Source organism: Gossypium arboreum, chromosome 11 (genome assembly GCF_025698485.1).
Source record: "Gossypium arboreum isolate Shixiya-1 chromosome 11, ASM2569848v2, whole genome shotgun sequence".
NCBI lineage: Eukaryota > Viridiplantae > Streptophyta > Magnoliopsida > Malvales > Malvaceae > Gossypium > Gossypium arboreum.
In genome coordinates, this window is record NC_069080.1 from 110,594,294 (window position 1) to 110,666,382 (window position 72,089).

At 36.8% G+C, this 72,089-nt stretch overlaps 1 protein-coding gene and 1 pseudogene across 1 annotated transcript; one reads left to right on the forward strand and one right to left on the reverse strand.

Annotated features, from left to right (window-relative positions):
* Positions 1-8,974: 8,974 nt before the first annotated feature.
* LOC108477730 (germin-like protein subfamily 1 member 7) lies at positions 8,975-10,490 on the forward strand (annotated as a pseudogene).
* Positions 10,491-16,722: 6,232 nt separating this feature from the next.
* Positions 16,723-30,476, reverse strand: LOC128283938 (uncharacterized). Its single transcript, XM_053021350.1, has 4 exons — positions 28,967-30,476; positions 28,509-28,850; positions 28,042-28,259; positions 16,723-16,755 (listed from the first exon to the last, which is right to left on the reverse strand). Exons 1-4 carry the CDS (start codon positions 30,474-30,476, stop codon positions 16,723-16,725), a joined length of 2,103 nt encoding a protein of 700 aa, XP_052877310.1.
* Positions 30,477-72,089: the final 41,613 nt, after the last annotated feature.

A 72,089-nucleotide genomic window follows, 5' to 3' on the forward strand; every position in this document is an offset into this window, starting at 1 on the left:
GAGTTCTCGGTCTCCCAAGTAGCTTCTTCTATCCCGTGCTTGAGCCATAACACTTTCACTAGCGGGACCCGCTTGTTTCGCAACTCTTTCACTTCTCGTGATAGGATACGAATTGGTTCTTCCTCATAACTCATATTAGCTTGAATTTCAATTTCGATGGACTAATCACGTGCGATGGATCGGATCTATAACGTCAAGCATCGAAACGTGGAAGACATCGTGAACCTTTTTGAGTTCAGGGGGCAAAATCAAACGATATGCCACTGGACCGACTCGCTCTGATATCTCATATGGCCCAATGAACCTCGGGCTCAACTTGCCCTTACTACCGAACTCGAGTATTTTTTCCAAGGCGATACCTTGAGGAACACTTTATCACCCACGATACTCGATATCCTTACGCTTCATATCCGCGTACGACTTCTGACGATCGAAGGCTATCTTCAAACTTTCACGGATTACTTTCACTTTCTGTTCGGCATCCCTAATCAAATCCACCCCGAAAATCTTGCTTTCACCAAGCTCAGTCCAAAACAATGGTGTACGGCATTTACGCCCGTACAAAGCCTCGTAGGGTGCCATCTTAATACTCGATTGAAAGCTGTTGTTGTAAGCGAATTCAATCAACGGCAAATACCGCTTCCCATGAACCACTAAACTCGAGGACGCAACATCTTAACATATCCTCAAGTATCCGAATTACCCGCCGGATTGACCATCGGTTTGGGGGTGGAAGGCGGTCTTTGAAATGCAACTTGGTACCCAAAGCTTCTTGCAACTTTTTCCAAAACCGCGAGGTAAATCTCGGATCTCTATCCGACACGATAGAAATAGGCACCCCGTGTAATTTCACAATCTGAGAAACGTACAATTCCGCTAATTTGTCCATTGAAAAATCCGTACGTACGGGGACAAAGTGGGCCGACTTAGTCAATCGATCTACCACGACCCAAACCGCATCCTTCTTACTTGCTGACAATGGCAGTCCGGATACAAAGTCCATTGTGACTCGATCCCATTTCCACTCGGGTATCGTGATTGGTCAAGTAATCTCAAGGCACCTGATGTTCCGCTTTCACTTGTTGACATATTAAACATCTTGAAACAAAGTCGGAGATGTCTCGCTTCATACCATGCCACCAAAATCGACGTTTCAAATCATTGTACATCTTCGTACTCCCCGGGTGGATTGCCATTCGGCTACAATGGGCTTCATTCGAATTATCGAAATGAGTTCCGAATTCTTTGGGACACACAGACGACTTTTGAACCTCAAACAATCGTCATCGTCGATTTGAAACTCCGAGTCCTTGTTCGGAACACACGCAGCCCGTTTTGCAACCAACTCGTCATCGACTTTCTGAGCTTCTCGAATTTGGTGTGTCAATAATGGTTTGGCTTTCATTTCAGCCACTAACACACTGTCGGATCGGATAGACAAGTGCACATTCATCGCTCGTAAAGTGAATAACGATTTACGACTCAAGGCATCCGCAACTACATTCGCCTTTCCCGGGTGATAGTCAATGATCAGCTCATAATCCTTTAACAGCTCGAGCCAACGTCTTTGTCGCAGATTTAAGTCTCGTTGGGTCATCAAATACTTGAGACTTTTGTGATCCGAGTATACATGGCACCTTTCACCAAATAAGTAATGTCGCCAAATCTTTAAGGCGAATACGATGGCGGCCAATTCGAGATCATGAGTCGGATAATTTTTCTCATGTGGCTTTAATTGCCTCGACGCATAGGCCACAACTCGACCTTCTTGCATTAATACGCAACCTAACCCAAGTAGAGAGGCGTCGCTATAGATGACAAACTCCTTGCCGGACTCGGGTTGCACTAGAATTGGGGCTTCACTCAAATAAGTTTTCAGTTGATCGAAGCTTTTTTGGCATTTCTCCGTCCATTCGAACTTAACATCCTTTTGGAGTAACCGTCATCGGCGTGGCTATCGTTGAGAAGCCTTTTACAAATCGTCGGTAGTAACCGCAAGCCCCAAAAGCTTGAACCTCAGAATATTTCTGAGGCTTCCAATTTAGTATGGCTGAAATTTTATTCGGTCGACTCGAATACCGATCACAGATACCACATGACCCAAGAAGCTTACCTCTCTTAACCGAACTCACACTTGCTGAACTTAGCATATAATTGCTTGTCCCGTAAAATTTGCAGCACTAACCGCAGTGTTCAAGCATGTTCGGTCTCATTTCTTGAATAGACCAAGATGTCATCAATGAACACGACTACGAATCGATCCAAATATGGTCTAAAGATTCGATTCATTAAATCCATAAATACCGCGGGGGCATTAGTGAGCCCAAACGGCATCACCAGAACTCATAGTGACCATATCTCGCTCAAGGCGGTCTTGGGCACGCCTCAATCTCGGATTCGCAATTGATAGTAGCCCGATCTCAAATCTATTTTCGAGAATACCGAGGCTCCCTTCAGTTGATCGAACAAGTCATCAATACGTGGCAACGGATATTTGTTCTTTATCGTCGCTTTGTTGTCGACGATAGTCGATGCATAGTCGCATGGTTCCATCCTTCTTCTTCACGAACAACACCGGCGCACCCTAAGGCGAAAAACTCAGGCGAGCAAAACCTCTATCCACCAATTCTTGCAACTGAGTTTTCAACTCCTTCAATTCCGTTGGTGCCGTGCGATACGGAGCTATCGAAATTGGGGTGGTACCAGTACCAATTCGATGCCAAATTCTATTTCTCGAGCAGGTGGTAAACCCGCAATTCTTGGAAAACATCCGGTATTCACAAACCCCGCACAGATTCGGGTTTCTTCTCGATTCCTTGTCATCGAGTACGTCGCAAGGTACGCTTCGCACCCTTTTCTTACATATTTCGGGCCAACATCGCGATATTACATTGGCAACCCTTTAAGTCCGTGGACTCAACCCAATTATTTCATTATTCACGCACCTCAAATCGATAGTCTTGCTCTTGCAATTTACAACCGCATCGTGCATGGTCAACCAATCCAAACCAAGAATAACATCGAACTCATCGAATGGCAAAAGCATTAAGTCCGCGGAAAACAAGAACCTCGGAACACTAGGGGACTTTTCTTGCACACTTTGTTAACAAGCACGTAATGACCCAAGGGTTTGACACCGAATTACAAACTCGATGAGACTCAATGGGCAAAGTCTTCTGGATGCTAAGGTTTCACATATATAGAATGAGTAGAACCGGGGTCAATCAAAGCAATTACATTTGTATTGAAAAGAGTGAAAGTACCGGTAATAACATCCGGAGAGGCAGCATCCTCGCGTGCGCGTATGGCATAAGTCCTAGCAGAGCACGAGCCTCGGATCGATGGTAGCATCTCTAGATCCTCTCGACCGCCACGACATTGCCCATATTTCTAGGTGGCCTACCTCGGCGATGGTAGCACCCGGGTTTGCACTCGACTTGCATTCTGCTCATGCATCCTCGGGCAATCCTTCATAAAATGGTCGGCCGATCCACACTTATAGCAGAGCGATCACGAAACCAACAGCTCCCGAATGCCATTTGCCACAATGTGGACACTCCGTCCTCTCTCGGCGATCATTTCCGCCACCGCAATCGAGGTGACTCGTGTGGTCATAGGGGTCGATCGCGTCCTCGTCTAGAAAATCCCAAACGCCTCTAGACCGGCTCGCATCATCTCGAAATCTCTTCGATGCTTGTTGAAGAGACTTTCCGAGGACCTCTTCGAATTCTCCAATCCCCACATTAGCTTTTTGTTTCTCCTTTCTAAGCTCTTGACTTTACAAGCTCGCTCAACAAGTACTACGAACTCTCGTATCTCGAGAATGCCAACAAACATCCTTATATCATCATTCAGCCCATCCTCGGCGTTTGCACATAATAGCTTCGGACGAAATGCATTCTCGCGTCATCGGCTAAGCCTCACAAACTTTCGTTCGTAGTCGGTAACGGACATAGAACCTTGCTTAAGATCAAGGAACTCCCTCCGCTTTTGGTCGATGAATCTCGATCGATATACTTTTTGAACTCGGTTAGAAAGAATTCCCAAGTCACTTGCTCTCTAGGCACCACAGAAGTCGAGTACTCCACCAATAGTAGGCGGACTCATGTAACAAGGAGATGGTACACTTTAAGCACTCATCGGGTGTACAGGATAGCTCATCAAGCACCGGATAGTGTTATCTAACCATAATTCAGCTCGCTTCGGCATCATCATCATCCGTAGCCTTAAATTCAGTGGCCCCATGTTTTCAATCCTATCGATGGGGGCTTACCCGACCTTATTGGGTCACCACCGGAGGTATTGTAGGTGCGGGGTTGCATTAAATCGGGAATGGAGGTGGTGGAACAGTAGTGTTGGTTCGAATGTATTGATTAAACCATTCGTTCATCACACTATAAAAGGCTTGCTTAGCCTCGTCATTAGGATTGCTGGCCATAGGTTGAGAGTCCGCGCGCTGTCCCTTGCGCGGGAGCAGCGCCACACTCTCCACATCATCAGCTATCGCTTCGGTTGGGATCGGGATCCATTGCTATAAACAAACATGAAGTCAAATTGTCAGAATTCATCACACTATCGATTCATCATTTAATGGCATGTATAGCTAGACCCCAAACACATCACGGTAGTCCTAGAATCGACTAAACCGTGGCTCTGATACCAATAAAATTGTAACACCCCAAACCCGAGACCATCGCGGTGTCGGACCCGAGGGTTAACAAACCAAGTTCACATGTTTTTGCCCACCAATTTGACATTTCCAGTCAGGCTGGAAAACTGCGTCACTGTCGCCTTAAAATCATATCTCGAGTTTCAAAACTCGGAAACTGGTTTCGTAAATTTTCCTGAATTTAGACTCATATATACATCCATGGATTTATTTCTAGGATTTTTGGTCGGGCCAATTGGTACAGTTTATTAGTTAAAGTTACCCAAGTTACAGGGATCGACTGCTCTGACCTTCGCGCGGTATAACTTGAATATCTCTCTGCACAGGGCTTTAATGCTGGTGTCGTTTGTTTCTAATGAAACTAGACTCAAAATGGAATCTGTACATATAAGGTATATCTCCTAATTCTTTTTGGATAATTTATAGTGAATTTTTAAAGTTGCGACAGGGAACCCAGAAACCATTCTGGCCCTGTCTCACAATAGCTTTAATATCTCTTAACCTGTAACTCCTATGACCGTTTCGTTTCTTCCATATGAAAATAGACTCATCAAGGTTCATTTACATAGCTTATTCACTATTTGATTCCATTCCTATGAATTATGGTGATTTTTCACATTCACGCCACTGCAGCTGGCAGCATCTGTTTTAAGGTAGGACTTACCTATTTGGTAGTCTCCATGATTCAACTAATCTTGCCATACATAGGTTCATATATGATCATTTTAACCATGCCAATGGCTGATCATATGACCAACATTCCCATTTCCAAACCATAGCCACATCATGACCCCAAATATATATACATACAACCCACAATAAGTCTAAGTTCATGCTCCCTTTTGAGCCATTTTCGCATGGCCATACAAACTTACATTACAACGTATTTAACAAACAAGAGGTAGTCCTATACATGCCATCTCAAGTTCAACCAAAATTTATACCAAAATGGAGGCTTGATAGTGTGGATGACTTCGACTTCAACGATCCCAAATCCGATTGCCTCGAGCGAAATCTAGAAAACTAAGAGCCAAAGCAACGGGTAAGCATTTTTATGCTTAGTAAGTCTCAAGGAATATAATGAACTATAATTTACAGCAATACATTCACATAGCCAAATGCATCATTTCATTAATACACATTCTTACTTCATACTTCATCATTGTATAAGTTCGCAAAGCATCAATCAATTCAATAACTGAAATTCATTAGTCGATTGAGCGAATGTTGCTCAAACACGCCGACTTTCCAATGCACATATAACGTACCTTATCCTTTGGGCTGTCCGAGTGTACTAATTAAATTCATTTCAGCAACCAACACTCACCTCCAGCCCAAGATTCTTGAATATAACCGGATATAATCACGTGCACAAATGCCTTGGTCTTAGCCGGATAGAATAACTCATACGAATGCCTTGGGCCTTAGCCGGATATAACCACTAGCACAATTGCCTTGGTCTTAACCCGGATATAATTTCCAGCATAATTGTCTTGGGCTTAGCCCGATATCATTCAATTTCTCATGCACACATACATCAATAATCATTGGACATACATATTTCATTTTCGTTACTAAGGCTCAAACACAATTAATATCATTAGCATATTCGCCTTGGGACTTAGCCCGGTGGAATTCAAATACTCATACACACATAATCAATAATCATACACATCCATATTTCATCTCACATAATTCAAGTAAGGTCACTTCTTGAGGACTTACCTCGGATGTTGTCGAACGGCTTTTTCGCTATTCGATCACCTTTTCCTTCCCTTGTCCAATTGTGGCCCTCTTAGCTCTTGAGCTAATTCAAACAAATTCAATTTATTAAAACCTCATTGTGCTTGCTTATGGCCGAATATGACAAGGATTTTAAATGGTCATATGGCCACTCTTTAGCTTGAATACACAATGGTCATGCACATTTTATACTACATCAAGCAATTCAATACAATTTATTTGAGCATCAAGGAAATGCTAAGGCCTTCAATAGGCTACCCAAGGCCGAATATTCATGTACATGTTGAGGTCAATTTTGCACTTAATACCTCACAAAAACAGCATGCAATCTACTAATTTATGCTTTGCACATTGTGGCCCAAAACTTATAATATAGCATCAAGCACTTATATGTGTGCTAGGCGAATTGTGCTTGCAATTTCACAAGCATTCTTCCACATTTTCTTCTTTAAATCAATATATTCATCACTTAGTTCATAACCAAACATAATGTGCAATCATATATATGCATATATGAGCATGGCCAATTTTCAAGGTGTCCATAGCCATCCAAAACACAAACTTTTAACTAACATGCAAGAAGCATGAATCATGCTCAAGAATGCATCATGGCCAAGTATGACAATCATGCTCCTTTTCAACTTTAATCATGATAAAACAAAGAGAAAACTCAAAATCTTACTCATGAGTAGAAAATCCATCATTGCATGCATCATCATCAAGCTTCACACTTAGCATGCAATGGCTTTATCACTATAACAACTTTGGCCAAATACCATTTCCATGGCATACCAAAGATTTGAGCCATGGCTAACATGCACATCAAGTTAGCAACCAAAACATGCATGAAACTCCCAACACAACCTCATACATACCTTAATCTTGATGCAAACTTAGCCAAATCTCCTTCTAGATCTCTTCCAAACCAAGCATGAAGCAAAAATCCTCCTTCTTCCTTAGTTTTGGCTCAAAGAAAGGATGAACAAAATTTTTTCTTTCCTTCTCTACAACTCACGGCAATGGGGTATGCCACTCTCTCACACACATTTTTTTTTCATTCTTTTCTTACCCATGCTTATTTGTTTACTATTTCTCCCTAATGCCCAACAAAACATGTTTCATGACATGTTTGACCCATATTCTTTGTCATGGCCGGCCATTACTTGTAGAAAGGGGAATTTGACATGCAAGTCCATTATTTTGCATGCATGCTTTAATTAGTCATCACCTATTTCCCTATCGTACTTTCAAAGTTCACTACTAAGTCCTTTCTTATAATTTAGCACCTAATTAATAAAAATCGAGACACGAAATATTTACGCATACCAATTCCACATACAATAAGTACGGAATATAACACTTAATTATTCTTGTGACTCGGTTTCGTGGTCCCGAAACCACTCTCCGACTAGGGTCACATTCGGGGTGTCACATTTGAAATGACTTTATTGCCTGTAGGAGTGCATATCAGCACATCTCCTTTTCCTTCAGCTTTTATGAACTGTCCATTACCAACTTTCAATTTGGTCTTACAGCTTCTATCCAAAGTCTTAAAGATGGTTGCATCAGGTGACATGTGGTTAGTACAGCCATTGTCCAACAACCAGCCTTTTGTACCTTTCTTTTGGCCAGCTGAGCATGAAACAGCAAAAACCTGCTCTTCATAGTCACTACTGTCTTCAGCCACTCGATCTACTTCATTCTTGTGTTGTGGTTGGTTTTGTCCAGGTCTGCCTTTTTCTTTGCAGACCCTTTCAACATGGCCCTTCTTCTTGCAGTGTTGACACAGAGCATCTGGCCTAAACCAGCATCTGGCCTCTATATGACCAATTTTTTTACAAAAATTGCAGAGTCAATCTTCTCCTCTTGCAGCATCAGGCTTAGGCCTATTTTTCCAGTTCTACTTGCCTTTGTAGGCTGAGGAACTTGAAGCAGACTTGGTTTTAGCTTGGAAAGCACCCTCTTGGTGCTCCTCCATCCTGCTAACTCTCCTTTTCTCCTGAGCATAGAGGGCATTAATGAGCTCAGTTAAGGAGATGCTTGCTAGGTCTCTTGAATCCTCTAAGGAGGATATTTTTGCTTCATACCTTTCTGGTAAGGTAGAGAGCACTTTCTCTACAATCCTTGCCTTATCAAATTGCTCACCAAGGAGCCTTATGCTGTTAACTACAGCCATGATTCTGTCAGAATACTTTTTGATAGTTTCTTCTTCCTTCATCTTCAAATTCTCGAAATCCCTTCTTAGGTTCAAGAGTTGCTACTGCCTTGTCCTTTCTGTACCTTGGAACTCCTCCTTGAGTTTGTCCCAGGCTTGTTTTGGTGTTTCACAAGCCATGATTCTAGTAAAAATTACATTAGAAACACAGTTCTGAATGCATGACATGGCCTTGTGCTTTTTACTTTTTTCTTCAGAGTACTGCTTCATTTGAGCCACTGCTGGATTTGCTCTCAATGGTTCTGGTTCAACATCTGAGTTAACTACCTCCTATAGATCAAATGCCTAGAGGTAGGTTCTCATCTTGACTACCCAAATGTGATATCCTTCTCCATTGAAAATTAGAGATGCAACTGGTGAGAAGCTTGATGAAGCCATCAGTTTGTGATCCAACTATAACAGGTCCACTAAGATAAGGGCTCTGATACCAATTATTGGTGTTAGACACACTTTAACCGGATAAAGTAAGAACTACAATTTGGACTTTAACAGCAGTGTATTATACCTGGATAAAGAATAAAGGAAAAATGCTTGAAGTTCAAGCTTTTAGCATCTACCAGAAATTGAGAACAGAATTTTGAAGACAAGAAAAATAGAGCATGTGGAAGTAAAATATGATGATTTCATTCAAAAGAAACTTTGACTCAAGGCCATTACATATACCAGACATTTGCTGGTCAAAATAAACAAATCCATCACCTAAACACTACCTAACTCCACCTATTACATTGGAACTAGGTGATATTGCTTGCACACTTGAACAAAGCTGGTAACCAGCTCTTTGACCATCAAGTTACATCAATTTGTCATCCAAGCATAATTCAAAATGAACTAAATTACAAAAATATTGTTAAAAATTAACAGAATGAAACTAAGATGAAACAGTGGTATTAACATCTCCTGTTACATGTATTTTACCCAGACAACTTATGTGCAAAAAATCTTGCGTGCATGAATTTGCACAAGCTGTATGTGTTGTATGGGAACTAACTTCAACAGCAACAAATCCTAGAAGCTCAATTTGATCAGGTTTAGGACTGTTGTTTACAACAATAAAAGGTGTTCAATTCTTTGTAGCATTTGTCCTCTTGGCTTTGGCTTCCAAACTTGTCTCAGCTTCAGATCCCGGCCCTCTTCAGGATTTCTATGTAGTAATTAATGATACTAAAGATGGTGGTGTGTTCTTACAATTCTTTGAAATTTCATCTTTGCGATATATTCGTTTTAACTCTGAAAAGTGGAGAAATATAACAAATACAAGTATTGGACAAGTGTCCAAGTAGTAAACTATTTTCTTTCCATTTATGCAGTTTTCGTTAATGGCACGTTCTGCAAAGACCCCAAGCTTGCAACCGTAGAAGACTTCTTCTTACCTGGCCTCAACGTTCCTGGAAATACATCAAACCAAGTAGGATCAATGGTCACTCCAGCCAATGTTCAACAAATACCTGGACTTAACACTCTCGGCATATCTCTTTTTCGAATTGACTATGCACCTTACGGTGGCCTAAACCCTCCTCACACTCACCCTCATGCCACTGAAATTCTAGTCGTTGTGGAGGGCACACTATCCGTCAGCTTTGTCACATCTAACACGGATAACCGTCTCTTCAACAAAGTCCTTTACCCCAGAGATGTATTCATTTTCCCCAAAGGTATGATTCACTTCCAGTTCAACATAGGGAGTACGAATGCGGTTGCCTTTGCTGCTCTGAGTAGCCAAAACCCAGGGGTGATCACCATTGCAAATGCAGTGTTTGGCTCTGACCCGGCCATCAATCTTGATTTTTTTCCAAGGCCTTCGAGCTGGATCAAAATATCGTTAAACAACTTCAGTCCCGGTTCTGGTGGAACAACAACTAGGGGATACTTCTAAAACCCATGAACCTTACTTAGTAGCTAATTGTTTGGATGATGTTTAACTTGTTTTTCATGTTGAATTTAGTTGAAAGAAAAATAAAAAAGATAAAAGAGGTTTCTCATGTACCTTAGCTTATTATAACCTGTCGTAATATTATTTTCGTCATACCATATGGAGTCTTGCAATTACAATTTATTTTTAGTTTGAAGTTTGGATTTCAGACCTTCGTTTAGGGATATGAATGAATCACTACGATTGAATTCTTCTATTAAATTGAAAGAACGAGTTGATTTCTTATGACTTAAAAAAGTTAGTTTATGATAAAATTTAAATTATTTAATTTTTTTATTAAAGTAAAAGTTATATTATTTTTATTGCCATTAAAATAAAAATTCTTATTAAATTGAAATTGCTTAATTAATTATATTTATTAATCTATTAAGTTTTTTTTTCGATATCTAAATAGAATTGAAGTTTTTTATGGTTCCAACTAGCCTATCTCTGTTTTATTTATCATCAACAAAGATGTGCTTTCACAATCAAATGGCTAGACATTTTAACTTAGAATAAAGCGAAACACATGAATGAGTTGAATAATATAAAAATTGGTTTTTTATGTCTCTCTAAGTTATTTCTTTTATATATATATATATATAACAAGTTTCCTGCACATTCAAGATATATAATATCATATCCAAGACACAAGGAATTGCCGAGAGGGATGAAGGAATGGTTAGACAAGGGTATGGAGGTTCAAATTATCCAGGCGTGAAGGTGGTTTATCTGTGTCCCAAGATCTTGTGCTTTGAAAAACATACATCTAGTGAATGATATGTTGAAAGTTATTGAGCAAAGCATTTCATATCACAACCTGCAAGTCCAGATTGCTTTTCTGGTATTTCTGACAAAAGTTTACTTTAATTTTCTTTCTTTGAAAGTCTAAGAACATTTTATACAATAAACAAGGGGCACAAAAGCATATAAAAAAATGTTATTCAGCTAAAAATATTTTTCCTCAACCACAAATGAACATTTTAATTGATTGGGAATGTAGAATATAGTTGTTTCCATTGAGCTTGTGACCTATGATAGGAGTATGAAAACTTTCAAATCCATCCCGATTCCCTTTGGACATTGTTTCATATTCGGGTGAGATATCGACCGATAACTCCATTGTTTTTTTTCTTTAGTCATGCAATTTCTAGTCATTGGGGAGAAATTGGATTAATGATATATGTTTTGGAATTGATACCTTGAAGAATTTGAAGAATGAAAAACTATTTTATTCTAATTGAAACTATTTAGATGCTAAAGTGGGAAAAAAATTAAGAAACTAATATACTATTTCACATAAAATCAGGGAAAAAATCAAAGGCTAATTTCACAAAAATAAGTTTCCAAGTAAATCAGATTCTTTGGTTTCAACATTTCAAACTAAAATGATGGCTTACTACTGGCTAAAGGCAGTTAAAGAGGGGGTGTCGTTAATGAGTGGACTTTTTAAGATGACTCAAACTTATGTGACCAAGACTATTGTGTGGTTAAAAACAAATTCGATTTTCGGTGCGATCCCTAGATAAAGGGAGCTTTGAAGTTTAATGTTGATGATTCCACTTTTAGAAAAACTAGGGACTTTAGGTTATGGGGTTGTGTTGCGTTATGATTGCGGGGCTGATAGGAATTCAAGAATTTGAATATACTAAAATTCTGGCCGCTAAATGTGCACTTGGCTTAAACTGAAAAAGTTTGAATCTCCAGTCTCTTCCAGAATGAATCCTTGAATTTTTCTCGCCAAAATAGAAAGAATGTCCTTTAGAATAGTCGGACTTATATATTGTGCATTTTGAGGGACATTTTCTAAGATAATTACCCCCACATATTCATTTTAAGAAGCCAAGAGTTTTATTAGTTAAAGAAAGTTACATCGGTTTCTTGAATATTGTGCTTTAGAGCGTCCTTTAAAGGCACAACCATGAAATACAAGCCACTTAACAGCATCTATCGACACCTTGAGCTATAGCCGATTTCTTGTAACTTGTTCAAAATTTCGTTTATCAATAATCCTTTCAATATTGTTCAAGAAGTTATGAAGATTGAGATAACTTTTCATTGCATTCTTATGTAAATAATTTGCATCCTTACCCACATGAGTAACAAAAGGACATTTAGATCCTTCATTGACCTTCTTTCATGATCAAAATCCTTGGCTTGTAAATGTATTTCAATGACGCCTAAATGGCTTGCTGAAAAGAAAATAAGGAAGGAAATATGTGGCATTCTTAGTTGGTGAAAAATTGAGCCAATCCAGGAATAACTTGTACTAAGATGGGAGAAATTAGCATCCATTCTTGTCCATATACTGAGGAGATGTTGGATCCTCACTTAGAGGAATCAGTTGATATGGCCCAAGCTTAATGTAAGGTTGATGGAGTTCGTCCTGTTGATTTGGAGGGTAATCCCAAATAGAATTTTGAAGTCTCGGATCACGCTCTAAAGAAAAAGCATAAAACTCCTTTGTTTTGGCTCTCGACACCTTACGAGGATGTTTAGGAACTTGAGAAGACCTAATATCTAGTTTAGGAGTTTGGAAAGACTCAATATATCATTTAAGATCTCGGGATTGAGAAGTCTAGATATCTCGTTTAGGAGGTTGTGAAGACTAGATATCGCGTTTAGGAGCTTGGGATTGAGAAGACATGATATCTTGTTCAGAAGCTTGAAAAGATTCGATCTTTGATTTTTCTCCACTAATAATAAAAGGTTGAGGAACCAATTGATCATTATTGCTTTCTAACACCCTTTTCTTGAAAAAAGGTTCAATCTTTTTGTTGACCATAATTAAATCGAAAAACCTGAAGATTGTAATAATATATTAAACAACAACATATTACGGAAAGGAAAACAAATAATAAGTCAAATAAATAAAAAAATAATTTATGCAAAAATATTTACCGAAAGGTCTTTTGCATAAGGAGCAGAGAGAAAGATAATTTGTATTTTTTTTACTCTATGTTCTTAGTCTAGGCATCAGACTTCTTTCTTTTTCTCTCAGCAGTGTCAGCACCTTACCAGAGGAAGATAATTCCTTAGCAAGACAAACAAATCAAAATACAATTCAGCTTTGAAGTCCATATGAAGTCTCTAAATTTAGTCTTTCAAGACCCATCATACATTAATATTTGATTATTATTAAAGCTATATAATTAAAAATTAAAAAATACTTTATTAATATAAAGTATAATGTTTTGGCTTAAGAGGGCGAATTTTATATAATATGGATATCCAATCTAAAATACATGATAATTTATATATAAAATTAAAAAAAAATCTAAAAATTCCAAAAGGGGACTGCCCCCTAGATCCATCTATGCTATGAAATAAATTTTGACTCAATTATGGTAATTACTATTTCGTTTATGTAGGTTCCTATTAGCCATGTTCGCAGTAATTTGAGAAAAGATACTAGCATTTTATGTGATTTAGAAACATATGATTCCTTATTTTTCATTATAGCTGTCGAAACCATTTTTTAAAGGGATGTTTGAAAAATGGGGATCGACTTTTGAAAAACAAAAACAGGAGTCGCCACCAACCTTTTTAGGTGTGATTGGATCACCTTATAAAATGTTTTAGTCTACGAAAATTAAGAAAATAGGTTCGGGAGTCGGTTACGTCTGAGGAAGGATTAGCATCCTCGCAACGCCCAAAATTGGTACCAAATTGAATAGTTTTCTATCTTAATGTCAAAAATTTGAAAGGATTTAAAAATAGGATCCCTTTTTTAAAACCAGAATTATTTAAGTTGAAAAATCGAGATTCCTTAGCTCCAAAAGAATACAAACATCACATCCAGCATGATAGGACACGATATTCTTAAACTCTCGTAATTGAAACCATCTCGTGATTTACAAACTCTATTTAGAAGGATACTTTAGGCATTTACACAAATGGGAAATCGCAACCAGCATGTTAGGGCACTATTTTCCAAATTCCTAAATACGAAAAACATTGCCTCATTTTAGAAAAACTTTTGGATAAAATATGACAATTAAATGAAATATATTTTTAAAATAATGATTTGAGTAAAATTTAAAAATAATTTACTAAGAGTAATACTAAAAAATTATTAAAAATGAACGAGTTTGATATGATACTAAAATTATTAAAAATTAAAATATATAAAAATCCGGAAACATGGATTAAATCAAAATAAAAGGGTTGAAAAATGAAGATGAACAAAGAATAAAATAAGAACAAAATAAGAACGTAAGAGGAGAGAAATTTGAGTGAAAGCTCTAAAAATTTTATTGTTTCCCAAAACTCCAAAGCAGTGTTTACAATGAAGGAGAGGCCTCTATTTATAGTTGAACCTCCTCAAATCCAACAGTGCAGATTAATTGCATCAACAGTTAAGATTAAAAGGTATCTACAAATTAAATCTCTAAGATTACAAAATCATATCTTCTAAGATTGCATATCATATCTAAGATTGCAATCATATCTAAGATTGTATCATATCTAAGATTGTATATCATATCTAAGATTGCATATCATTGAAGATTATATTTCCATATGAGTCAAGCTTGTAGATGGACCTTAAATCTTTTCAAGTAATGGGCCATTCCGATTGGGCCAAATTATATTTGTAATTCTGGACTGAACTTGGACTTCATTTTTTTTGGGCTTTATTATTTTTGTTTTTGGACTTATTTCTGGGCCCGGGCAAAATTGAGCATCTACAGCTGCCCCTTTTTGCTCATTGCTGTGTAACAGGAATAGAGCAAAGACTATAAAAGGACCAATTTTGCCCGGGCTCGTCGAGTCTTGAGTTCTTGATCCTTGATCTTCTTTAAATGGCCTCTTGACGGCTTCAATCTGCTTCACTGCAACTCAGGAAGGCGATATCTACTATCTTTGATCTGCTCCCCGTCTAATACAGAAACGCCAAATCTGTTATCTTTGATTTGCTCCCCGTCTAATATAGAGACGCTAAATCTGCTTCTTCAATCTGCTCCCCGTCTAATACAGAGATGCCAAATCTGTTATCTCCAATTTGCTCCCCGTCTAATACAGAGATGCCAAATCTGTCATCTTGGATCTGCTTCGATGTAAACACATGAAGGTCAGATCTACTATGTCTTCGATCTACTCCCCGTCTAATACAGAGATGCCAAATCATCTTGGATCTGTTTCAATGAAGGTCCAATCTGTTATGTCTTTAATCTGCTCCCCGTCTAATACAGAGATGCCAAATCATCTTGGATCTACTTCAATGAAGGTCAGATCTGTTGTGTCTTCGATCTGCTCCCCGTCTAATACAGAGATGCCAAATCATCTTGGATCTGCTTCAATGAAGGTCCAATCTGTTATGTCTTTGATCTGCTCCCCGTCTAATACAGAGATGCCAAATCATCTTGGATTTGCTTCAATGAAGGTCAGATCTGTTGTGTCTTCGATCTGCTCCCTGTCTAATACAGAGATGCCAAATCATCTTAGATCTGCTTCAATGAAGGTCAGATTTGCTATGTCTTCGATCAGCTCTCTGCCGAATATGGAGATGCCAAATCATCTTGGATCTACATCAATGAAGGTCAGATCTTCTATGTCTTCGATCTGCTCTCCGTCAAATATGGAGATGCCAAATCATTTTGGATCTACTTCAATGAAGGTCCAATCTACTGTGTCTTCGATCTGCTCCCCGTCTAATACAGAGATGCCAAATCATCTTGGATCTGCTTCAATGAAGGTCAGATCTACTATGTCTTCAATCTGCTCTCCGTCGAATATGGAGATGCCAAATTTGTTTCTTCGATTTGTTCTCTGACAGTACAGAGATGCCAAATCATCTTAGATCTGCTTCAGCGTAAACACTGTAATAGCCCAAATTTTGCCCGGGCTTGCAAGAATTAAATTAATTAATATAAAATAAATAAAAGTCTATTTACAATAAATAGGCTTTAAAGCCTGACAAAACCCAAATGCCTAAAACCCAGCTAAATTACCCATTAACCCGTAACCCAGCTAAACTACCCAAAACCTGGTACCCATTACACCTAGGTCCAAAACGTACAAGGCCCAATTGGCCCAACCTACTTTCAGCAGCAGAGAAACCCTAGCTAAGGTTCGCGCCACAGTAAGCCTAAGGGTCATGTCTCTTCAACCTCTGTTGTTTCAACTACCCTCCATCAGCACCGTGGTTCCAGTCCCCATGTCACACCACAATCAGTGCATAGATCATGCCCCACCGCCGATGATTGCGCTGTTAACCTGCAAGAAAAGGAAAGAAGCAAGCAATCAAGCCAATCAGAATCGGGGACTAATTTTTTGTAATTTATTTGTAAACAGTATAAATGAATGTAAAATATAATGTAATAGTGGGTTTTTTTTTCTTTTTAGACATATATTCAATAAAAAAGGGACATTTTTTATACAGAAAAGAGAGAGAACTACAGTTACTCGAGAAACACAAATGTGATCTTTTTATATATGTTGTAAACAGTAAAGAAGGAAAAGGGGTATATCGATTTGGTTTGCGTCGAAAAGAGGAAACGATTCCAGTTTCCAACCACCGTACATGGCAACATGGATGGAGGCGCGTGGGTGCGTGCAAATCCCTGAACGGAGGCTCGATAGCACTCCGAGAAACCACCCCAAGCCCTCCTTCAGAGGGTTTTCTCTTTTTTTTTTTTAAAACAGATTGTAGAAATGATTTCAAGGCTTAAAAATTGGCTTATATAGCCATATGTAAACGGTGTCATTTTGGCCTAAACAGTAACCTTCAAAACGGCATCATTTTTGGGCCAAGATCCGCGTATTGACCCGATTACCTGGGGAGGATCCGCGTATTTTGTAAATTGGGATAATTTCCCAATTGGTCTTTCTGTATTTTTATCCTTTAAAATTAGGTTTATTTTATCTTTTAATTTCGCTCAAACGTTTTGTTTTTATTTTAATTTGGTCCTTGAGCTCTTTTAATTTGACCCTTCTTTTATTTTTAAATTTCCAAATTTTCATCTGTATTTTATTTCTATTCTATTTAATTCTTTCTAAATTTTATTTTATTTTTAAACTTTATTTCTTTTAGATTATTATTATATATTTCAATATTTTGTATATATATATTTATCTTAAACCTTTTTTTATATATTAAATTATTTTAATAATATTGTTTCATTCATTATTTTTGTATATATTATTTATTTTATTCTAAATCTTTTATAAATATAAAACTTGTTTTATTTTTCTATATTATTACTTTTCATATATTATTTTATATATTATAAGTATTATTTTAAAATTGTATACTATTATCATATATTATTTTAAATTATGTATTATTTTACATTTGTATATACATATTGTATGATATTTCAAAATATTTTTATATAAAGTTTTGTTTCATATATATATATATATATATATATATATATATATATATATATTATTATATTTCATAAATTACTTTTTCTTTATCTATTTACAAAGCATTAATTATCTTTTAAATCATTTCTTTATATCTATATTATTTTAATATCCATTTTTAAAAAAATATCATATTTATTTGTTATTTAAACATTTTACTTCTTAACTTACTTTGTATATTTTTAAATAATTACTCACTTTATTTTATATTTTAATACGTATTAAATATTTTATATATTGTTATATTTTATTAAATGCAAGTTTCATAATGTTATTAAGTGTTGTTTGTTTATTATATATGTTACTACATTATTTTTTTTAATATTATCACATTAGTTTTGTATATGTATTTATATGTCTAATTGTATAGCATGCATCGCTTTTTAAATTAACTATTACTTTGTATGTTTGTATGTTTTGCTTATTCATCTTCAATATATGCTATGTATATCTTTATGTACGTATGTTGTTAAGATTTGCTATATTTATTATTTTTTAATATGTATGTATCTAACATATGATCTTTATGATATTGCTATCATATTGTTTAAATGCATGTTTTATTTACCTGCTACGAAAATATGTTATTATGCATGATTTACAATGTAATATGATTCCTCATGCATCAATTTAAAAACGAGATTCCAAGTTTTCAAAAATAAAAAAGGGCAATGTTTGGTATTCAGAAGCTTCGAGAAAAGTAGTGCCCTAACTTACTGGGTTGCAACTTTTCTCATTGATTTCGATAGTCTAGCACCCTTCTAAGTATTTTTGAAATTTTCAAAATACAAACAACTATTTTGGGAATTTCAAAACATGGTGTCCTAACTTATTGGATATGATGTTTTGTAGTTTCGAAATAGAAATTTTTAAAAGACAAGCTTAGCTTCAAAAGTTTTAAAATACTGCTTCCTAACTTACTGGATGTGATATTTTGACTTGTTTGAAATAAGCGAACCTAAATTTTTCAAATCAAAATATTCTAAAGAGGTTTGCATCTTAAAACTTTCAAATTTCTGACATTAAAGACACTTGATAATCAATTAGGTACCAATTTTTGGGCGTTACGAGGGTGCTAACCCTTCCTCATACGTAACCGACTCCCAAATATGTTTTCTCGACTTTCGTAGACCAAAATTAATGTTTTAAAAACAAAACATTTTATAAGGTGATCCAATCACACCTATTTTTGTAAATTGGGATAATTTCCCAATTGATCCTTCCGCATTTTTATCCTTTAAAATTAGGTTTATTTTATCTTTTAATTTCGCTCAAACGTTTTGTTTTTATTTTAATTTGGTCCTTGAGCTCTTTAAAAAAAGAAAGCACATAAACGATGTCTTTCTAAAAGGGGATATTTTCCGTTTTAATCCCTCTCCTTGTGCGCACATTTTAATTTGACCCTTTTTATTTTTAAATTTTTGAATTTTCATCTGTATTTTTATTTCTATTCTAATTTAATTCTTTCTAAATTTTATTTTATTTTTAAACTTTATTTCTTTTAGATTATTATTATATATTTCAATATTTTGTATATATATATTTATCTTAAACCTTTTTTATATATTAAATTATTTTAATAATATTGTTTCATTCATTATTTTTCAGTATATATTATTTATTTTATTCTAAATATTTTATAAATATAAATTTTTTTATTTTTCTATATTTTTACTTTTCATAATTAATTTATATATTATAAGTATTATTTTAAAATTGTATACTATTATCATATATTATTTTAAATTATGTATTATTTTACATTTGTATATACATATTGTATGATATTGCAAAATATTTTTATATAAAGTTTTGTTTCATTACTTTTATATATATATATATATTGTCGTAACCATTTTTGAAAATAACGGAATCGACTTGGATTTTAAAAATAAAAGAACGGAGTCGCCACCAATCCTTTTTTGACGAGGTGCAATCGGATCACCTCATAAAAGTGGTTGTTTTAATAAATAGTTTGATTTATTTAAACAACAATTTTGGTCTCATAAATCAAGAAAAGCAGGTTCGGAGTCGGTTACGCTCGAGGAAGGATTAGCACCCTCGATACGCCCCAAAATTGGTACCTAGTTGATTAATTAGTGTCTTAGTGTCGAAAAATAAAAAAACTTGAAAGAATTTTAAAATACGATCCTTCTTTATAAAAAGCTCAAGTGTTAAAGACCCTCTCGTCTCAAAATATAAAATGTCACACCCAGTAAGTTAGGACTCGACATCTTAAATTTTCGAGAGCAAGCTTGCCTTTTATGAAATCAGTGTATTTTATTAAAAGGGTATTCGATTATTTAGAATAAACGAGAGAAATCGAAACCCAGTAAGTTAGGCACGTTTTCTCGAATTCTCAAACACCGAATATTGCCTTTATTTCTAAACAAAATTCTTATTTCGAGATGACAAAATATCATACCCGGTAAGTTAGGGCACAACACTTCACATCTTCGAGAATAAGCACTTTTCAAAACTCGTATAATGATTTAAAAGAGTATTCCGTTATTTAGGTTAAATGGGAAAAGTCGAAACCCAGTAAGTTAGGGCACGATTATTTCGGACTACCTAATAACGGATTTTGCTCTTATGAAAGAATTGTTTTAATACATTGAACAAAAAGCAACGCGATTTATAATAAAATGTAAAAGCAAAATATAGCATTGATGTGTATAAGAATATAATAATGGTGCGATTGTCAAAACAATAACATGATCAACTGTAAAAGATGAAGTAAGATCAAGGCTATAATATGCAATTATAAACAAATGATAAACATGGCAAGAATAAAATAACAATGACAACGAAAACGATAACGATAATAATAATAATGTAAATAACAATAGTACTAAACGATAATAACGCATGGTATTTAAATATGATAGTAATAATGTGAATATGAAGTAGGAGGAGCACATGTATGTAAAACATATAATACCATATTACAAATATGTATGCAATATTTATTAAAAATAGTAACAATAACAAAGACCGATAATGACGATATATAATTAAACACATAAATGTATATATTAAAAATAATAATATGTGTACGTAGTATTAAAATACATAAAATGCGATATTAATGACATGTATGCACACAAAATATATGTAATATATTAAAAGATTGGACAGAGTATATGTAAAATATATACATATATAAAATGTATGTAATGTAAGATATGTGCTTAATAGGAATATAATATATATATATATTTAATGAAAGCATATGTGACACACAAATACCTAAAACAATAGTATTAAGCTATTAATAATGCTATATAACATATATGTATATATACATGAAAATATATGCTACTATATGATAATAATGAAAATATAGAAATACAAAAAGGGCCAGATAATAAAAATATTAAATTAAAGTAATAGTATATGTACAAGAAACTATATATATAAATGTGTATATATACACATATAAAATGTACACTAATATATAATGATAATAGTGATAATGATATGCTAATAAATAGATATGGTATAATAATGGAAATATAAATATAAGATAATATGAGAAATAAAAATATAGAAGTGACTTAGTATTAAGGTATATACATAAAATACAATATTAAGTGATAAATACACGTAATAAGAAATGCATCCGTATTTAAGATATATACATAATAAAAATGCGATATTTGAAATACTTTTATAGTATATATACATGCTAATAATAATAATAATAATGTTTAAAATAAATATTAACAATATTATGCAGTATATACATATATATTGAAATGAATGCAATGATAGTATTAGAAGTATGTACACAATATATATGATATATTTAAGAAATATATATATAGATATATGATATTTATATATGGTATAATGTTAATATGTATACGTATATAAAATATAATATAATATTAACATACATATGTGTTAATAAGAATAATAATATTGAAATTATTAATAATACTTTATAACATATATATATATATATAAGTATTAAATAAAATGATAATAATGAACTATTAATAAAAATACAACAATAATAAAATATGATATTATAAATAATATTAAAATAAAATTAGAATAATGAGAAAAAAAGGATGAAATTTGAATTAAAAATGGAACTTTGAGGCGAGTTTAAAATAAACAAAGGGAAAGGGGATTAACTTGAACACGCGAAATAAATGGAGGGGCTGATCATGAAATTATTCCAAGTCCTCAGAACGTATCGTTTCGATGCGGACCAAAGTGAATCAAAAGTCAATTAATGGGCTAAAATAAAAACAAAAGCGAGAAAAGGATCCAATTGAAGGAGATGGAAAAGGCAGAGGATTAGGGCATAAATACCCCAAAAACGACGAAAACACGCGGATCCCTTGTTAGCGGGTCGGGTCCGATTCGGGTTGCGCCTAAACGGCGTCGTTTTGGGTCTGGGCCTGGGCACCAAAACGGTGCCGTTTCGGAAGGCTATAAAAGCCTAAAATCCTTCAAAAATTTCATTCTTCTTTGGTGTTTTAAAAAAAAAGAAGAGAGCTCTCCTCTCTGCTGGTGGCCCGTGTGCTGATGAGGGCTCGACCCGGCACTGACCGTCGCTTGTCAGTAAGCGCCGCCGCCTAATAGGAGTTTCAAAAGGGTATATTTTTTACCTCCTTTTTTATATTTTTTATATGTTTATAATATATGCGTATTTTGAGTAAAATAGGTTAAAAAGAAAGAAAATAACGATGATAACTAAATGAAATCACCTTGGGCTATTAGATGTTTATTCTCTGTTTGGACTATTTTTGCTCTTGATATTGCTGTGGTCTTCTGCTCTTGCTAGTGTTTAAAATCAAAAATTGCTTTTTATTTTTTTTACCCCCCAAAATCCCCCGTACATCGTTTTTGATTCGGCCTTAAATAGCCATTACAAATCTTTTTTTTATATTACATTGTCTCTCTCCTATTGTTGTCGCAGGCAAATGGTAGTGGAGAAGAGGCGGTGGTGGAGGTGCCACTAGCACTGAGGCAGTGGTGGGGGTCAGAAAGTATGGCTGAAAGTTAAGTATAGGGGCAGTGGCTAGGGTTTTTTAGGTTTCTTTTTTGTTTTGTGTTTGGGTCATGTTATTGGGTTAGGGGTTTGGGCTTGAAATTTGGGTTTTGGGGTTAAGAAGTAGGGGTCCCAAAATTGGGCTTGTACAGCTGCCCCTCTTTGCTTGTTGTCGTGTAACGAGAACAGAGCAAAGACTTAAGAAAGACCAATTTTGCCCGGTTCCACTGTGTCTAGACCTGTTTAGCGCTCCTTTTCTCCAGGTAGCTTTATTCCAATCTTGTTGCTTCGCTTCACTTCACTGCTCTACTGCAACTTCGAGAAGGTAAGGTTTGTTTTGATCTGCTCCACTGCAACTCTATGGAGATAAGACATGTGACTTCAATCTTCTCCACTGAAACTCCAAGGAGATCTGCTGTGGCTTCGATCAACTCCACTGCTGTTCCCGGAAGAAGATATTTAATTTTCAGCCTGTTACCCTACTGTTTAGGGGATTAAGGCTTGTCATCTTTGATCTGTTTCCCTACTGCTTATGGTTTTAGATCTGTAATTCAACCTGTTACCCTACTGCTTAGGGGTTTAAGGTTCTTCGTCTTTGATCTGCTCCACTACTGCTTAAGGAGATAAGATCTGTAATTAACCTGTTACCCTACTGCTTAGGGGATTAAGATCTGTAAATCTTCAGCCTGTTACCCTACTGCTTAGGGGTTTAAGGCTCTTTGTTTTCGATCTGCTCCACTACTGCTTAGGGAGATAAGATCTACAATTTGGTCTGTTTCCCTACTGCTTAGGGGCTTAAGACCTTCTGACATCAGCTTGTTACCCTACTGCTTAGGGGGGTTAAAGCTTGGTAGTTTGAATCTGCTTCACTGCATTCGAGGAGGCAAGATTCGACGTATTTGATCTGCCCCTCTGCAACTTCGGGGAGGTGAGATCTGTGATTTTCAGCCTATTACCCTACTGCTTAGGGGGTTAAGGCTCATCTTCTTCGATCTGTTTCCCTACTGCTTAGGGTGATAAGATCTAGGAATTTACTGATTCTAGGGACATGACCTGTAGAATCAGTTCCAGGTATTTATGCTCATATCAAAGAATTAGGGTGTTATTATCAAAATGAATCAAATGTTCCTAATTAGATGCATTTATGAATGATCTATGAATGTATGAGTGCAGCATGTTGTGAGCGTGAATCCCTGTTTAGGTTGCCATTGCTCTTAGTTAATCAAGGTTCCTTTACTGAAATGGTATCCTGTCTTCTTGTTCAGCTTAAATTTTGAATAGAAAACCCGAAGAGGTAGTCCCAATTTAAACTCTTTCTTCTCAGATGCTTCCAATCTTTGAGTTTGGTTAGTTCTAAATAATAGTCCTGTTTCAGGTTCCTGTACTATTTAGAAACTTTCAGAGTAATATGCAGAACTCTTTTTGTGAAAATGGCTTTAGTCCATTAATCATCATTTCAATGCAAAATGCTTGAAAAAGATCATGACAAAACTGAAATTTATCAGAAACAACATTTGAAGGGAATATATTAATTACAGTCAACAAACATTGCTGGAATACAAAATGGATAAAAGGGAATAGGTGCCCCAGATATCGCAGTGAGTTTCTCTATCTTGACTTCTTGAAGGCTCCTTTTTTGCCCAATATGCGTTTAGGGATCTAGAGTACTCTTGCTGATGCCCCAAGATGTAACATCTCCTCCTTGTTAATTTAGGTACCATAAGACCATCGCATGCCCCACCTTTGATCAAAATTTGAATTGCCCTTTATGGGTTTTCAATTCAAAATCCCTTTGGTCTCAAGATGCTCTTTGCGAGTTTTCACCCTGGCCTCTCTCCTTTTTTTTTTTTTTTTTTTTTAGGCGAAGTATTTCTTAACCGAATCCGAATTCACGGGATTGGATAAGGTCTTGCCATCCATTTCAGCCAATATCAATGCTCCGCCAGAAAAGGCTTTCTTCACCACATAAGGCCCTTCCCAATTCGGCATCCATTTTCCTCTGAAGTCTTTTTGTATGGGCAGGATCTTTTTCAGTACTAGGTCTCCCTCGTGGAATTCTCTGGGACGAACCTTTTTGTCGTAAGCTCGCATCATTCGCTTTTGGTACATCTGACCATGGCGAATAGCCCGTAGCCTCTTTTCTTCAATCAAATTCAACCGATCGATCGGATCGGATCCATTCGCTTCATCCAACTTTACCTCGACAAAACTCTAAGGAAGGGATCTCGACCTCGATAGGTAAAATTGCCTCCATTCCATAAACTAATGAGAAAGGCGTTGCCCCAAGAGAAGTTCGATAGACGTTCGATAAGCATAGAGGGCAAATGGTAGCTTCTCATGCCAATCTTTATAAATTTCGTCATCTTTCCTACAATCTTCTTGATGTTCTTATTGGTCGCTTCTCTTGCACTGTTCATCTTGAGCGTCGGTGACGAGTTGTGGTGTCGATCTTGAACGATCGCAGACATCCGCTATCATGCTATTATTTAAATTCAATGCATTGTCAGATATGATCCTTTCTGGCATTCCATATCGACAGATGATTTTCTTTTTTAGGAACTTGCTAACTGCTGATTTAGTGACATTGGCGTATGAAGAGGCCTCCACCCATTTGGTGAAATAATCGATGACCACAAAGATGAAACGATGCCCATTTGAAGCTTTTGGCAAAATTGGCCCAATCACATCCATGCCCCACATCGAGAAAGGCCATGGCGAGGTCATGACATGCGAGATATGAGGAGGCACATTAATCTTGTCTCCATAGATTTGGCACTTATGACATCTTTTGGCGTAGTTAATACAGATCTCCTTCCATGGTGGACCAATAATAACCGAACCTCATAATTTGCTCGGCCATTGTAAAACCATTAGCGTGTGTCCCGCAGATGCCCTCATGGACTTCTTCCAAGATTTTCTTAGCCTCAATGGCGTCTACACACCTTAATAGTACCGATCCTTCCTTCTTTGTACAGATCTCCCCATCTAAGACATAGTCACCGCCGCCTCTTCTCAACGTTCTTCCGTCATTCTCGTAGCTTGGTTAGGGTACTCACGATTCTTCACATATCGTAGGATGTCGTGGTACCAAGGGTGATCATCATTTTCCTCTTCTTCTTCAAGGTTGTAACAATGAGCCGGGGCCTCGTAAATGCTCATTTGGATCGGTTTCACATCTTCTGGTTGGTTCACCTTGATCATAGAAGCCAAAGTTGCTAGGGCGTCAGCCATCTGATTTTCTTCTCGTGGGAGGTAGTAGAAGACAATATCATCGAAATCTCTAATTAACTCAAGGATTAACCTCCGGTAATTGATCAATTTGGGGTCTCTTGTCTCCCATTCACATTTGAGTTGATAAATCACTAGGGCAGAATCTCCATATACCTCTAACACATTGATTTTACGTTCTATGGCCGCACGTATTCCCATGATGCATGCCTCAGATTCGCCATATTGTTCGTGCAAATAAATCTAATTTACTAGTGAATGGATAATGATCTCCACTCGGGGACACGAGAACTGCCCCGATTCCGTTACCCATGGCATTTGATGCTCCGTCAAAGTTTAGCTTCCAAGGGTGACCCTCTTGAGGGTCTTCTTCGGTAGTTGCTATGCACATTAGATCTTCATTTGGGAAATCAAAGTTCAGAGGCTCGTAGTCCTCTAGGGCTCTGCTGGCTAAGAAATCTACTATTGCACTCCCTTTTACGGCCTTCTGGTTCACATAGATTATATCGAATTCAGAAAGTAGAATTTGCCATCGGGCCATTCTCCCGTTCAAGGCAGTTGACTCCATCAAGTACTTCAGAGGATCCATTTTAGAGATCAGCCAAGTTGTATGGTACAACATGTATTGTCTCAGTCTTCGGGTTGTCCAAATCAAGGCACAGCACAACTTTTCAATGAACGAGTATCTCGTCTCACACTCAGTAAACTTTTTACTGAGGTAATATATCGCTTTTTCTTTCCTTCCCGATTCATCGTGTTGGCCAAGTACGCATCCCATAGAATTTTCAAATACCGTCAAATACAGTATCAATGGCTTATCTGGATTAGGTGGTGTCAATACTGGGGCATTGGACAAATATTGCTTAACCTTGTCGAAAGTCTTCTGGCATTCCTCGTCCCAACCACCAGGGTTGTGTTTCTTAAGGAGACGGAATATGGGGTCACATTTTTCAGTTAGTTGTGAAATAAACCGAGCGATGTAATTTAATCTTCCTAGGAATCCTCGGACTTCCTTTTGAGTGCGTGGTGGAGGTAATTCTTGTATGGCTTTGACTTTATCTGGGTCAATCTCAATCCCTTTTTCACTAACTATGAATCCAAGTAGTTTTCCAGACCTGGCTCCAAAGGTACACTTCGCTGGATTGAGTTTCAGCTGGAATTTTCTCAACCTCAAAAATAATTTCCTCAAGACTTGCACATGCTCCTCTTCAGTCCGAGATTTGGCGATCATGTCGTCAACATAGACTTCAATTTCTTTATGCATCATATCATGAAATAGGGTTACCATGGCTCTCTGATATGTTGCTCCCGCATTTTTCAATCCGAACGGCATTACTTTATAGCAGAAGGTTCCCCACATGGTCACAAATGTGGTTTTATTCATGTCTTCAAGATGCATTTTGATCCGATTGTACCCGAGAAACCATCCATGAAGGAGAAAAGTGAGTAACTTTCTGTGTTGTCCACTAAGGTGTCGATATGAGGCAATGGGAAATTATCTTTCGGATGGCCTTGTTTAAGTCTCTCAGTAGTCTACACACATCCGTACTTTCCCATCTTTTTAGGGACGGGACGATGTTGGCTACCCATTCTGAGTACTTAACTACTTGTAAGAAACCAGTATCAAATTGCTTCTTGACCTCCTCTTTTATTTTTAACAGAACATCGGGCCGCATCCTTCGAAGCTTTTGCTGAACTGGCTTGCATTCTTCTTTGATGGGGAGCTTGTGTACCACAAGGTCAGTACTTAGCCAAGGCATATCCTGATATGACCATGCAAAGACATCCTTGAACTCTTGGAGTAACTCAATAAGGTCCCGCTTTGTCTCTGTGGTGATGCAAGTTCCGATCTTTACTTCTCTTCTTTCTAGTTCATCTCCCAAGTTCATGACTTCTACGGTCTCTTCGTGGGGTAGAATCTGTTTCTCCTTGCGTTCTACCATCCTCGACAAATCAGGGGATAAGTTACAATCACTGTCATCTCTAAAATCCTCGGATCCCTCTAGACACATATCGCGCTCAAAGGGAGACTCCGAATTAATAGCAAGGTCACTCACATCGTTGATATCTGGAGACCTGTTTTGGGCAGAAAGGAAGATGCAAAGAACAAAAGAATCTAAGAACAATGGCATGTACGGTATGATTATGAATGAAAGAATATTTGCACTGAATAAGGCGAAAGGATGCATTTCATTGAAATAACGATTTCGAACATAGGCCTATTTCACAAAAAGACACTTATTACTCCTAGGCCTAGGGTAATAAGCGTGTTTTGGGCATTACTCTGTGTTAGTTTTAAAGACTACAGGAATCTCTTCCGCAGTCCAATTATTCAAAACACTTTCTGGCTCATAAGGGCGAATGCCAGTCCCATCCTCTTCTCCAGTTCCTCCTTCGAACGTGGCATTAATGCTGAAGTTTTCCCTCATTTCTTCGGTGGACTCTTGGCCTGCCAATCTTCCTTCAGCATAAATAGTTCCTCCTGACACAAATGTTCTGGATATATGGGGAAAGGTCATTGGCTTCCATTTAACCTCTTCCCGTTCAAACGCGCTCTTCTCCTTTCTCGCTTTCTTCTCTTGCTCCTCTTTCTTTTGTCTTGCATCCGGCTTGAATCCTAAGCCAAAGCGGTCCGCTTGTCCGTGAGCATAGGTACTTTGACCCTTCCTTGTAGGCTTCTTCCAAGTCCTTTCCACAGCAAGGCTCCCTTCCCAACCATCAGTTGTAGTCCCATTCTTGTGGTTTTGGAAAGTCTGGGTGTTGGGACTTTATTTCCTTCGACAACAAAGGTCGCATTTACGAATTCCAACGATCGAAAAGAACATTCTATGGCTTCATCATCTGTCCCAACATATGGTGCGTTGCTGGTAACAGATGCAATGATGTCTTCCTCCGCATTTATGGTCACCAATCGACCTTCCGTTATAAGTTTAAGCTTCTGATGTAATGATGACGGCACTGCCCCTGCCGAGTGGATCCAAGGTCTTCCCAATAGGCAATTGTAAGAGGGTTTAATGTCCATTACTAAGAAGTCTATCTCGTACGTGCTAGGACCGATTTGAAGGGGTAATTCAATCCTCCCCATTACGTTTCTTTCAGTACCGTCAAACGCCCTTACTACATTTTGGCATGTCTTCATATGGGAACTATCCACGGGCAACCTATTCAGTGTGGATAGGGGTAAGACGTTTAGTGCTGATCCATTATCGATCAGTACCCCCGGTAATGTGTATCCCTTGCAACGCGTGGTAATGTGCAGGGCCTTTGTGGACCCCATGCCTCCTAGTGGTATTTCGTCGTCGTTAAAGAAAATAAAATTGTCAGCGCTGATATTGTTGACCAGGCGGTCTAGTTTGTTGACAGAGATGTCATGCGCGACGTATGTCTCGTTCAGCACTTTCATTAACGCGCTCCGATGCGTTTCTGAGCTCAAGAGTAAGGCCAGCACCGAAATGCGAGCTGGTTGCTTATGTAGCTGTTGAACGACGCTGTACTCACTGTGTTTTAAAAATTTTAAGAATTCCCTGGCTTCATTCTCGGTTACTGACTCATTAACTGGCGATTCGAACTCGACCATCTTTTCTTTCCTTTGCTCTACTGTCGGGACCTTTTCTTTGGCAATTTTGGTTCCTGTGCCTTCGGGAACATAACGTCTCCCACTGCGTGTAAAAAAACCTACATCTTGGTTTTCTTGTGAAGCACTGGCCGGGCTCTTCTTTCCTGGGATCGTCACATTGCAGCTGTAATTCCATGGTACCCTCTTGCTATTTTTATAAGGGAAAGCAACGGGCTTCTGGATCACGACTTTGGGTGCGACTTGGGTCCCATCTTCATTAGTTCTTAAGCGTGATATGATAACCAATGGGTGGTTGATTTCGCAAGCACTTCTCGTCGACCCTTCTTCGGAGGCACATACATCTGCTTCTTCCTGGTTCCTGACATATTCGAAGAATTCCAGCTCCTTATTATCCATCAATCCTTGTACTAAAGCCCTGAATTGGCTGCATTTCTGGATCTCATGGTCCTCTTGATCGTGGAACTCACAATAATTCTTCGCTTCTCGAGGCTTAACCCCCGAATTCTGCGCCATCAAACCTCTTTCCCCCATTTTCTTCCATACTTCTTTCAACGGGGTATTTACTTCTGCAACATTCATCTTAATTTCCTTCCCTGAACTCTCGATTATGGCATTTATACCCTTATCCCCATGATTCGGTAATGGGTTTTCTGCACTAGGTGTATCATCAAATTTCACGATGCCCATGTTGATGAGTCTTTCAACTAGCTTCTTGAAAGTGGTACAGTTTTCTATCGAGTGCCCTGGCTCTCGCATGGTATTCGTGATTGGCGCTTATGCGTCGTACCACTTGGGGAATGGGGGTTGCATTGGCTTTAGATAGAAGGGCGACACTACATGGGCATCGAATAAGCTCTGGTACAATTCCTTGTAGGACATCGGGATAGGAGTAAACTGGACTCTTTCCGTGTTAGGCCTTGGGTTGAAGTCCCGTCTTGCGGAGCCCTGATGGCTGGTAGTCACCACCTTTGGTTGGCTCATGGTGACTGGCTTATTATACATACTCATGTTGTTCACATCGTTCTCTTTCCTTCTTGGAGTTGATCTCTTAGCACTTTCCCCTGCTTCAATCCTTCCACATCTTATCGCGTTCTCTATCATTTCTCCAGACATTACTATGTCTGAGAAGCTTTTAGTAGCGCTCCCTAGCATGTGGTTAATGAATGGAGCCTTTAGCGTATTGATAAAGAGCATGGTCGTTTCTTTCTCCAGAAGAGGTGGTTGAACTTGCGTTGCTACCTCTCTCCATCTTTGGGCGTATTGCCTAAAACTCTCATTTTGTTTCTTCTCCATGTTCTGTAATGTGACTCTATCAGGGGCCATGTCTGTCACGTGACTGTACTGCTTCATGAAGGCCTGTGCTAAATCCCTCCATGAGCTGATCTGGTTACGACTCAGCTGGTTGTACCACCTAGAAGCGGCCCCAACCAGACTTTCCTGGAAACAGTGGATCAATAGTTGGTCATTATTGACATAGCCTGCCATTCGTCTGTAGAACATAGTGATGTGAGCCTCGGGACAGCTAGTCCCGTTGTATTTCTCAAATTCTAGGGTCTTGAACTTGGGAGGGAGTACCAGGTCTGGAACCAAACTTAATTCCTTAGCGTCAATTCCACCACGATAGTCAGTGTTTTCCATTTCTTTAAATTTTTCTTCCAACCATCTACATCTTTCCTCAAGCTCTCTCGGGAGTTCTACCCTTGTCTTTTCTGCTTCTATTACTTCATCGAGATTGAGGACCACAGGGTTGGTCGGATTGTCCCCCGGATTGGAGCCCGAACCAGTCTGATAATTCATCTGTGCCGAGACACCGGTTTGAAATGGTTGAGGCCTGATTGTGACTGATGGCCTTCTTGGGTACACATCAGGTTGTGTCTGAACGTCTGCTAGGACAAACCCTGGAGGGTAGACGGGATCTTCGTTGTCATCTCCATTATTGATTATGGGGCTTTTCCCTTTTTCTAATCCGCCAGCCAATAGACGCGTTAATTGATCCATCATACTCCTTTGGGACTCCAGCATCTGGTCCCTTACATCTTGCTGGATTTTGGCCAGCTGTTCTTGCATACGTGCTTGTAGTTGATCCTGCATCTCCCTTTGCATTTGTTCCAATCTTTCTAACCTTTGATCCATTGCTTTTGTTTTCCCTCTTGTACCGTAACGATGTTCCAGGGTAACTGCCATGATTTTTAGGATTTCTTGTGAGTTTTTAGTGCGTATGATGCAATGCTGATGCATGAATGCAATGAATGCGATGAATGCAAAAGGGTGTTGATTCCAATTCGATTTCCTTAGAGTAACTTTTCTAGAAAACAAGTTTCTTTACATAAAATAGATTACATATAAGGCTTGGCCCTGATACTTAAGGCCTTGACTTGTCTAAGAAGCCAAGCTAGCTTTTGGCCTCGGTTCGACTCTGACTCGTATTTTAAACTCAGCACATCGGCTTGTACTGCTAACGTTTGCAAGTGGTCAGCCACTTCTCGTACTTGAGTCAAAGCCTCGCCCATGATGTAGTCCCTGCTCCTGACTTGGTCTTGGGATTGATGAAGTTGCTCCTTCCATCGCTCGTTATTTACTTCGAGGAGTTCTATCTGAAGTTCACGATTTTGCAGCACTGTTTTGAGTTCCTCTATATTCTTTTTTAATTCTTCGATTCCGTTCTGACTAGCTTTCAACTCGATTGCAGAGTTACGCGAGCGGTACTGATATAATAATCTCTCTAACTCTGATACCCGGATCTTTAACCCTTCTTTCTCATTCTGACTTTCTACCAAACTTCTCTTCAGAGCACCTTCTCGAGCTTGAGTATCGCGAAATTTTTCCTCCCACTGGTTGGCTTTGCTTTGCTCTTTTCTAACTTCATGTCGCCATTGTTCGGATGTTTTTCCTAACCCTGCGGTTCTCATTGATCTACGCAACTTCTTATAGTCTGTTTTTAAACTGTCTAAGTCCTCTTCGGCCTTGTTCTTCCCCTTTCTGAGTCTTTCAGCTTCTAGTTTCTGGGCATCGACGTCTAACCCTAACTGCATCTTTTCTTCTTCCAAATGCTCGATCCTTTTTCCTAACTCCAGACTCTTTCTCTCGAAAGCTTGCCTGATGATTTCTATCTCAGATGGGATTACTTTCAAGTGCTCTTCTATCGACTGAGGGTTCCCTTGACCTGATGTAGGGATGTTGTCGTTAATCCTCTGATTCCACCATTGGTCGTACTCAGGAGTAGTCATGGGATTGGCAGCAAACTTCTTCATTTTACGAGTCTGGTTCCAGGCATTCGATATTTCGCGAACTTTCTTTTTGTAATTATTCCCTGTGAACGTGAACTCGCACTGGGCCAACCCGTATGTTGGTGGTGTAAACTGTCTGGATCTATATTGTCGCAATGCAAGCAGAGGAGCGTATCCGACGGCTCCCCATACTCCCAACAAGGGAACCCAATCAAAATCTCCGCATCGATATAATATTTCATCAGGGACCATCCACGGGGCTCTCCATTCAACCTCTTCTTCTTGCAGATTTTGGAGAACAGTCATCCAATTTTCTTCTGTTACATCATCTCGCCTCGGTGTAGCCACTAACTCTTTCAGCGGAGAGTAATTTTCAGAGAAGATACGATATGAGACCTTTTCCACTTTCCAAAAATGGCTGTGGAACCAGGATAGCAAGAGCTGTGCACATCTAATAAATCTCCCTTCACCTGCTCTTCTACAAGCATTTAATGATCTGAAAGTTTCCGCCAAGATTGCGGGTACAGGTGTGGTTCCTTTACTAAGCCTATCAAAAAGGTCAACAACAGCCTCGTCTACATGCCCCAAAGCCTTGGGGAAGATGACCAGTCCATAGATGCTCAAGGCGAAGACATTTACCCTTTTTTCACGCTCGGGTGCGCTAAGATTAGATCCTCAGTTCCTCCATGGGATGCATTTACAATCTCCTTTTTGTTTGATCCGGGTTGTCACCCACTGTTCGCTCATCCCCGTGATGTTCATCGCTTTTTGAAAATGCCGGGGCGTTAAGTGTCCGTATAAATTCGCTATTTGAATCTTTGGGCAACGGAGCAAGGTCGTGTATTCTTCTATAGTAGGTACCAAATCTACCTTCCCGAAAGTGAAGCAACTGTAAGCGGAATTCCAATATTGGGCAAGGGCTCAAAGCAGTGCTCGCTCTACCTTGACATCGGCAGATAAGGTAAATCACCGTAATGACAATAGAATAATTGTTTGAACTCGTCGTCCCACTGGTTCCATATTTCTTTCAATTCTTGGAGATTATTTTGGGTTACGCTGATCTGAGTGAAATTCCATAGCTCTGACACATACCCCTTGGTAAGACTATCACCTTTCTCTTGTTGTGTTGTCTCAGCCCATATCCGGACAGCCGCGTTATCTTCTACTTTATCAAAAAACCCCTTTTCCATGATAAGCTATCTATTTAGGAATCGAACACGAATCAACACCTTTTATGATGAAAATGCCATGCAAATACAATGAAAGTAAAACAAAGCAAGTCAGTAGTTTATGCACAGTTCAAAGCAAACGATAAATATAGCACTTGCTTAGGTAACCACTAGGGTTTCGGAGTGGCTCTACCTAGGGTGGGTTCTTAAGGCTCGCTACATGGGGTTTGATTCTAGAAGAGGGGTATCTGAACCAGCAGATTCCTCGATCTTCACCCATTATAGGCTCATCTGCACTAAGTTCGGTTCAGGGAATACATTTCCTATGGTGCACGGAGATGAAAATCTCACGAAGACATAGGTACAGATGTATCCCAAAGCAATCCACTATCCTCGCACGGAGGTGAAAACCTCACGAAGGAATAGTTTCAGCTCCCACTTAAGAGGGTGTGACCACAACGGTCATGCAATGCAATATGCAACACTATTTAAAGAATCGGACCAACGTAGCAGGTATTATTTAGACCATAAAAATAGCTGATGAAATGTAATGAAAGGATCGTATTTCAAAACCAAATTTTTAATTTTCGATAAAAAGACAAGAGTTAATCAACTTGTGGCTTGACTCTCTCATTCGTATTCCTCAGTGGAGTCGCCAAGCTGTCGTAACCATTTTTTGAAAATAACGGGAATCGACTTGGATTTTAAAAATAAAAGAACGGGAGTCGCCACCAATCCTTTTTTGACGAGGTGCGATCGGATCACCTCATAAAAGTGGTTGTTTTTAATAAATAGTTTGATTTATTTAAACAACAATTTTGGTCTACGCAAATCAAGAAAACAAGTTCGGGAGTCGGTTACGCTCGAGGAAGGATTAGCACCCTCGATACGCCCCAAAATTGGTACCTAGTTGATTAATTAGTGTCTTAGTGTCGAAAAATAAAAAAAACTTGAAAGAATTTTAAAATACGATCCTTCTTTATAAAAAGCTCAAGTGTTAAAGACCCTCTCGTCTCAAAATATAAAATGTCACACCCAGTAAGTTAGGACTCGACATCTTAAATTTTCGAGAGCAAGCTTGCCTTTTATGAAATCTGTATTTTATTAAAAGGGTATTCGATTATTTAGAATAAACGAGAGAAATCGAAACCCAGTAAGTTAGGCACGTTTTCTCAATTCTCAAACACCGAATATTGCCTTTATTTCTAAACAAAATTCTTATTTCGAGATGACAAAATATCATACCCGTAAGTTAGGGCACAACACTTCACATCTTCGAGAATAAGCACTTTTCAAAACTCAGATAATGATTTAAAAGAGTATTCCGTTATTTAGGTTAAATGGGAAAAGTCGAAACCCAGTAAGTTAGGGCACGATTATTTCGGACTACCTAATAACGGATTTTGCTCTTATGAAAGAATTGTTTTAATACATTGAACAAAAAGCAACGCGATTTATAATAAAATGTAAAAGCAAAATATAGCATTGATGTGTATAAGAATATAATAATGGTGCGACGGTTGTCAAAACAATAACATGATCAATGTAAAAGATGAAGTAAGATCAAGGCTATAATATGCAATTATAAACAAATGATAAACATGGCAAGAATAAAATAACAATGACAACGAAAACGATAACGATAATAATAATAATGTAAATAACAATAGTACGAAACGATAATAACGCATGGTATTTAAATATGATAGTAATAATGTGAATATGAAGTAGTAGGGAGCACATGTATGTAAAACATATAATACCATATTACAAATATGTATGCAATATTTATTAAAAATAGTAACAATAACAAAGACTGATAATGACGATATATAATTAAACACATAAATGTATATATTAAAATAATAATATGTGTACGTAGTATTAAAATACATAAAATGCGATATTAATGACATGTATGCACACAAAATATATGTAATATATTAAAAGATTGGACAGAGTATATGTAAAATATATACATATATAAAATGTATGTAATGTAAGATATGTGCTTAATAGGAATATAATATATATATATATTTAATGAAAGCATATGTGACACACAAATACCTAAAAACAATAGTATTAAGCTATTAATAATGCTATATAACATATATGTATATATACATGAAAATATATGCTACTATATGATAATAATGAAAATATAGAAATACAAAAAGGGCCAAGATAATAAAAATATTAAATTAAAGTAATAGTATATGTACAAGAAACTATATATATAAATGTGTATATATACACATATAAAAATGTACACTAATATATAATGATAATAGTGATAATGATATGCTAATAAATAGATATGGTATAATAATGGAAATATAAATATAAGATAATATGAGAAATAAAAATATAGAAGTGACTTAGTATTAAGGTATATACATAAAATACAATATTAAGTGATAAATACACGTAATAAGAAATGCATCCGTATTTAAGATATATACATAATAAAATGCGATATTTGAAATACTTTTATAGTATATATACATGCTAATAATAATAATAATAATGTTTAAAATAAATATTAACAATATTATGCAGTATATACATATATATTGAAATGAATGCAATGATAGTATTAGAAGTATGTACACAATATATATGATATATTTAAGAAATATATATATAGATATATGATATTTATATATGGTATAATGTTAATATGTATACGTATATAAAATATAATATAATATTAACATACATATGTGTTAATAAGAATAATAATATTGAAATTATTAATAATACTTTATAACATATATATATATATATAAGTATTAAATAAAATGATAATAATGAACTATTAATAAAATACAACAATAATAAAATATGATATTATAAATAATATTAAAATAAAATTAGAATAATGAGAAAAAAAGGATGAAATTTGAATTAAAATGGAACTTTGAGGCGAGTTTAAAATAAACAAAGGGAAAGGGATTAACTTGAACACGCTAAATAAATGGAGGGCTGATCATGAAATTATTCCAAGTCCTCGAACGTATCGCTTCGATGCGGACCAAAGTGAATCAAAAGTCAATTAATGGGCTAAAATAAAAACAAAAGCAGAGAAAAGGATCCAATTGAAGGAGATGGAAAAGGCAGAGGGATTAGGGCATAAATACCCCAAAACGATTTAAAACACGCGGATCCCTTGTTAGCGGGTCGGTCCGATTCGGGTTGCGCCTAAACAGCGCGCTTTTGGGTCTGGTTCGGGCACCAAAACGGTGCCGCTTTTGGAAGGCTATAAAGCCTAAAATCCTTCAAAATTTCATTCTTCTTTGGTGTTTTAAAAAAGAAGAGAGCTCTCCTCTCTGCTGGTGGCCCGTGTCTTCGATGAGGGCTCGGCAGAGCAGACTGACTGTCGCTTGTCAGAAGGCCAAGACCTAATCGGAGTTTCAAAAGGGTATATTTTTACCTCCTTTTTTATATTTTTTATATGTTTATAATATATGCGTATTTTGAGTAAAATAGGTTAAAAAGAAAGAAAATAACGATGATAACTAAATGAAATCACCTTGGGCTATTAGATGTTTATTCTCTGTTTGGACTATTTTTGCTCTTGATATTGCTGTGGTCTTCTGCTCTTGCTAGTGTTTAAAATCAAAAATTGCTTTTTATTTTTTATACCCCCCAAAATCCCCCGTACATCGTTTTTGATTCGGCCTTAAATAGCCATTACAAATCTTTTTTTTATATTACATTGTCTCTCTCTATTGTTGTCGCAGGCAAATGGTAGTGGAGAAGAGGCGGTGGTGGAGGTGCCACTAGCACTGAGGCAGTGGTGGGGGTCAGAAAGTATGGCTGAAAGTTAAGTATAGGGGCGGTGGCTAGGGTTTTTTAGGTTTCTTTTTTGTTTTGTGTTTGGGTCATGTTATTGGGTTAGGGTTTGGGCTTGAAATTTGGGTTTTGGGGTTAAGAAGTAGGGGTCCCAAAATTGGGCTTGTACATATATATATATTTTATTATATTTCATAAATTACTTTTTCTTTATCTATTTACAAAGCATTAATTATCTTTTAAATCATTTCTTTATATCTATATTATTTTAATATCCATTTTTTTAAAAAAATATCATATTTATTTGTTATTTAAACATTTTACTTCTTAACTTACTTTGTATATTTTTAAATAATTACTCATTTTATTTTATATTTTAATACGTATTAAATCCTTTATATATTGTTATATTTTATTAAATGCTAGTTTTGTAATGTTATTATGTAACACCCCGTTCCCGATACCGTCGCCGGAGTCGGACACAAGGGGTTCTCAGACCAACTCTCATGTGCCACACAGACTATTTTTCACATTTCCAGTCCAGCTGGCAAACTGCATCCCTATCACCTTAAAAATCATATCTTGAGTTCCAGAACTCGAAAACCAGTTCCGTAAATTTTCCCCAAATTTAGACTCATATATCCATCCGTGGATTTATTTCTAAAATTTTTGGTCGGGTCAATTGGTACAGTTTATTTGTTAAAGTCACCCCTGTTTCGGGGTTTGACTACACTGACCCTTGCGCATTACGACCTGGATATCATCTCGTACAGTGCTCCAATGCTCATGTCGTTTGTTTCTAATGAAACTAGACTCAAAGGGGAATCTATGCATATAAGGCATGACTTCTAATTGTTTCTGGATAATTTATGGTAAATTTTCAAAGTCGAAACATAGAATTCAGAAACCGTTCTGGCCCTGTCTCACGAAATCTTGAATATCTCTTAAAATACAGCCCATATGGTCGTTTCGTTTCATTTATATGAAAATAGACCCATCAAGCTTCGAGTACATAATTTTTTTAGCAATTAATTCCACTTCTACTATTTTTAGTGATTTTTCGATCTCATATCACTGCTACTGTCCGCAACAGTTACTGCAGTAGACTATGCCAATTTCATGAATCCTTCCTTAGCCTTACTAATCATCCATCATACATGACACAAATTATGGCCACCTTATCAAAATTAAGGTTTCTAAGACTCGTGGCTATAGATTCTAGCATCCCACTCAAACGACCACATAGGCCATTTTCACATGGCTTAAAGTTTACAACCCAAAATTTAACAAAACAAAATAGCCCATACATGCCAAATGTTCTCCTAAGTTGACTAAGAAGACAATACCAAAATTGCTCACGGTGTGATGACTTCGTTGACGGTTCCGAGCACCCAAAAGGAGACGAGTCCAAGAAACCTAAAATGGGTGACAAGAAAACACCGAGTGAGTTTATAACTCAGTAAGTCATAAGCATTCCACAACCATCCATTAATAAAATTATCATAAAATGAAACAATGAAACAAGGCCAAGTGTTCCACCATACCGAACTATACCATAGTTCCTTAGACCTTTCGGATCAATCTCATACCAAGTCATACATTTACATTTCATATACTATTCAATAGGATATTTGAAGCAATTTCCATACATCATTTCATTTCCGCAACAATCATGCAATCAAATGAACTTTCATCTATTCCACGATACCTTATTTACGGGAATGCAATTGAAATCATCACATAGATTTAAATCTTACCAACTCCACCCCGAGCATGAACATAGCATCTATTAGCCATGAACTCAAGGTACTTACTCTTTCCGCTGTCCATACTCATCTCGATAAAGTCACACCTCCATATAAATATTCAATCGGAGATATGTGTAGAGTTCGCACACATAGTGCTTAATACTCAATCACGCACACTTAGTGCCATGTGATTCAAGCCCGCACACATAGTGCCATATAGTCCAAACTCACACACTTAGTGCCATACATTACAAGCTCGCACACTCAAGTGCCAATCTCACATCAGACACATCTATTTCTCGCACACTTAGTGTCAAGCAAACTTCCTACACATTTCACTATCTCTTTTACGCTCAACAATATCATCTTTTCATACACATACATTTGTATATATTTCATCTCATTAAACACAATTGCATAGATATTACAATCATTTAAGCAATATCAAATATATGCTTAATGACTTACCTTTTATTGGGTAAAATGGTTCCAACTCGCTACTCGATGTTCTTTCTTTTGCCTTTGCTTGATTCTCCACCTCTAGCTTCTTGAGCTTAATCAATAAATTAACTAGTTTAACCGTCTTGCCACATATTTATACATGACATCAACTATACTATCATCATTAATTCATCAAATCACAAAATTTTATCTCATGAACATTTAACACTTAACATTTACCCCATCTAGGCCGACTTTGCTAGTACACAAGCCTTTGGCCGAATGTCCTTGACCTATAGTCACCCAAAATTTCTTTGTTCTTTAAAATTCATCCAAGACCACATTCGCACCTCCAACTAATAATTTAGATACTCTCAAGCTCATTCACAAGTACTATTATATATCACATTAAGCATTAATTATTTTGCAACATGGATTCTATAGCATGGCGAATACTCATGCACATACACATATAACAACAAGAACTCAATGGCACAAAAATCTCCTTTTATTAAACATTCATCTCACTTCTCTTCATGCTTCGTCACAACAACATTAAAATACCAACCAAGAAAGACAACCTCCATGGCCGAACTTCATCTCCATCAAATAGCAAAGAAATCTAAGCCATGGGCTAGGTAGGTTTCAAACTAACAACTAACACATGCATGAATCTTAAGGAATGACATCAAACATACCTCAATCTAGTTGCAAGTATGGCCAAGCTTCTCCAAACCCCCCCTCTCCCTCACTCACGGCAATACAAAAATTTGAGAAAGGATGAGCACTTTTTTTTTTTTCTTGTTCAATTCACGGCAAATGGGGGGGGCATCCATGCTCATCATTTTTTTTTCAATTCTTTAATGCTAGCTTTTATTTTATGGCTTCCTACATACACCACTAACCTAACATGTTGGAAACATGTTCCCTTTGCCCATAATCTTGTCATGGCCGGCCACTATCCTTAGGAAATGGACTATTTGACATGCAACTCCACCTATTTTACTTCACTCTTTTACTAACCTCTTAAAATTAGCCACATATATTTAAATCCTTTCACATGAGTCCTTTTTCTTTCAATTCACGTTCAATTTAACTAAATCAAAGAATTAAAAATTCACACATGCATTTTCACCTATATTTCGCATGGAATAAGGTATTTAAATGTTTTTTGTGACCCAATTTTGTGGTCCCGAAACCACTTCCCGACTAGGGTTAAATTAGGGATGTCACATATTAAGTGTTGTTTGTTTATTATATATGTTACTACATTATTATTTTTTTATTTTTTATTTTTTAATATTATCACATTAGTTTTGTATATGTATTTATATGTCTAATTGTATAGCATGCATCGTTTTTAAATTAACTATTACTTTGTATGTTTGTATGTTTTGCTTATTCATCTTCAATATATGCTATATATATCTTTGTACGTATGTTGTTAAAATTTGCTATATTTATTATTTTTTAATATGTATGTATCTAACGTATGATCTTTATGATATTGCTATCATATTGTTTAAATGCATGTTTTATTTACTTGCTACGAAAATATGTTATCATGCATGATTTACAATGTAATATGATTCCTCATGCATCAGTTTAAAAACGAGATTCCAAGTTTTCAAAAATAAAAAAAGGGCAATGTTTGATATTTGGAAGCTTCAAGAAAAGTAGTGCCCTAACTTACTGGGTTGCAACTTTTCTCATTGATTTCGATAGTCTAGCACCCTTCTAAGTATTTTTGAAAATTTCAAAATACAAACAACTATTTTGGGAATTTCAAAACATGGTGTCCTAACTTACTGGATATGATGTTTTGTAGTTTCGAAATAGAAATTTTCAAAAGACAAGCTTAGCTTCAAAAGTTTTAAAATACTGCTTCCTAACTTACTAGATGTGATATTTTGACTCGTTTGAAATAAGTGAACCTAAAATTTTCAAATCAAAATATTCTAAAGAGGTTTGCATCTTAAAACTTTCAAATTTCTGACATTAAAGGCACTTGATAATCAATTAGGTACCAATTTTTGGGCGTTACGAGGGTGCTAACCCTTCCTCGTACGTACCCGACTCCCGAATCCGTTTTCTTGACTTTCGTAGACCAAAATTAATGTTTTAAAAACAAAACATTTTATAAGGTGATCCACTCACACCTAAAAAGATTGGTGGCGACTCCAGTTTTCATTTTTCTTAAAGTCGCTTCCCATTTTCCAAAACACGATTAAAAAAATGGTTTCGACAAACACGTGAAAGCCAAATCTGCTATGTCTTCGATCTACTCCTTGTAAACGCAAGGATGCCAAATCATCTTGGATCTACTTCAATGTGAAAACATCCGAAGGTTAGATCTGTTATGTCTTCGATCTGCTCTCCGTCGAATATGGAGATGCCAAATCTGTTTCTTCGATTTGTTCTCTGACAGTACAGAGATGCCAAATAATCTTAGATCTGCTTCAGTGTAAACACGTGAAAGCCAAATCTGCTATGTCTTCGATCTGTTCCTTGTAAACGCAAGGATGCCCAATCATCTTGAATCTACTTCTATGTGAAAATATCCGAAGGTTAGATCTGCTATGTCTTCGATCTGCTATCCGTCGAATATGGAGATGCCAAATCTGTTTCTTCGATTTGTTCTCTGACAATACAGATATGTTAAATCATCTTGGATTCGCTTCAGTGTAAACACCTGAAGGTCAAATCTGCTATGCTTTAGCCTGTTACCCTACTGCTTAGGGGGGTTAAGGTGCATCAATCTTCATTGTCCGTTGAAGGACATAACCTGTATAATGTGTATGAGTTCATGCCTAATGATTAGGATGCTATGATCGAAGTGAGTCAAATGCTCCTAATTAAACCTGTTATAATGCAAAATGTTTATGAATATGACCCCTATTCCAGATGTCACCACTCATTCTTTCGTCGAAGTTTATCCTTATTTCTCTCGAAGCATCATTCCTACTCAGCCTGTGGGTTTGTACCATTCTTAAAATGCTATGACCCACCAAAAATTTCTGTAAGATGATCCTCTCTTAGGATTTAATCGTTTGATTTGTCCAATCATCATTTTGGACTAAAGAAAGCATTTCCTCAAGTTCTTTCAAAGCTCACTTACGTGAATTCTTCGAACAATTGTTCTGTTTTAGTTTCTTGTATTATCTAGAAATTTCTAGAGTAATGAGCAAAACTTTATTTATGAAAATTATTTAGTTCATCTATCATTATTTTAATGCAATATACTTTAAGAATAATGGAAGATGAATTTAATCTTGAGAATAATTAGATTTGAATAAATTTGTCAAAAATACAAAGGAAATTAATTTGAAAGCCTATCTTTGAGAAGAAAAAGAATCTAAACATAGCAAACAGGACAAAAGTTAGATGCCCTAGATATCGCCGCTTGAGCGTTTATATGGCAGCTCCATGAAGACTTTCTTGAATTCAACATGTGTTTAAAAGATCCAAAGTACTTTGTTGATGTAACGCCCCCGTACCCGAGACCATCGCTGGAGTCAAGCACGAAGTGTTACTAAACTTAATTCATCAATTAAACAACTTAAACAACTTATTACCAACCATGCATGACAACCAAGCATATGCACATCACCAATATCAAACATAACATAAATAGCTAGATTTAAAAGTTAGAATCATTAGCTCACTAAAGACCAATATATTTGGCCAAATAATAATAACACATGTTATAAAATTAGGTCGCTACACATGCCACTCACTTGATAAATCTAGCATATGTGTTTATACGGTCTCCAACCCTAAGCTAACCTGAAAACACTAAACGAAATGGAAAGGATGGGGGGTAAGCTTTATGCTTAGTAAGCTCACATGAAATAATAATAAGCAATTTACTAACATACTTCCCACAATAAAACTAACTCATTTGTACATTTACACATGTTCTGGTTAAGCTATTTTCTTGAGTAATAGTCATTAAATCATTTATATTTAGACTTACGGAACCCCAAATGAAGATCCGTAAATTTAACCAAAAACTAGACTCATATACCTTTTCACCATAAAATTTTCAGAATTTTTAGTCCAGCCAATAAGCACAGTTTATTATTCAAAATCTCCCCTGTTTTGCTGTTTAACAGCTTCGACCTTTCTTCACTAAAATTTATTTATCTCATAGTACAAAACTCGGATGATGTTCTTGTTTGTTTTTATTAAAAATAGACTCATCCAATATTCTAGGAATATAAATTATACCCCAAAATTAGTTTTCTATAATTTTTAACAATTTTTCCAAGTCAGAACAGGGGATCTCGAATTCATTCATACACTGTCTCACAAGAATTCAAATATCACATAATATGGAATTCTTTTGCTTCCCCTGTTTCTTTTATGTGAAAATAGACTCAATAAAATTTAATTACATATTTTATTTGAAATTTAATTCAACTTACACAATTTTTGGTAAATTTTCAAATTCATGCACTGTTGCTGTCCGGTACGCATAGTAGCCTGCACTTAGTACTACACATGCGACCAATTATCCGGTACACGTAGTAGCCTGCACTTAGTACTACACACGTGACCTAACCATCTGATACACTAGTAGCCTGCACTTAGTACTACACACGTGATCGAAGTTATCAGGTACGGATAGTAGACTGCACTTAGTACTACACATGCGACCAATTATCTGGTACACGTAGTAGCCTGCACTTAGTACTACACACGTGACCTCACAATAGCTCATTGGTATCGCTTTCTATTCAAGGTTCAACCGGAAATTCTCACTTTTCAACATTTTACTAAATTGTCTGTAATCAATTTAAATTCATAATTTACATCAAATAATCATTTGATAGGCGACCACATTTCATATGATATCAAAATATATTAACATAAAAAGAATCGATAGATTATTTATATACGAACTTACTCGAAGTGTCGATCTCACTATCCATAGTACTAATTGTACATTCATAGTATAATAAGACACAACTCAAATAGGAAATCAGCTTTTAAGAATTTACATAACATAAATCACATATTTCATATATCACTTGTCATGTATCATCATTTTCTTGCACTTCATGTAACATTCTTTCATGTCATATTTCCACATCATAAACACCATTCCATCCACTTTTCCAATATATTAAATCATACAATATATGAAATAATAGTAAGAAATATAATTCAAACATAACATTGCATTATTAGCAATCGGACCTATTCCTTGTAAACTTTGTTTTTCCCTCGATCACGACTTGAATCTCGTTTTTCTTGATCTATAATACCAAATTAATTTATTTAATACATACATTCATCAAAACAGCCTTTAATACGAACTTTTGAAAAATGACCATTTTGCCCCTAAACTTTTGCATAATTACACTTTTGCCCCTAGGCTCGGGAATTAAACTTCATCCCTTATTCTTATGTTTTATGACATGGTGATCATTTTCCCCTTCTATGACAACATCAAATTCTCACTCTAACATGCACTTATGACTATTAGGTATTTTTATCGATTAAGCCCTTTTACTCGTTTTCACTTAAAACCGAGTAGCACAAGTTGTCTAACATAATTTAAAACCTTATATTCTATCATAAAACACCAAAATACACAAATTTCACCTATGGGTATTTTTCCAAATACGAACCCTAGGTTGAATTATTGCTAGTATAAGCTTAATCAAGTTACCGGGATTCCAAAAACGTAAAGAACTTGAAAAACGGGGCTAGAACGGACTTACTATTGAGCTTGTAAAGCTTGAAAACCCTAGACATGGCTTCCCCCATGCTAATTCCAGCCTCCATATGGAGAAGATGACCATTTTGTGTTATTTTTCCCATTTTATTTCATTTAATATACAAATGACCAAAATGCCCTTACTACTAAACTTTCAAAAAAATTCCATCCATGTCCAATTTTTGTCCACAAACTTCAAAATGGTCTAATTACCATTTAAGGACCTTTGATTTAAAAACTCATAATAATTAAACACTTCTAACATGTAAAACTCAACTTTTTCACTTTTTACAATTTAGTCCTTTTGAGCAAATTGAGAGCCCAAACGTCGAAATTTTTGAACGAAATTTTCACGAAATCATTTCGTGAAATCGTAGACCATAAAAATATAATAAAAATAAAATTTTCCTTGTCGAATTTGTGGTCCTGAAACCACTGTTCCGACTAAGCCCAAAGTCAGGATGTTACATTTCTCCCCCCCCTTTAGGGATTTTCGTCCCCGAAAATCTTACCAAAAAAAGTGGTTTTGGTTTTTCAATTGGATTCCTCAATCCTATAATCGATGTTAAAGAACTTTCACTCAGGCTAAACTTTTACTACCTCTCTCTTTAAATTTTACAAACAAAAGTCGTAAGTGGTATTCACTTTACAATAGTTCTTCTGAAACTTAATTTATACTAAAAAGCTTATGTACTCAAAAGTCCGATCCATACCATTATGTTACATACACATTCGCACCAGAATCTTTTTGGATTCAAATAGCAAAACTAGTCAATTCATCTCGGCCTCATATTCTTTATAATTTCACATATCCAATTTTTGTCAATTCAACCTCGCCACTTTTTATTTCAAGCCTCTTCGGCTTTCCAAAGAAATCATGATATGAAACTCGGATCTCAATCGATTAGTGGAGATTAAAATTCCATGATATCTAACATTCATAAAGACATGAAATCCTATAAATCTGGTGAGTAGACATTTGGGTATACCAAAGATAATTTGCATATCTCATAACGCTTAACAAAACTACATATTACTTTCCTCTTTCAAGGATGTGAACGACTCGCATAAGAAAATCCGATTAACCTTTTCTATTTCCATTCTAATTCCTGACGGTAAAAATAATTCGATGATTCTTGCTATACATATTTAAACTTTCAACATTTCAAGAATTTGTACTCAAAGATAAACAATGATCGTTTCAGCATTTTTTTTATACCCAGATTATCTTCATATTATCAATATCTGATCTTCTTATTCTCAAGTATGCACATCTCATTAAGTTCTAAACATATACTCCATACAGATTGAACAATCTAGTCAACTTTATTCATCTGTAATTAATATTTCAAGAAATTCTCTCTTCTAGTCAACAGAACGATTCAACATACATCATTCCAAATTCACTCATCATGCTAATCGAAGACCATAACCAATGCATTAGCATAAGTAATAACTGATACCTCAACCAATACATTAACTCGATTAACTTACTTGAAAAGGAAATTCACCATACACATTGGGACTTGAAAATTCACCACATTATCGGGATCAATTCAGAGGTATAGTCATATTTGTTCTTTATATACATCAATTACAAGTCAAGGTCATGCTCTAAATGCAAGCCATGATCAACAAGTTACAAGATAAAATATCCGAAAAACCAAGATAGAGAAATCAAACAGAGAAGCCAAGAATAAAGAAATCCAAGATAAAGAAATCCATGATACGAGAATCCAATTTACAGCACTGCATTAGAAGACCGAGAACCAGACTCATAAAAATATGAAAGTCCCCAATAGTTTTTTTTTTCAAAGAAAAGAAATCCAGAATAACATCATTCCAAACCACTGACAACAAATACAACCAGAACTATATACTTCTCGTATATATATAAAATCAATCAGAGCAATGATCGGTAGAAATAGAATCATGGCACCATACACAATTTCTCGTTGATTCCCAATAGGCGGAATATAACAAAATACCAGAGAAAAACAGAACCATGTAGATTATAATTCAATTAGACTAACAACACATTCATCTAACGTTAAGATTAGGGAACATTTCCTTATTTCGAAAATTATTCCTTTAACTATTTCTACCATCCCAAATTCCATAATATTCCCTTCACTAAGAAAACCAATTCATGGGGGAATTTCAATCAATACATTTCTCGACATCATACCAGGATAGATCGTTTTACCAAAATTAACTTTTTCGCTAACTGTAATGTTGCGAAAATTAAACAATCTTTCGGTCAATCCGATATCTTTCTAGCTCATGTCTGTACTTATCAACCCATTATCAATCTCTAATCATACTTATAACCATTCCATCATTGAACTCTTTGGTTTCTCACCTGGAAACTCATTCAACATAAATCTCAGGAATTTCCCTTATAAAACACCACTTTGGTAAGGGGGAGGGGTTGTAGGGCCTCTGACTCAACTCTCATATACAAATGTAACACAGTTTTCATCATAGCAATCATATTTCAATCATGTCATTCATTTCGAGGAACTAACATTCAAATTGATTTTATACTCACTTTTTAGTTATCTCATTTAAACAAGTGTACTTATATATGTATTTCAATGTTTCCTAGATAATATTACTTATTCATTCATTAAATCAGACAAGTCAAGCACATAATATCATATAAGGGCCAAACAAACATGGATAAGTATATCACAGTCTAAACTTTTATCTTACACATCATTATATACATATCATTCAATTATATATATCAATCCAAGCAATTTAATACATTTACTCAAGTTATACGAGCTTACCAATCATAATCATCCCAACCAATATACATGAATATTCATCTTATCAATATTTTTGATAAGTTACTCAAACACATGCATTTGTTCAAATAAATCGATCATATACATCATGGAATTATCTATTAATCATGGATAAACTCATTTCACCATGTACACATTTCATGAATCCTCATTCGTACCTTTCCAAGTTTCAGTTCGTCATGACTATACATTACTCGAATATTTTAGCATCACATTCAACATGGTCGGTGTAGCTCGGTTGGAGAGTACCTTTGTCTAAACAAAGTGGCTCTCATACGCGTCGAGAGACATCACACTATCACGGATCAGTGACATGTATAGTTGGACTTTAACACATGCTAGATTAGTTCGAGAACTGACTAAACCATAGCTCTGGTACCATTAAATGTAACGCTCTCGTACATCAATTAAACAACTTAAACAACTTATTACCGACCATGCATGACAACCAAGCATATGCACATCACCAATATCAAACATAACATAAATAGCTAGATTTATAAGTCAGAATCATTAGCTCACTAAAGACCAATATATTTGGCCAAATAATAATTACACATGTTATAAAATTAGGTCCCTATACATGCCACTCACTTGATAAATCTAGCATATGTGTTTATACTGTCAAGGTGTTGGCTTGATAGTGTGATGCTGCCTCCGACGGTCTCCACCCCTGAGCTAACCTGACAACACTAAAAGAAATGGAAAGGAGGGGGGGTAAGCTTTATACTTAGTAAGCTCACATGAAATAATAATAAGCAATTTACTAACATGCTTCCCACAATAAAACTAACTCATTTGTACATTTACACATGTTCTGGTTAAGCTGTTTTCTTGAGTAATAGTCACTAAATCATTTATATTTAGAGTTACAGAACTCCAAATGAAGATCCATAAATTTTCCCAAACACTAGACTCATATATCTTTCCACCATAAAATTTCAGAATTTTTAGTCCAGCCAATAAGTACAGTTTATTATTCAAAATCTCCCCTGTTTTGCTGTTTAACAGCTTCGACCTTTCTTCACTAAAATTTATTTATCTCATAGTAAAAAACTCAGATGATGTTTTCGTTTGTTTTTTATTAAAATTAGACTCATCCAAGATTCTAGGCATATAAATTATACCCCAAAATTATTTTTCTATAATTTTTAACAATTCTTCCAAGTCAGAATAGGGGATCTCGAATTCATTCAGACACTGTCTCACAAGAATTCAAATATCACATAATATGGAATTCTTTTCCTTCCCTTGTTTCTTTTATGTGAAAATAGACTCAATAAAATTTAATTACATATTTTATTTGAAATTTAATTCAACTTACACAATTTTTGGTAAATTTTCAAATTCATGCACTGTTGCTGTCCAAAACTGTTTTACTACTAAAGTTCACTTTTGCACAATTTCACTTAATCCCTTCCATTTTACCAAGGTTCGCTCAAATATCGAGCATATTGCTCATAAATTCAAATAAACATATACTTGCACTTGTTCATCACATAATCACTTTCACATTTATTTTCACTTAATCGATTTCTCGTTGAACTTATTGGAATAATAATAGATACACAATTGCCCGCACATTTTCTCATTTCCACACTTGTAGCCGAAGCTATCTGGTACGCATAGTAGCCTGCACTTAGTACTACACATGCGACCAATTATCCGGTACACGTAGTAGCCTGCACTTAGTACTACACACGTGACCTAACCATCTAATACACGTAGTAGCTTGCACATAGTACTACAAACGTGATTGAAGTTATCAGGTACGCATAGTAGCCTGCACTTAGTACTACACATGCGACCAATTATCTGGTACACGTAGTAGCCTGCACTTAGTACTACACAAGTGACCTCACAATAGCTCATTGGTATCGTTTCTATTCCGAAGGTTCAACCGGGAAATTCCTCACTTTTCAACATTTTACTAAATTGTCCGTAATCAATTTAAATTCATAAAATACATCAAATAATCATTTGATAGGCAACCACATTTCATATGATATCAAAATATATTAACATAAAAAGAATCGATAAATTATTTATATACGAACTTACTCGAAGTGTCGATCTCACTATCCATAGTACCAATTGTCCATTCATAGTATAATAATACAGAACTCAAATAGAAAATTAGCTTTTAAAAATTTACATAACATAAATCACATATTTCATATATCACTTGTCATGTATCATCATTTTCTTGCACTTCATGTAACATTCTTTCATGTCATATTTCCACATCATAAACACCATTCCATCAACTTTTCCAATATATTAAATCATACAATATATGCAATAATAGTAAGAAATATAATTCAAACATAACATTGCATTATTATTATCATAAGAACTTACCTCGATACAAAATATTAGCAATCGGGGCCTATTCCTTGTAAACTTTGTTTTTCCCTCGATCACGACTTGAATCTCATTTCTCTTGATCTATAATACCAAATTAATTTATTTAATACATACATTCATCAAAACAGCCTTTAATACGAACTTTTGAAAAATTACCATTTTGCCCCTAAACTTTTGCATAATTACACTTTTGCCCCTAGGCTCGGGAATTAAAATTTATCCCTTATTCTTATGTTTTATGACATGCTGATCATTTTTCCTTCTATGACAACATCAAATTCTCACTCTAACATGCACTTATGACTATTAGGTATTTTTACCGATAAGCCCTTTTACTCGTTTTCACTTAAAACCGAGTAGCACAAGTTGTCTAGCACAAGTTGTCTAACATAATTTAAAACCTCATATTCTATCATAAAACACCAAAATACACAAATTTCACCTATGGGTATTTTTCCAAATACGAACCCTAGGTTGAATTATTGCTAGCATAAGCTTAATCAAGTTATCGGGATTTCAAAAAACGTAAAGAACTTGAAAAACGGGGCTAGAATGGACTTACTATTGAGCTTGGAAAGCTTGAAAACCCTATCCATGGCTTCCCCCATGCTAATTTCAGCCTCCATATGGAGAAGATGACCATTTTGTGTTACTTTTCCCATTTTATTTCATTTAATATGCAAATGACCAAAATGCCCTTACTACTAAACTTTCAAAACAATTCCATCCATGTCCAATTTTTGTCCACAAACTTCAAAATGGTCTAATTACCATTTAAGGGCCTTTTATTTAAAAACTCATAACAATTAAACACTTCTAACATGTAAAACTCAACTTTTGCACTTTTTACAATTTAGTCATTTTGACCAAATTGAGTGCCCAAACGTCGAAATTTTTGAACGAAATTTTCACGAAATCATTCTTTGAAATCGTAGACCATAAAAATATAATAAAAATAAAATTTTCCTCGTCGAATTTTTGGTCCTGAAACTACTGTTCCAACTGAGCCCAAAATCAGGATGTTACAGTTGATGCCCCGATATGCAACGCGCTTCACTCTTCATTGAATCAGATATAGCAAGATTACTGTGTGCTCTTCACAATGTGAGTTTCCCTTTAGGGTTTTCAACTCAAAACCTCTTTGGTCATAAGGCGTCCTTTACGGGTTTTCACCTTGGCCTCTCCCTTTTTTTTTCAAAACTCATATGCCTTTATGGTTTTCACCTCAATTCTTCTCTTCTTTAGACAAAGTACTTTTTGATTGAGTCTGAATTCACTGGATTGGGCAAAATCTTCCCATCCATTTCTGTTAAGATCAATGCACCCCCAGAGAAAACCTTCTTCACGACATACGGCCCTTCCCAATTTGGCATCCATTTTCCTCTAAAGTCCTTCTGAATAGGGAGGATCTTTTTCAACACAAGATCCCCCTCATGGAATTCTCTTGGTCGCACTTTCTTGTTGTAAGCTCGTATCATTCGCTTCTGATACATCTGACCACGATGAATGGCCGTTAGCCTCTTTTCCTCAATCAAGTTCAACTGATCATATCGCGACTGTATCCATTCAGCTTCATTCAACTTTATCTCTGACAAGACTCGAAGAGACGGTATTTCCACTTCAATGGGTAACACTACTTCCATCCCATAAACCAACGAGAGAAGAGTTGGCCCAGTAGAAGTTCTGATAGATGTTTGGTAAGCTAAGAGTGCAAATGGTAACTTCTCATTCCAGTCTCTGTAGGTTTCAGTCATTTTCCCCACTATCTTCTTGATGTTTTTGTTAGCAGCTTCCACTGCCCCATTCATCTTTGGGCAATACGGTGAAGAGTTATGATGCTTAATCCTAAACTGACTGCAAACTTCTGCTATCATTTTGTTGTTCAAGTTCAGTGCATTGTCTGATATGATTCTTTCAGGCATCCCATACCGACAAATAATCTCTTTCTTCAAGAATTGACTTACAGCCGACTTAGTAACATTCGCATAAGAAGCAGCCTCTACCCACTTCGTGAAGTAATCAATGACCACAAAAATAAAGCGATGCCCATTTGAAGCTTTTGGTGATATTGGCCCAATGACATTCATGCCCCACATAGAAAAAGGCCATGGACATGTGACAGCCCAAAATTGACCCTAGTCGGGATGTGGTTTCGGGACCACAAAACCGAGGTATAAAAATAATTTAAAATTTATTTTGATGCCTATGATATGTGTTAGTTTGTGTGTGACATTTCTGATGTTTCGATTTAGAGTTATAAAGGTGAATTTCACTAGAAAGGACCTAGTAGTAAACTTTGAAAGTGTGATGGGGAAATGTGTGATGACTTGTTGATAATGCATGCAAAAATAAGGATTTGCATGTCAAATTTCCCCAACATGTAGTGGCCGCCATGACAAGGGTGTATGGGTTAAACATGTCATGAAACATGTTTTGTTGATGCATTAGGAGAAATGATAAAATAAAGAGTATGGGTAAGTAAAGAATGAAAAAAAAATGTGTGTGAGTGTGGTATCTTCTCCCCATTGCCGTGAGTTGTAGAGGAGGAAAGGAAAAATTTTGTTCATCCATTTTTCTCTTCTTTGGCCGAAAATACTAAGGAAAAGGAAGGATTTTTGCTTCATGCTTGGTTTAGAAAAGAACTAGAAGGAGATTCGGCTATGATTGCATCAAGATTAAGGTATGTTTGAGGTTGTGTCATGAGGTTCATGCTTGTTTTGGTTGCTAACTTGATGTGCATGTTAGCCATGGTTCAAATCCTTGTTATGCCATGAAAATGGTATTTGGCCAAGGTTGATATTGTGTTAAAGCCATTGCATGCTAAATGTGAAGCTTGTTGATGATGCATGTAATGATGGATTGACTACTCTTGAAATTTCTTTTAGTATTCTTGAGTAGGACATTGAATTCTTTGTTTAACCATGACCAAAGTTAAATGGGTATGGTTGTGATGTATTCGCCATGGTGCATTCATGAGCATGATTTATGCTTGTTACTTGATGGGTAAAATTTGTGTTTGGATGGGTATGAACCCCTTGAGATTCGCCATGCACCTATATGTATATATATGTTTGCACATGATGTGTTGGAATGACATATATACTACCTCAAAGTATGTATTTTCATGTGATTGTGTTTTGATTATGAAGCAAATGATAGATGTGTATTGAGCTACAATATGTAAAGCATTAGCTAGTAAAATGTGTGCCATGCATGTGTGGTATTAAACATGTAATTGGCCTCAACATCAACATGCATAATCGGCCCATGAATGAGTACCTAAGAGGTTGTGTTGTTCGCCATGAGTAAGCATGTTGAAGGCTTTGTGTGTTGAGTCGATTCATGAATTCGTACTTATGTGACTTTAATGTCTAGTGAATATATGTGGGCTAAGTGCCTTGAGTTCCTCTTTTGATACTCAAATGATTGAATCAATTTATTTGCTAAATTAAGCTCAAGAGCAAAGAGGGACCAAACCGATAAAGGGAAGGAAAAAGTAGTCGAATAGCCATCGGAATCATTCGACAACATTCGAGGTAAGTTTTGAGTATCGAACTTAGATTTTGATTCGATTGGATGAAGTAATAAGCAATCTAAATTGTGCCCTTGTATATGGCCATTGAGCCGAAATGATATTTTTGATTAAGTAAAATGTGCATAAAAGTTTGTTATGAAATTGAAACAAAGATGTGAATGAATGTGCGAATTGTGATATCCAAAGCTAAGCCCAAGGCAATTGTGCGACCAGATATCGGCTAAGCCCAAGGCAATTGTGCGAGTTGTGATATCCGGTTAAGTCCCAAGGCATTTGAGCGGGTTACCATAATCGGCTACGTCCGAAGGTGTTTTGAACGAGTAGCTATATCCGGATAAACTCCAAGGTATGTGATTTGAAATTTATAAGCTGCTGGAAAATTTTCAGTTAATGCACTTGTGAAATTCCCAACAACAAGGTATGTTTTGTGTGTGCTTTGCACACTATGAGTAAGTCGTATGAATATTCGCTCCAATGATAAACGAGCTATCGGCCTTAACTAAGCCGTTGTTTGTGTATGAAAATAAGAGTTGGGATTGTGAAGTAAGCATGTCTTTGAGAAATTGTGCATATGAATTATTGTTTAGCTACTTGAATGCTATGCTTTGGTTGTGTGTATATTATGGCTCAAACTTACTAAGCATAAATTGCTTACTCCGCTTCTTTGTTTCTCTGCTTATAGATTTTGCTCATTAGCGATCGGATTCGGGATCATAGAAGTTGAAGTCAACCACACTATCAAAGCCCTTTTGGTACTCCTTTAGTTGAGTTCGGATATGGCATGTATAGGACTACCCTCGGTTGTCTTTAAGTACTTGTGTTGTATATGTGTACGGCCATGCGAAAATGGTTCGTAATAGTGGAGTATGGAAATAGACCATTTGTGGTTTGTAATTATATATGGTTTCATGATGTGATTATGGATTGAATGGGAGTGTTGGTCACATGATCAGCCATTGAATGGCTAAATATGATCATATGTGGACCCATGTATGGCAAGACCATAGTTGGCCCATGGAGACTACAAATTAGGTAAAGCCTACCTTAAAAACAGATGCTGCCAGCTGCAGTGACGTGGTTTTGAAAAATCACAAAAATTTTTAGGAATGGTATTAAATGGTGAATAAATTATGAAATCGAACCTTGACGAGTCTATTTTCATATGAAAGTAACGAAACGATCATATGAATAGTTTACCGAGAGATATTAAAATTCTCGTAAGACAGGGCCAGAACGGTTTCTGGGTCCCCTTTCACGACTTTTAAAATTTACCATAAATTATCCAGAATGAATTAGAAGTCATTCCTTATATGTGCAGATTCCTTTTTGAGTCTAGTTTCATTAGAAACAAACGGTATCAGTATTGAAACCCTGTACAGAGAGATATTCAAGTTGTAACGCGCGAAGGTCAGTGTAGTCGACCCCTGTAACATGGGTGACTTTAACTAATAAAATGTACCAATTGGCCCGACCAAAAATTCTAGAAATAAATTCATGGATGGAAATATAAGTCTAAATTCAGGGAAAATTTACGGAATCAGTTTCCGAGTTGTGAAACTTGAGATATGCTTTTTAAGGTGACAGCGATGCAGTTTTCCAGCTTGCCTGGGAATGTCAAATTGGTCGGTGCCATAAGTGGTTTTGGCTTGTTAACCCCTCGTGTCCGACACCGGCAACGGTCTCGGGTTCGGGGTGTTATAGGACAAGTCATAACGTGTAGAGGTGAAGGTGGTACATGAATCTTGTCTCCATAAATCTGACATTTATGGCATTTTTTGGCATAGTTGATACAATCCCCTTCCAAAGTAGACCAATAATATCCAAACCTCATGATTTGTCTAGCCATCGTGAAACCATTAGCGTGCGTCCCACAAACACCCTCGTGAACTTCTTCCAAGATTAACTTAGCTTCCACGGCGTCAACACATCTCAACAGTACTTGGTCCTTTCTTCTTTTGTACAAGATGTCCCTATCCAAAATGTAGTCGCAGGCTAATCTCGTTAAAGTTCGCTTATCATTTTCAATTGTCTGTTCTAGGTATTTACGATCTCTCACATATCGCAATATATCCTGATACCAAGGGTTATCATCCTTTTCTTCTTTCTCAATGTTACAACAGTGAGCTGGAGCCTCAAAGATACTCATCTGAATGGGTCTCATCTCCTCCTCTTTATTCACTTTAATCATTGAAGCCAAGGTTGCTAGAGCATCTGCCATCTAGTTTTCGTCTCGTGGGATATAATTGAAAGTGATGTCATCAAACTCCTCAAGTAACCCCAAAACTACTTTTCGATAATTGATCAATTTAGGATCCCTTGTCTCCCATTCACCTTTAAGCTGGTAAATTACCAACGCGGAGTCTCTAGAAACTTCCAAGGTTCTTATTCTTCGCTCTATAGCCGCTCGGAGTCCCATGATGCACGCTTCATACTCGGCCATATTGTTTGTGCAATCAAAATCCAACTTGCACTTGAATGGATAATAATCACCATTTGGGGATACCAAGACTGCCCCAATTCTATTTCCCACTGCATTGGATGCCCCATCAAAGCTCAACTTCCAAGGATTATCCTCTGTTGCTGCTACACACATCAGCTCCTCATTTGGGAAATCAAAATTCAACGGCTCATAGTCTTCTAGAGCTCTACTAGCCAGAAATTCTGCTATCGCACTTCCTTTTATAGCCTTCTGGCTCACATAAACTATGTCAAACTCTGAAAGCAGAATTTGCCACCTCGCCATTCTTCCATTCAAAGCTGTTGACTCCATCATATACTTCAGAGGATCAAGTTTTGAAATAAGCCAAGTAGTATGATAAAACATATATTACCTTAACCTGCGAGTCGTCCAGATTAAAGCACAGCACAATTTCTCAATTGGCGAATATCTCATCTCACACTCTGTGAATTTCTTGCTGAGGTAGTATATCGCCTTCTCCTTTCTTCCCGACTCGTCATGTTGGCCAAGCACACATCCCATAAATTTGCTAAACACTGATAAGTACAGAATTAATGGTCTACCTAGATTAGGTGGAGATAACACAGGAGCATTTAACAAGTATTGCTTAACCTTATTGAAAGCACTCTGGTATTCCTCATCCCAAGTACCTTGGCTGTGTTTTCTAAGGAGGTGAAATATAGGGTCACATTTCTCAGTTAATTGTGAAATAAACTGAGCAACATAATTCAACCTCCCAAGAAAACCCCGAACTTCTTTCTGAGTACGCGGTGAAGGCAAATTTTGTATGGCTCTAACTTTGTCTGAATCAACTTCTATTCCTTTTTCACTGACCACAAAACCTAATAACTTCCCCGACCTGGCTCTGAAAGTGCATTTTTCCGGATTAAGTTTTAACTGAAACTTCCTTAATCTCAAGAATAGTTTCTTTAAAACCTTAATATGTTCCTCCTCTGTTCAAGATTTGGCAATCATATCATCAACATACACCTCAATTTCCTTGTGATCATATCGTAAAATAAGGTCACCATAGCCCTTTGGTATGTTGCCCCTGCATTCTTTAACCCAAAGGGCATTACCTTGTAACAGAAAGTCTCCCACAAGGTTATGAAGGTGGTTTTGTCCATATCTTGGGGATGTATCTTTATCTGATTGTACCCTGAAAAACCATCCATGAAGGAGAACAACGAATATCCCGCTGTGTTGTCTACCAAAGTGTCTATGTGAGGCAGAGGGAAATTATCTTTTAGGCTAGCTTTGTTCAGATCCCTGTAGTCAACACACATTCGTACCTTCCCATCCTTCTTAGGAACTGGTACAATGTTAGCTACCCATTCAGAATACTTCACCTCTTGTAAGAATCCTGCATCGAACTATTTCTTAACTTCATCCTTTATTTTTAATACGATATTTGGTCTCATTCTTCGCAACTTCTATTGAACTGGTTTACAATCCTGTCTTATTGGAAGACGATGCACCACAATATCAGTATTTAACCCTGGCATATCTTGATAGGACCATGCGAAGATATCCTTGATCTCACGTAAGAACTCAATCAGTCCTTATCTTATATCATCAGCAATATGCGTGCCAATTTTCACCTCTTTTTCTTCTTCTAGGGCTACATTCTCTACTGCCTCTTTCTCATATGGCATGGTTTGTTTCTCCTTCTATTTCACCATCCTCAAAAGATCTAAAGACACATCACAATCCTGGACATCTTCAAAATCCTGTGATTCCTCTAAACACATGTCTTGCTCACGAGAGAAATCAGGATTTGTAATATCAATGTTCATGTAATTGATATCTAGGGATCTGTGAAGTATAAAGAATATACAAAGAATGAATGAATTTAAGAATGATTATTTATGTGCTATGAATGAAAGAATAAGAATTGCCAAAATTTAACAGAATATTGGTTGATAAAAATGAAACAATACTCGTTCAAATTGATAAAAGTTATACTTTATTAAAAAAAAAATAGATGATTGTAAGCCCATCTCATAAATGAAATCCTATTACTCCTAGGCTCTAGAGTAACAAGAATGTTTTGAGAATTACTTTGCAAAATTCCTAAAGACTACAGGAAGTTCCTCCACAGTCCAATTGTTCAGAGAGCTTCTCGGTTCGTAAGGGCGAATGCCCTCAAGGTTTCCTTGCTCCAATCCTTTGTCGTGTATAGCATTAATATGATGACCTTCTGCTAAAAGTAACCCTCTTGATATAAAGGTTTGGGATATTGAAGGGAATGCCATCGGCTCCCACTCCACTTCTCTTCTATTAAGGCGCGCCCTTCTTCCCTCTTGGCACTTGTCAACTTCCTTCCTCTTTTGCTTATAGTCTGGCTTGAAGCCCAGACTAAAGCGATCTCTCTTCTCTTTTAGTTCTGGGATTTGAGTCCCTCCTTGTAGGTATTTTCCTAACCTCTTTCCTGGCAAGGCTCCCTTTCCCACTATCATTTGTAGAGCCATCCTCGTGGCTCTTGCTATCTTTGGCACCGGTGGCTCACTCCCTTTTGAAATGAAGGTTGCATTCACAAATTCTAAAGGTGGCTCACTTCCTATCTTCGTTCGTCTCGACATAAGGGGCCTTGCTAGTGACTGCGGCTATAATATCCTCTTCCGCATTGATGGTTACTAACCATCCCTCCATCACTAACTTTAATTTTTGCTGCAACGATGAGGGCACCGCTCCCGCTGAATGTATCCATGGCCTCCTTAATAAGCAATTGTAGGAGGGCTTGATATCCATCACCAAGAAGTCTACTTCGTATATATTCAGCCCAATTTCCAAAGGGATGTTAATCCTTCCCATCACCTTCCTTTCTATACCGTCAAAGGCTCTTCCCACATTTTGACCTGTCTTCATGTGAGAATCGGCAATAGGTAATCTGTTCATAGTAGACAATGGTAGAACATTCAAAGCCGATCCATTATTGACGAGCACGCTTGGGAGTGTGTACCCCTTACATCGAGTGGTGATGTCAGGGCCTTTGTTGACCCCCTGCCCCCTGGTGGGATTTCATCGTCATTAAAATAGATGAAATTATCCGTACTTATGTTATTCACCAATCGGTCCAGCTTGTTAACGGATATGCCATGGGTGACATATGTTTCGTTGAGCACCTTCATCAATGCATCCCGATGCACCTCAGAACTCAGAAGTAGAGCCAATACTGATATGCGAGTCGGCTGCTTACGCAATTGCTTGACCATGCTATACTCGCTATGTTTAAGGAACTTTAGAAATTCCTTAGCCTCTTCCTCCTTTACTGACTTTTTGATAAGTGCTTCAGCCTCTTTCTCCCTCTCTGTACTAACATTCTTTGTTTTTGTGGGCTCCTCTCTGACACCCACTGTATCATACCGCCTCCCGTTTCGTGGATGGGAACCCTCACCTTGAACTTCTTTAGAAGCACTTGCTATATCCTCCCTCTCCGGCATTGACACATGGCAGTTATAACTCCATGGTACTCTCTTGTTATCCTTATAAGGAAAGGAAACAGGTTTATGAATGATGACTTTCGGTACCGTCGGTATTTCAACTTCATTACTTCCTGGTAAAGAAATAATGATCCTTGGCCGGTTTTGATTCTTCGTTGCACCTTCTAATGTGCATATATGTCTCTCATTTGGCCCAGCTTCATAAAATCCTAGCTCCTTGTTGTCCATAAGGCTTTGTATCAAGTCCTTAAACTCATCGCATTCCTGAATCTTGTGCCCCTCTTCGGCATGGAACTCATAATAGTCCCTTGCTCCTTCATTCCTCTCTTTAGAGATTATCATCTCTCTTTTTTACCATTTCTTCCCAAATCATCTTCATCGGCATTCTCACCTTAGCCACGCCTTCTTTTATTCTCCTCTCACTGGTTTCACCAATGGCGTTCACTCATTGATTGTTATGATTTGGTAATGGGTTTTCAGTATTCGGGGTATTATCGAACTTCACTACCCCCATCTTAATAAGCCTTTTTACGGCCTTCTTAAAACTAGTACAGTTTTCAATCGAATGCCCCGGTATTCCAGCATGGTATTTACATCTGGCATTTGCGTCATACCATTTAGGATATGGGCGTTGCAATGGCTTAAGGTGAAAAGGAGAAATAACATGTGCATCGTATAAGCTTTGATAGAGCTCACGATACGTCATGGGGATTGGTGTGAATTGCATCCTTTCAGAATTCTGCCTTGTACCTGACTCCTGCCTTTGAGAACTCTGTTGCCCAACCGCAGCTATTTTAGGTTGACCAATTGTGATTGCCCTCATGTTGAAAGTGCTTGTGTTATTCACTTCACTATCCTTTCTCTTTGGGGCCAATCTTTTAGTTGTTTCCCCCTCAATTTTGTCACCCCTTATGGAATTCTCAATCATCTCTCCCGCCATGACTATATCTGTAAAGCTTTTGGTGGTGCTCCCAATCATGTGAGTAACGAATGGAGCTTTTAGAGTGTTGATGAACAACATGGCAATCTCTTTCTCCAACAACGATGGTTGAACTTGCATTGCTACCTCTCTCCATCTTTGTGCACATTTCCTAAAATTTTCATTAGGCTTTTTCGCCATATTTTGCAGCGTGATCCTATCCAGAGTCATGTCAATCACATGATTGTACCGCTATATGAAGGCCTGTGCAAGATCCCTCCATGAACTTATTCTGGCCCGCTTAGTTGATTATACCACTTGGCTACTGCTCCAATTAAACTGTCTTGGAAACAGTGAATCAACAATTGATCATTATTCACATACTCAGTCATCCTCCTACAGAACATCGTAATGTGGGCTTCTAGGCAAGTAGTCCGATTATACTTCCCAAATTCTGGCATCTTGAATTTGTGAGGAAGTACCAAGTCTGGGACCAAGCTTAGATCTTTGGAATCAACCCTATTATGTCCATCAGCATTCTCTAAAGCCTTGAACTTTTCCTCTAACCATTTGCAGCGATCTTCCAACCGTCTTGCAACCTCAATTCTTAGATCCTCTTTTTCAGCCATGTCTAAGTCAAGAATGACAGGATTTGCAGGATTGTCACCCAAATTGAATCCTGAACCAGTTGGGAAATTCATGGGGATCCCAGTATCGACCGACCCTTGTTGAGGCCTTATAGTGACAGATGGCCTCCGAGGAAGTGCCTCGGTTTGTGTAGGCACGTGGGGTAGGGTGAAACCTGGAGGATGATCCTCACCCTCCTCGCCAGTAATTGCCATGAGAGCCTTTCCCTTATCAATGGCCCTCAGAAGTTGGGCCATCTCAGCCATCATGTTCCTTTGTGCCTCCAACATTTGCTCCCTCATTTCGTTTTGCATCTTTGCCAATTGCTCTTGCAATTGGTCCTGCATGTGCTTCTGTAACTGTTCAAATCTTTGGTCCATGTTCTTAGTTTTTGCACGAGTTTCGTAGTGATGTATTGCTTCCAGATTTTCTTTCTCTTACTCTCTTTCTCCCTATTAATTTTAACTAATTAAGGTCTTTCTATAAACTTGAATGTATATGATACAATGAGATGCTATGAAATGCAAATGCATGAATGCAAAAAGATGTCGATTCTGATTCAATTTCATTTTAGAAAACGTTATTTAAAGAACAAAAATCTTTTCATAAAACGGATTACAAATACGCTTTCGCCCGTAGGCCTAAATTCTTAACCCTATCTAATAATAATGTTAACTCTCGTCCTCTGTCTGACGATGACTCATACATTATACTCAGCGTTCTAGCTTGTACTGCCAAATCCTGCAAGTGTTTAGTAACCTCTCGAATCTGAACTAAGGCTTCTCCCATGAGATAATCCCTATTTCCAACTTGATCCTGAAGATGGTGAAGTTCTCCCTTCTACTGTTCTTCTCTTGCCTCGAGCTGCTCAATCTGTAGCTCACAGCCCTGTAGTGCTGCTTCCAACCTTCCAATATTGTGCTTCATTTCCTCGATCTTATTCAAGCTTACCTTTAACTCGATTGCAAGGTTACGACTTCGGTGATGATGAAGAGATTGTCCAAGTTTAGCCACCTTAGTTTTTAATCCTTGATTTTCTTCTCTAGGGCCTGATTACGCGACTACATCTCTTGGAACTTCTTCTCCCAATACTCGGCTTTAGCTCTTTCTTCCTGAATCTCTTACTGCCACTACTCTGGAGATCTCCCTAATCTAACCCTTTTCAACGTTACCTGGGCCTTTTTGTAGTGTGTCTTTAAATCATTTCGATCTTCCTCGATCTTTCTCTTTTCCTTTTTCACCTTCTCGACTTCCATCTTTTGAACATCGACGTCGAGACTTAAGCACATTTTTTCCTCTTCGAGCTTCTCAATCCTCTTTTCAATCTCTGAATTCTTTCTTTCGAACTCTTGCTTCATAACCTCCAACTCTGATGGAATCACTCGTAAGCTCTCCTCTAATGATCGAGTCACTCCTAAAATTGTCCTAGGGACATTATCGTTGACTCTCCTACTAAACCACCCTTTATACTCAAGGATTGACGTCGAGCCTTCGGTCAAGATCTTCATACAGAAAGGCTTCTTCCAAGCCTCAGAAATCTCTCGCATCTTCTTATGGTGATCTCCTTTATAAGAGAAATCACTTTGAGCTAGACCTTGTGTAACCGGTATGAATTGTCTTGCTCTATATTGCCTTAGAACAAGTAATGGTGCATATCCAACAACTCCCCAAATTCTTGGCAAAGAGACCCAATCAAAACTGCCACAGCGGTAAAGGACTTCACTAGGAACCAACCAAGGAGCCTTCCACATAACATCTTCCTCTTAAAGATTCTAAAGAATGTCTATCCACCTCTTCTCTGAAATGTCATCTCTCCTCGGCATGTCTACTGCTTCTTTTAAGGGAGAATAACCTTCAAAGAATACTAGACAAGGAACCTTATCAAGCTTCCAAAAATGACTATGGAACCAAACCAACAGCAACTGTGCACATCCAATAAATCTACCTTCGCCGGCTCTCCGACATGCACTCAAAGATCTAAATTTCACAGCTAGGATTGCTGGTACCGGTGTATTCTGCTTACCAACGTGATCAAAAAAATCCGCAACTGCCTTATCTATGTGCCCCAATGCCTTTGGGAAAATCACCTTGCCGTAAATACTCAAAGCCAGGACGTCGACCCTTTTCTTTACGTCTGGATGTGTCGATATCAAATCCCTCAAATGGCCCATGGAACGCACTTACTATCAGCCTTTTGCTGTATACGAGCTACAGCCCACTGCTCACTCATCCCAGTAATCATCGCCAACTTCTTTGCAAAAGTTGGAAGACTAGCAGGCCTAACATAAGCCTTGTGACCCTGAATCCTCGGGCAGCGCAGTAAAGTCGTATACTCCTCCAAAGTAGGTGCAAGATCAACATCACCAAATGTAAAACAACTATAAGCAGGGTCCCAGAACTGTACCATAGCTCGAAACAAGTGCCTATCTACTTTGACGTCTAACAAATAGGAAGGTCTCCATAATTCTGATAGAAAAGCTGCTTAGCCTCGTCATCCCATTGGGCCCAAATGTTTCTCAGCTCTTGAAACTTATTCTGCGTTGAATTAATACGGGTGAAGTCCCATAGCTCTGACGTATATCCCTCGGTGACACTATCTCCTTTCTCTAACTGGGTTTTCTCTGACAGGTACAGACAGAAGCATTGTCATCCACTCTATCAAGGTATTCATCCCTCATTAAAAAACTTTCTAATCTAGAAATCGAGCCGTGAATCGACACCTTTAAATGCCAAATGACATACAATGACAGCAAAATAAAAATAGGTCATTATCATAAAAAATGATAAACAAATACGTACAAGGGTAGCTTACTAAAGGCTATCACTATCTTTCCTAAACTCTTTAAACTTCACTATATGAGTTTTAGCTCTAAAGCCAGGGTACCTGAACCAGCAGATTCCTTGGTCTTCACCCATTATAGGCTCATATAGACCAAGTTTAGTTTAGGGGGACACATTTCCCTATGGCCATACGGAGATGAAAATCTCACGAAGACATAGGTACAGTATCCCAGAAGCAATCCACTAGCTCATACGAAGGTGAAAACCTTACGAAAGTGTAGCTTCTCACTCCCACTTAAGGGTGTGACCACAACGGTCATGCAAATGCAATGTACAGCCATAAGGTAACAAACATATGCAACAAACACATGTAAAAATGATCCAATTTTAAATTTTCCAAACTTCCGACATTAAGACAGAAAATACTCAATTTCTTGGCTTGACTCTCTTAAGTCCCCAGCGGAGTCACCAAGTTGTCGAAACCATTTTTTAAAGGGATGTTTGAAAAAAGAGGATCAACTTTTGAAAAACGAAAATGAGAGTTGCCACCAACCTTTTTAGGTGTGATTGGATCACCTTATAAAACGTTTTGGTCTACGAAAATTAATAAAACAGGTTCGGGAGTCAGTTACGTACGATGAAGGATTATCACCCTCGCAACGCCCAAAATTTGTACCAAATTGAATAGTTTTCTGTCTTAATTTCAAAATTTTGAAAGGATTTAAAAATAGGATCCCTTTTTTAAAACTGAAATTATTTAAGTTAAAAAATCCAGATTCCTTAGCTCCGAAAGAATACAAACATCACATCCAAAGATGATATGACACGATATTCTTAAACTCTCAGAATCAAATCATCTCGTGATTTACAAAATCTATTTAGAAGGATACTTTATGCATTTAGACAAACGGAAATCGCAACCCAAAGATGTTAGGGCACTATTTCCCAAATTCCTAAATACGAAAAACATTGCCTCATTTTAGAAAAACTTTTGGATAAAATACGACAATTAAATGAAATATATATATTTAAAATAATGATTTGAGTAAAATTTAAAAATAATTTACTAAGAGTAATACTAAAAAAGTTATTAAAAATGAAAGAGTTTGATATGATACTAAAATTATTAAAAAATTAAAATATATAAAAAAAATCCGAGAAACATGGATTAAGTCAATATAAAAAGGGTTGAAAAACGAAGATGAAAAAAGAATAAAAATAAGAACAAACCGTAGAAAATAAGAACGTAAGAGGGAGAGAAATTTGAGTGAAAGCTCTCAAAATTTTTTATTGTTTCCCAAAACTCCAGTGTGTTTACAATGAAGGGAGAGGCCTCTATTTATAGTTGAACCTCCTCAAATCCAACGGTACAGATCAATTACATCAACAGTTAAGATTAAAAGGTATCTACAAATTAAATCTCTAAGATTACAAAATCATATCTTCTAAGATTGCATATCATATCTAAGATTGCAAGCATATCTAAGAGTGTATCATATCTAAGATTGCATATCATATTTAAGATTGCATATCATTGAAGATTATATTTCCATATGAGTCAAGCTTGTAGATGGACCTTAAATCTTTTCAAGTAATGGGCCATTCCGATCGGGCCAAATTATATTTGTAATTCTAAACTGAACTTGGACTTTGTTTTTTTTTTGGGTTTATTATTTTTGTTTTTGGACTTATTTCTGGGCCCGGGCAAAATTGAGTGTCTACAATAGCAATGTTTCTTGTGAGAGATTGTCACAGTAAATACAACTTCATTAATAACATATACTTTTTTCCTAGGCGTTTGACCCACGTTCGAAATCTGGAGTCATCATTGTTGGGAGGGCTTTATCTGAATACTACCTTAAGCCCGAAAATGAATAGATTTAGATCGTAAAGCGAATGAGGACATTTGTGGTTATGTACCCAAAAAATGAATAATATATTCTAGAATATGACACACTTAGGATGTAGGTAAAAAAAAAGAATTATATAACAAATATATTTATAAAAAAGTTGATATAAATAACAAATAATTTTTGGTTGAATTGGTGAAGCATAAAGGTTAAAAACCATAAAGGCTTGAGTCTAAATCCTATTATCTGTGTTTTCCTATATAAAAGATATAAAATGACAAAAAGATCATCAAAATACTTCAATTTACTTTGTAAAGTAAAGATATTTTGTTATTATACAACTGAGTTAGTGCCCAATTGACTCGAGACACCAATTGAGTCAAATACTTATAGTTTAAATATGCCAAAGGTCTTATACCCTTTCAAAATTTAAAATTTAGTCCCTATACTTTCATTTTGAACATTGAGTCCGTATACATTTTTTTTAGATAAAAGTCTTTAACCCTCCATCTAATTTTGTGGTGAAAGTTAATTGTGTTAAAGGTAAAATAACTTCTTTAGCACTCAACAATTACAATTTTTTGTCAATTTGGTACTCGCCCTTTAAAGCACATAAAACAAAATTGAAAAAAATATTTTCTCCATATTTTGTGGGAAAAAACTTAAGAAACTAGTGTACTATTTCACATAAAACCACGAAAAAAATCAAAGGCTGATTGTACAAAAATAAGTTTCCAGGTAAATTAGATTCTCTATTTTCAACATTTCCAACTAAAACGATGGCTTACTACTGGCTAAAGGCAGTTAAATTGAAATTGAAATTGCTTAATTAATTATATTTATTAAATTAAACATTGACTAATTGTAACACCCCGAACCCGAGACCGTCGCCGGAGTCGAACGCGAGGTGTTAACGAACTTCAACCCACTTATTGACAATTTTCAGACAAGCTGCCAATCTGAGTACTAGTCGCTCCAAAATTCATAACTTGAGTTTTACAACTCGAAAATCAGTTCCGTAAATTTTCCTGAAACTAGACTCATATGTCCATCTACATATTTTTTCTAGAATTTTGGTCGAGCCAATTAGTACAGTTTATTAGTTAAAGTCTCGCCTGTTGTAGGGATCGACTACACTGACCTTTGTGCGTTACGAATTGGATATCTCCTGTACAGGGCTTCAATACTAATGCCGTTTGTTTCTATAGAAACTAGACTCAGAGAGGAATCTACACATATATGGAATGACTCCTAATTATCTCTGGTTAATTTACAATGATTTTCCAAAGTTGGAACAGGGGATCCAGAAACCGTTCTGGCCCTATTTCACAAGAACTTTAAAATCTGTTAGCTTATAACTCATATGACCATTTCGTTTCTTCCATATGAAAGTAGATTCATCAAGGTACACTTACATAATTTATTTGCTATTTAATACCATTCCTACTATTTTTAGTGATTTTTCACATCCACGTCACTGCTGCTGTCAGCATCTGCCTTTAGTAGGCTTTACCTATTTCATACTTTCCATGATTCAATTGGCCCTTTTACATACATAGCACAAAGCGTGATCATGATTAACCATTCCAATGGCTAATCGTTTCAAAATAATTCCATACCTCATAAGGGTCAACATACAAACGATTATAGTTCTATGCTAAAACGATATAAGCCATTTTCGCATGGCTATCCAAGTTTACACAAACCGGAAGGTACATGACCTTCAACAAAGGATGGTCCTATACATGCCATTTCAAAGTTCAACCAAAATTTGTACCAAAATGGGGCTTCGATAGTGTGGATGACTTGACTTCTTTGATCCCGAATCCGATAGCTAACGAGCGAAACCTATAAAACAGAGAGCCAAAGCAACGGGTAAGCATTTTAATGCTTAGTAAGTCTCAAGCAATGAAATCAGCTTTGACTAAGGTATTTTATTCACATGGCTAATTAAACCACTTTACTAATTCACATTCCCATACTCATACTTATTTCACATCACCGACCCTTATGTTCATACACAAAGAACAACTTAGCCCAAGGCCGTAGCTCGTTTATCAACTTAGCGATACTTACTTGTAAGAATTCAATTAGTACAAGTACATACAAACATACCTCATTGCTGGAATTTTCACAAGTGTATAAGCTGAAATTTTCACAGCAAGATTGCTCACTTCGAATCACATACTTTCGGATTTAACCGGATATAGCGACTCATACGATTGCCTTCGGTCATAACCCGGATTTGGTGACTTGCACAAAGGCCTTGGGTCTTAGCCGGATATATCAACTCGCACGAATGCCTTCGGTCTTAGCCGGATATATCAACTCGCACGAATGCCTTGGTCTTAGCCCGGATATATTTTCAATGTTCACTTACACATATATCAATATTCAAGACACGTCCATAGTTCATTTTCGTTACTAAAGCTCTAACACAAAATATTTATCAACCTTTACTATTTCGGCTCAATGGCCACACAAACAAGGAGCATAATTTTGATATAATTCAAGTAGGGTCATCACTCAAGACTTACCTTGGATGTTGTCGAGCGATTTAACGGCTATTCAACTACTTTTTCCTTCCCTTTATCGGATTTAGCTCCCTTTGCTCTTGAGCTAATTCACACAAATTTAACTTATTAAAATCTCATCATGATAGCTTATGGCGAATATGACAAGGAGTGTAAATGGTCATATGGCCATCCTTTAGCTCAAATACACAATGGTCATGCACATTTTACATCACAACAAGCAATTCAATACATTCAAACATCAACGTGAAGTTCAAAGTACTTGGCCCTTATATACATTAGGCATCAAAGTTGCATATGTACGAAATCATAAATCGAACTCAACACATTAGTTAATATTCCTCTTAGCGAATTTTCTAAGCCAAGAATAGGCATCAATATGCTTGCCTCAAACCGAATGCATGCACACTAATTACCCCTCATGTGGCGAATATACACTTAATACCACACAAAAAAAAAACAGCATACATTTTACTACTAACACATTACATATCGTAATTCATTGCACATCTCTTATTTACTTCATAATCAACACATCATCACAAGCAAATATACACTTTGAATTAGTATATATGTCATACCAATCCATCATGTGCAAACATATATTCATGTAGGTGCAAGGGCGAATTCTCAAATGGCTTATATCCAAATATATACACATTTCCAAAGCTTAAATCTTACTTACCATGCAACATGCATGAATTATACTTATGGATATATCATGGCGAATACCACAACACCACACCATTTCAATTTGGTCATGGTGAAACAAAGAACTTAGTATCTCATTCAAAAAATGCTAAAAGAAAATCTAAGAATCTTCAATCCTCCATCACATGTATCACTTTCAAGCTTGTCATTTAACATGCAATGGCATTAACACCACATTCACTTTGGCGAATTTCATTCCCATGACATAACAATGATTTGAACCATGGGCTAACAAGAACATTAAGCTAGCAACTAAAACATGCATGAACCTCAAACATACCTTAATCTTGATGCAAGTTTAGCCAACCTCTTCCTAATCCTCTTCCAAACCAAGTATGAAGCAAAACTCCTTCCTTAACCTTAGTATTTTCGGCCAACAAGAGAGTGAAAAGAGATGAACAAAATTTTTTCTTTCTTCCTTTAGGACATTCGGCCAAGCTATGGAGGAAGATGGACACTTTTTTTTTTGTTTCTCATCTACTAACATTAATTGTTTATTCCATACCCTTATTTTATTCTTTCCATCATAACCCATTTACCAAACATGTTTCATGACATGATTTTTGCCCATAAATCCTTGTCATGGCCGGCCACTAGCTATGGGGAAATTTGACATGCAAGTCCATTGTTTTGCATGCATCCTTTAATTAGTCATCACACATTTCCCTCATACTTTCAAAGTTTATTACTAGGTCCTTTCTAGTGAAATTCACATCTATAATTCTAAATCAAAGCATAAAATATCACACATGAGTTAACACACATTATAGGCAATAAAATAAATATTAAATTATTTTTATGCCTTGGTTTTGTGGTCCCGAAACCACATTTCGACTAGGGTCGCTTTAAGGTGTCACAACTCTCCCCACTTTAGAAATTTTCGTCCCCAAAATCTTACCGGTAAATAGGTTTGGATATTGCTCTTTCATAGAGTTCTCGGTTCCCAAGTAGCTTGTTCTATCCGTGTTTGAGCCATAACACTTTCACTAGCGGAACCCTTTTGTTTCGCAACTCTTTCATTTCACGAGCTAGGATACGAATCGGTTCTTCTTCATAACTCATATCGGCTTGAATTTCAACCTCGATGGACTAATTACGTGCGACGGATCAGATCTATAGCGTCGAAGCATTGAAACATGGAAGACGTTGTGAATCTTTTCAAGTTCGGGGGCAAGATCAAACGATACGCAATCGGGCCAACTCGTTCGGAGATTTCAGACGCCCAATGAATCTCGGGCTCAACTTGCCCTTACGGTAGAATCTGAGTATCTTTTTCCACTACGAAACTTTAAGAAACACTTTATCTCCCACGATACTCAATGTCCTTTCGTTTCAAATCCGCATACGATTTACGACGATCGGAGGCTATCTTGATTTTCACGGATTACTTTTACTTTCTGCTCAGCATCTTTAATCAAATCCACTCCAAAAATTTTGTTCTCACCGAGCTCGGTCCAAAACAATGGTGTACGGCATTTACGCCCGCACAAAGCCTCGTAAGGCGCCATCTTAATACTTGATTGAAAACTATTGTTGTAAGCGAATTCAATCAAAGGTAGGTACCGCTCCCACGAACCACTCGAACTCGAGGATGCAACATCTCAACATATCCTCAAGTATCTCGAATTATACGCTCGGATTGACCATCGGTTTGGGGGTGAAAGGCGGTCTGAAATGCAACTTGGTGCCCAATGCTTCTTGTAATTTCTTCCAAAATCGCGAGGTGAACCTCGGATCTCTATCCGACACAATGTAAATCGGTACCCGTGTAATCTCACAACTGAGAAACGTACAATTCAGCTAGTTTATCCAATGAAAATCCATACATACGGGGATAAAGTGAGCCGACTTAGTTAGTCTATCAATAATAACCCAAATTGCATCCTTCTTACTTGTCGACAACGGCATCCGGACACAAAGTCCATTGTGACTCGATCCCATTTCCACTCGGGTATCGTGATCGGTCAAGTAACCTTGAAGGCACTTGATGCTCCGCTTTCACTTGTTGACATATTAAACATCTTGCAACAAAGTCGGAGATGTCTCGTTTCATACCATGCCACCAAAACCGACGTTTCAACTCATTGTACATCTTCGTACTCCGGTGGATTGCCATTCGGCTACAATGAGCTTCGTTCGAATTATCGAAATAAGTTCAATTCTTTGGAACACACAAACGACTTCTCGAACCTCAAACAATCGTCATCATCAATTTGAAACTCC

Excerpts from the sequence above, each read along its gene's own strand:
- LOC128283938 (XM_053021350.1), bottom strand. The coding sequence starts at position 30,476 with ATGCGAGAGCCAGGGCACTCGATAGAAAACTGTACCACTTTCAAGAAG. Across the intron at positions 28,851-28,966 it reads AGATGATGAAGCCATAGAAT|GGAGCCTTGCTGTGGAAAGG; the intron begins GTTCTTTTCGAT and ends ATGGTTGGGAAG. Across the intron at positions 28,260-28,508 it reads TGGAGAAGAGGATGGGACTG|ATTCTTTTGTTCTTTGCATC; the intron begins GCATTCGCCCTT and ends CATTGTTCTTAG.